This window comes from Emydura macquarii, unplaced genomic scaffold (assembly GCF_026122565.2).
Source record: "Emydura macquarii macquarii isolate MOO-44397 ecotype Brisbane River unplaced genomic scaffold, CSIRO-AGI_Emac_v2 contig_2680, whole genome shotgun sequence".
Lineage (NCBI taxonomy): Eukaryota > Metazoa > Chordata > Testudines > Chelidae > Emydura > Emydura macquarii.
Window position 1 is genome coordinate 879,218 of NW_027132817.1, and position 72,089 is coordinate 951,306.

The following is a 72,089-nucleotide window of genomic DNA, read 5'->3' on the forward strand; positions in this document are numbered from 1 at the left end:
AACAAAGTCTCTAGCTCTTTTCCTGGACTCCACCTCTGCTGCATGAGGTTGTGTGGAAGGAGACTATGAAAGAGTAGAGGCAGTTGCCTGCAGGAGACATGAAGCCCCGAGCAGGCTTGCTAAATGAATTAACCTGAGACACCTGGTTCAGAGAGGGACCCTGAAACTACTGGTTCCATATAAAAGAGCTGAGGGGAGTAAGGAGGAGGTGGTGGAGGAAGGGGCTGACTAGGAAGTCTGAAAGGGATCTAGAGCTGAGCTGAGCTGTTGCAAGCAGAACCCCAGAATGGTTCATCTCATCAACACTGATAAAAAAACAAACCTTGAAGGAATCCTTTTGCTCATCTAGGCTCTGAGGTAAGAACCATGCCCTGGGACAGACTTTTGGGCCTTTGAGTTATACTGCTGGATTAATTTTGTCTGAACAAAACCAGCTCCAATAAAGATGGTCCCTGGATGAGCAAACTGGGGGGGAGTCTGTGTAAAAGGGCCTGGAAGAAGAAACGTAATGAGCAGTGTAGTACAGAGGTACCTCAGAGGGAATGAGGCCAACTCATTTACAGAAACCTAAACAGCCCCCTTTGCACTCCCATCCAACACATGTATACAGCACATCCTTCACTAAATCTTCTGTTGGGTTATATTTGCTCTTCTGCATTACTATTATTTATCTGTATTGTCATAGCATCCAGGTGTCCCTGTTGTGGACCTGAACCACATTGTACAATGCCTAGCACAAACACAGAACAAAAAGACAGTCTCTGCCCTAAAGAACTTCCAATCTATGTGTCAGGCAAGAGACAACAGATGGATACAGACAGAACAACCTAAATTGTAAGCCAGACTATACAGAAACAATGAGACCATATTGGTCAGTCTGCTAGGCAGTGAGCTCTGAATACCAGCATCCTAATGTCTGTCGAGGTTTTGTAGGTATCACACCAAAGGAGAGTGTTAAATGTTCGAAGCAGATCAATGAAGTGACTTTGCGCATTTTTACAGGGCGCTCCACCCAAGCATGAGGAGTAGCATGAGAGAAAAATTGAACAAGTTGGCTATGGAGGCTGGCATTGTGGTCTGATTGAAGACTGTAGCTGACCTCTACAGAATGAGAGATACTAGGTGGAGTGAAGACAATTAGCTTATTTTGATGTGATAGAGAAGAGGGACCCAACGACAGTTTGAAAAGAGAGGGGTGATTGTAAAGACAATGATGGGCCAGGAGAATGATCTCTGCAGAAGTATTCTGATTGGATCTGAGCAGGGTGAGATTGTATTTGTCAAGGCCAGAGGAACAAATATTCAAGATATGAGATGAATAGGAACTAGGTAGGAGTTTAGCCATGGGGATAAACAGGAAAGGCTGAATTTTAGAGATGCTATGTAGAAAAACTCTGGAAGACAGACCTAGCCTGGATGTTAAGATCTAGGGAGGATCAAGATGACACTATATCTGAGTGACCGGTGGGATGGTGGTATTGTCCACGGTGATTGAGAAAGGAGGTGAGGTGGGAAGGATTGTGGGAAAGATTGAACTCTGCTTTAGCTATGTTGTGCTTGAGCTGGCAGCTAGATATTCACAAGGAGAGGTCAGAGAGAGGCTGAGATTTGAATTTGAGCAGAAGGAGACAGGTCTGGAGTAGAGAGGTACGTCTATGAGTAGTCGGCATAAGATGATAGTTGACTTTTTGTCTGCAGAAGAGATTACCCAGAAATAAGCATAGAAGGAGAAGAGAACCAAGGACAGAGCCTGTGCAATCCCCACAGAAAGTTGAAAGGCAATTGAGATGGATTCACCAAAAGACATGTTGCAGGAACTATTAAAGAGATGAAAAGAGAACCAGGACAGGACAGAGTTATGGAAGCCAACGGAGGACATGATTTCAAGAAGAGGAGTATGATTGACTATGCTGAAGGTTAGAGACACAACGTGAGTGAGGTAATATCTTTTATTGGACCAACTTATATTGTTGAAGAGACATGCTTTTGAGTTCTTTATGTCAAAAGGCTGATAGATCAAGGATGATGAGGATAAGTACTGTCCTGAGACTTGGCTAGGAAAGGGTCATTGGAGATTTCGGCAGAGTGGTTTCAGTGGAGTGTGTGAGTCAGAACCCAGAATGGAGAGAGTCTAGGATAGAAGTGGGGAAAAGAAACTCCAGACAGTGATTGTAAACTGCCTATTTGATGCCCATAGAGACACAAGGGAGATGGGATAATAGGTGGAGGGGCAAGTGGTGATCAAATGTGGGTTGTGGTTTTTTGTTGGTTTGTAAGATGGGAGGATGCTTGTATTGTGATGTGAAAGAACCAGAGGAGAGTGAGAGGTTAAGAAGATGACAGCTAAGGGAAGAGATGATAGTGGGTGCAAGGGAGATCATGAAATGGGATGGGGTCACTGGGGCAAGTTCAGGGTAAGAGGACCAGAGATAATGAGAAACTTCTGTGTCTGTGACCTGAGAGACGGAGGAGAGAGTTGTAAGGGACAGGCGGAGGGAAAGCAAGCTGAGGGAAGAAGGGAGGTCACTTTGCATGTTGTCTATTTTCTCTTGAAAGAAATTGACAAGATCATGTGTGGAGAGAGATGTGGAGGCAGTAAAAGCAGAAGATTTGAGGAGTGAATCAAAGGTGTTGAAATGCATCTGGGGTTATTGGATGGAATTCAAGATGGTTGGAGAAATAGATCTGCTTCTCTAGGAAGATGGGTGACCTGAAAGAAGGGAGAATGAACAAACTTGTTCTGGAGGAAATCTGGCCTGATCTCTGGATTTCCACCAGACAGGCTGCTCAGTACAAGAGCAGGAGTGAAAGAAGTGGATGTTGGGGGTGAGCCAGGGCTGGGGTTTGGCAGATTGACTTTGATGGGAGAGGGGGACAAAAGAGTCAAGGGTGAAGGGGAACGAGGAGTGGGGAGACTCAACAGCCATATTGGTGGAAGAAAGGGCTGTGAGCAGACAAGAAGTAAACATATGCAAAAACAACTAAATTCTAGCCATTTATTATAGCATTGATGAAAACGTCAGTAGAAGAATTGGTTGCTTTCCCACTGTCAACAGGCTGAAAGAAATCTTAAATTAAGGCAAAATCATTTCCTTACTCTTTGAAAGTACTTGGTTGTGGGGTGAGTTTGGAGTGAAGCTGCCCTAGTTGTTTGGTGAATTCCAAAGCAATCCTGCCAGTGCAAGATAGACAGGATGTTTCAGGATAGTGGAATTCACTTTCCAAACACAATGGCACTAATTCAGCAAAGTACTGCTTCACGTGCCTAACTTTAAGGATATGAATCAAAGGTCAGTGGGACTACTCAAAGCGAGGCATGTGCTTTATCTTACTGAGTCAGGGCCTAAATGGGTACCCTGGCCTGCTCTTGCACGGGTGCCCTGGAATGGATGAGCAAAACTCCCTATGTCCTTTTCTTCTTCTAGCTCACTATATAAGATAGGGTAGGATTTTAATCCTGAGTATTTAAGGCTCAATTTAGGCAAGTTTTAAGCAAATACACAACACTTATTTTGTGTCCTGTCTACCCTGCCGTACCTAACAGAACTAGAATATTATGGAATAGCTCAGCCAGTTCTGTCTGGTCTTAGAGTAGGAGAATAAACTCAGTCTGATGTGTATTTACATCTCCCTGTGTTTGTCTGCTGGTTTCTCTCTGAGTGCAAATAACTTATAACAATAAACATGTTTTAAAAACAACAAAAACCCATATTCCATTACAGGGTTAAGAAATGAAGGACTGTTTACATTAGGAAATTGCCTAACTGAAGTTCGTTGACTCTTTTATCCTTGATGTTTAATGGGCTTTTCTATTTTTAAAGCATTGCACGTGCTGGTAATGGATGTTGTTAATTAGTTGTCTTCTATGTCATTGCAAACAATGACAGTTTACTGGCAATTTAATCTCTCTTTCTTATTTCAGCTTATATTTAACTTAATTCTAAACAATGTTTTAAAGTGAATTAGAAAGTCAGTAATTTCACTAAAACAGAACTCAACCATTTAAATCAAGTAGGAAAGAACAAAACTAAGCTGCAGCTTTTATCATTTGCACGAGGACTTGATTTAGATTTATATGCTGAATGATTGTGGCAGCAGCAGTTTTATATATGTTCATTCAAACATTTTTTCAGTCTAAGATACAAGAAACACTTTTCAAAAAGAAGACAACTGTAATTTGTCTACCCATTCTATTGTCTTTCAAGTCTTTTATTCCAGTATTAATGAGGGACATCTACCCCAATCCTATTAAGATATTTAGCTGTATTTACCTGAACAGCACCCTAAGGATTAATGTCTCTATAACACTGATGTGCAATATGTTTATATAGATGAGGAAAATGAGAGATTGACTTGTTCAAAACTGTGCAGTAAGTGAATGGAAAAACCTGAGCTTAGCAGATCCTAGCTCCAAGTACTGTGCTCAAGCCTCTGCCTTATACTGTCTCCCCATGTCATTGGATGGTGCCAACCAGGTGTGATGGTGTTTCATATGAGCCACTTCTGGGTTGTTAGTTCTTCATACTTTTACACTTCAGGAGTCAGCATATTGTACAATCTGAAGAGAATGTGGAAACTGATCTTCCTTTATTTGAATGTAACATAAATGCCAGCACACATATTTGAATATAATGGCTAGACCAATCAGACAGACCAAACCAATTAATATTTCTTTTAATATTTCTCTTCTCTCATGGTAATAAACATTGGCCTTTGCATGCCCTCCCAGAACACCCTTTGGAATAACAATAGAGCCCTGAAAAGGCAGAGTTGTGTATCTACTCTCTTTGCATGAGGGTCAGTTGAAGTGGAGATTGTGGGTTGGATCTGTTCTATTCTGTTCCAGAATTTTAAGTGGAATTTTTTTAATGACGTTTTAATGAATCATCAGCTACTGTTATGCCAACATTAACCTATGGATATCTTTCTTATTTATAATGGTCTTGGCTCTTACATTTCTTTTCTGGGCGTTCTTTCAGGCTTTGGATTTGATTACTCCATCACTTCACAAAGAAGAGTTAGCATCCCAGGGTTCTTTATACATGTCATTTTTAGGGTTGGTTAGTTGGTTGCATTTAATTCTTTTTCTAAGTATTAGTTCTACTGAAACATGATCATTTACATCTGATTTAGAAGGCTTTTTTTTTTTTTTTAAACAGATCTTTGTTTTTCATCCTTATAATTTGGCTAGGGCTTTAGAAGTAAGAGAGAATCTTCAGGACTCAAAAACTAGGACATTTAGTGGTTTTCAAATTTTAAATAAGTATCTAACCATTCATTCAATATGATTTATGCTGTAGAATATCATGTTCCCTACTGAAGACTTCAGGGGAAAACCCAAATTTCCATCAGATTAGATTTTATCATCATATGGCCTGATGTAGAGTAGAATATTCCCATTAACTTCAACAGGATTTGGATCAGGTCCATAGTTTTTAATTTGCTCTATTGATCTCATTGTTTTCCCCTCCAAGAGCTTTAGGTTTTATTGTATATAAGAAGTGGTTTCATCCCTAGACTGTGAACTGGTATGTAAGCCTTTCCTTATGCTTTTTTGCAGTTTTTTTCTGCTCATTGCAAAAAGTGACCAGCAATTCAAGCAAACACAACAGTATTAGGCAATTTCTCTTGTTCGTGAAAGTGTGAACATGTAAATTCAGAGCTGCACACATCTGAACCACAAGCTGAAGTTTGGGGAACCTAAAATCTCAACGATAGTATTAGAAGTCTAAATTAAACATTTTTTTTCCCCAGCTGGATGGCTCCTTTTAAAATAAGATTTTCTTGGGACAACCTGCCCGTCTTCCAGGGCCCAGATTTTCAGTTATGCTATCTGCAATATTAACCTTTTGCACAACATCTATTTAATATTGGAAGCCCTACTGGACCAACTGTAGTCACCATTTTGAAGGTAATATTTACCAAATATTACACTGTTACCATTGATTTGTTTCCTATTCAGTTCTGTTCTAGCTGCATGAGGAACTGGGAGGTGAAACCCATCTAATTTGCTGAATGGTGTATATTGCCAAAGACTTCCAGACCCTAGAGAGTGGTGCTATCTAAGGTTCCCATTGCAGAAAGGAGATTGAATGTAGTAGTTATAATGAAAACTGGGGGTAGAGGAGAAAAGAAAAAGGCAAACCTACCAGTATCAGCATGTAATTTATATGTGGAGTGCATCTGAAAACAGCCTAAGATTAGAAGGGACTGTTCACAAGTGGCACGTGAGTACCAGATACCTTGTGCTCCCTCCTATTTCTCCGTGTAACAATGAGATGATTATGGACAGCATAATAAATAGTGGTCACAGCACAGCAGCTTTATAACTATCATGTTAATGGCAATGCCCATATTTTGGGGACAGAATAATACTTTCTGGGCTAAGACAGACTTTAAAGTATTCTGCTTTTGCTTCTTTTTAGTTTTGATTTATATGATTGCTACTTCCTGCTGGGGTGGAGGAAAACAGTATGTACTGGAATTTTGTGTGCCTTTCTTCTGAAAGTCTAGGCTATCTTGAACAGTCTTTCTTTATAAATTATTGTCATGATTAAGAACTCATCATGGGCATGCATTAATAGTAATTCTTAAAGACTTTATTGTTAACTTGAATTTAGTTCTCTTGTTTTAAAAGTCTCTTTATGAGGATACAAGTGATGGTAGAATTAGGCTCTCTGTGATCAACCTTCATAAACTGGTACGCTCTTCAGAGGCAAAAGTAATAATTTCACTCTAAGATTTTTGCCAGGTACTGGTGCAGGAGCAATAAAGTAGGGTTAGAATGGAAAAATACACCCAGAAATGATACATTTTATAGTCATTCAGATGTAAAAGTCTGGAATTTCAAGTTCTATTCATACTTTGGAAGGAAGCAGAAACTGAAGAAGAGGAAGATGGTAGGAGTGGTTAGAGAGAGGCACAAGGAAAATAGGGATGGAAGGAAGGGAAGTAAAGGCTGCTACTCTACTGGAGAAACAAATTTGGAAAAAATAAAATGTTAGTTGGGAGGTTATTAAATAACTGGGGGAAAAGTAGAGAAGTTTAATCTTATAACTTGATCTGTTTGCCATATTTTAACTGATAAGAAACACTAAAAAAATTAATCTCCTTAGTTGAAGGGCAAATTCTAATGAGCCTCTTGTACTAGTTCATTAGGGGAAAATATAGTTGGTGGTATAGCTCATGATCTCATGCATGTGTTCCTGTGCCCTGCTGCTAAAATTTTGATAGGCTGGAAACCTCACAGACTGCAGTATGAACAAGTACTACATCACTTTAGCCATGTAGCACCCAAAGGGCCAGACCTTTTGTTGTACCTTGACTCCTTTTCGTTGCTCCCCTTTATGCCTATGAGTGAATTATGTGCCAGTGCAAAATAGAGCAGTCTTGGGAGAATCAGGCAGTCCTTCATGGTTGCTCTCTGGAAATAAATGTCTTTACCAAGCATGAACCCCTTTTAATGCAACTAGTTTTTCCTATAACACAGGCTAATCATAGCATGAGGATGGGGATTTTTGAGAAGTTAAAAGCTTATGCTCAGACAAGTTTGCCCCAAATTAATATTCTGCCAACTAACAAATGAAAAAAGAATTGAAAACCCACACCAAAAAAACTCTTCTTTTAATGTCATGGCTCCAGAAAGAACTCTAGATCACTTAGTAACTGATGTGTTTTTAGTGAATAGATCTTAATTTTATGTTTCAAAAAGTTGTTCTTCCTAACCGGAGGCCTCTTTTATTTCAGTGTAAATATGTTGCTCCATTGTCAGTCTTGGTTTAAGTAGACAAAGGGGTTTATCCCCATTTACACAGGGATTAATCTGATCTGTTGCTCTGAATATGACCTGTTCAAAGGCTCTGAGCACATCTTACATTCTCTGTCTGTAAAGTGTGTCATTAATTTGTTGCGCAATAACCATTACCTGTTAATGTCCTTGAACCATTGTGGTTTTCATTAATGAATGAAAGGCATTTTTTTTTTACCTTGCCCTAAATGTGGTAGGATGTTAGGAAGATATTCTGACACTCACATGAATCACTTTACTTTTTTGTCAGAAAAAAGCAGTTTACTCCTGGCTGTTTTCAAACCTTCTATGCATGGTTTAACAGAAGTTTTCATTTTATTTTTCAATACAATTCAGTCATAATTCAGTGTCCAAAATGTTCCTCTCTTTTTTTTTTTTTTAAACCTGCATTTTATACCACAAGACTCTGTGGTGAAGTGTCTTCTATTAGGGAAAAAATAATTGCTTGTTAAGAATCTGAAGTTCATCCTTTTGAAAATTCATACCAAAATGCATTGCAGATGCTCATTTCTTTTCAAGTGATTTGAAAATGAAAAACACAAGTAAATTATTAAATTGAATGTTTGCTGTTGTGTAGGGAAGCAGCATGATTTAACAATCTCAGCGCAGAACTGAAAGTCAGAAGTTTTGGATTTTATGCAACATGACATCACTACTTCAGTGTGACCTTTTGTGTGCCACATAACCCCTCTGTGCCTCAGTTTCTCCTTGTGTAAAGTGGGGATAATAATTAAATTGTAAATTGCGGGATTAGACTTTGTATCTAGGATAAAGTTTCTAGAATATAGTATACTTTTTTTTTTTAAGAGCAAAGTGGCAAGTCCAGTCACATTAGTATCATGTGATGAGGAATGATTTCACTATCTTGAGAAATATAATATCAAGAATGAAATTTGTGTTCTCTGAAGTCAATGGCAAAAGTCCCTTGATTTCAATAGGGCCAGGAATTCATCCCTGGCATCCGACTGATAGTCATCTCATTGGTTGCTTACCTCTGGAGTATGATGCAGTTAACGGTAATTCCTTTCTTTAGTTCTAAAATGTGAGTTAGGATATTTTTTGATGATTGATGTATATTTTCATCAAAAGAGATCTCCATTATGCACTAACTTAGGCTTGGACCCATAAGATAAGAAACTGTTCCTTTTGCCTTTGGCTTCTGCTGCATTAGGAGGAGCCAAACTTTGTACATTTCTTTATAAATAAACTAGATCACACCAAAGAAAATTCTAGTTTCCATCAGTTTCTACTCCGAGGTTGAACGTCCAGGTGAACTTTGACAACCTACTCGGGTCAAAAGAGAGTTACAGTATGTTATCAAATCAAAATTAAATGAGTGCTGGATACCGTTGCAACATCTTCAGTGTCGTTGTTTAGAAGTCGTTATTACATAGAATAGTATGCTTATTCAGAAAAAACACACTCTCTCTACAGCATTTCCACCTGTAAGGGTTGAATTCGGTAGAAAATATGCATGGGATAACTTATATCAATTCCACTTTTTTTTTTTTTGAATAACAGTCACAACTCTTATTAGGTGTTGTCCCCTCCTGAGTTACAGTTGAGTGAATAATAACCTTGTTTACTTCTTCTGATACTGATGTGCAATGTAGCAATTAAGTATAATAACATGATTCAAAATGACCATGGTAACAATGAATATAAAATTGGGAATGATTTAATTTAAATCACAATTCCCTTTTAACAATTTCTAGCTTGATGGAGTATAGTTTATCTAGCCTTTTAAAAGGCAATACTGGTAGAGGGACATCTCTGCTGATACTGTAAATTACAGGAGTTTTTTTTTTTTTTTTTACTGAAACTGTAGTGCATTTTTTATCTTAAAGTTAATTGATTTCAAGGAGCTAAGCAGGATGTAATCTCTCTCAGCTAGGTTTCCATGTCTTATATTATGGGGTAGTTCCTAGTTGTACTATAGTTAAACAGAAACCTTTCTGCAATCTTAAAGCCTAGTTTTTAGGAATAAACTTTTGATACTTTCTTCAAAGAGGGGGAGATTTTCAAAGGTACTGAGGGGAAATTATACATCCAGCTCACACTGGCATCCAAGGTGCCTTTGAAAATCACCCCCATCCAGACCAGTTCAGGCCTAACTTTTTGGATTGCCCACTGGAGGCACCTTCTATGGGGTTGACTTTCAGAGGCTTCTCAAGTTGAGCACCTAAAATTACAAATACTGTAAATACTAAGTGGCCTCATAGAAAATATAGACCATAGGAGAAAGCCTGCTTTCTTTTCATGATATAGTGAAATACAGAGGTGCCTGTCTGACACCAGTAGAGATGGGATTATGGGTTGGGGCAGAGGAGGCCAGTGGTAGGAAAAGCTGCCTGCCATATTTAGAAGGAAAATGTGCTTCCAGAGCAACTAATTGCACAGATTTAAGGGGTTTTGTTTAGACTGTTGGTCATTTCATTGTAATACGCCATAACTGTTCATATCCTCAGTAGCATGATAGACCATAACCTTGAAGGCAAACACTGTCTACACTCTGATGTCAAGCCTTAGAGAACCTATATGGTGGGGTCTCAATAAACACTTATAAGCTCAGAGAGAGACAGGATTACTTACTCGTATTGCCAAGAAAGTAAGAGAAAAGAGTATGGTGGTTTAATCTTCAATAAGATAAGCACCTAGCTGGGGAAGTCCAATAGATGAGTACTAGAATAACTTTGCCCCATGAGGATCTTGAGACCTGGTATCTGAGCTTGCACCTTCTAGTCCATCCCTCTATGGAAGGTGGTTGTGTTTTGAGCTGTAGCTCCCACAGGTCAGTTTTAAACCAACACCCTTTGTTGGAGCTCTTCTGTTCTGTCCTTTTGTCATCCAGCCATAGAAGATTTATTTGTATAGCCATAGTATCTAAAAGACTCGGTCATGGCCCAGGACCTGACTATGCTAGATACTGTACACAAGCAGAACAAAAAGATAGTCTGTATCCCAAAGAACTTACAATCCATGTATAAGACAAGAGACAATGAATGGATACAGACAGACCAATGGGGAGTCCAAAGAACTAATGAGACAATATTGGTCAACATCATAAGCAGTGGTCTTGGCATACCGGCAGCCTCACCATTGTCAGGTTTTTTTTTATAGGCATTACAGTTCATGAGCTTTAAGGAGGGATTTGAAGACACAAAATGAGTTAGTTTTGTGGATGTTTATTGGGGAGCTCCCATAAATCCTAGGTCGTTGGGATGCTAGTTTGTGTGAAGGTCAAGAAGAAAAGGATTCAGTGCATTGTGGGAATGGGGGTGAAGGACTACTGAAACTGAAGACCTGATCCCTGCACTCTACCCTCATCCACAAGCAAATTGGCAGTGGTAAAGGGCCATTCCACAGCTAACGTGCACTTACCCACACCCTTGAGGTATGCTAGCTTGCTCTCCCTCTGCTCACATTGAGACATGCTTCAGGGGTTTGTATGGATAATAGGGGAGGTTACAGCACATTTATGCAGTCGTTAGTGTAGACACACCATACAAGTGATGATGAAGGCACCTTTGAATAAGGGTTTAAATATATGTAGCCATGTTGGTCCCAGGACATTGGAGAGCCAAGGTGGGCGACGTAATATCTTTTATTGGGTCAACTTTTGCTGGTGAGGGAGAGAGACAAATTTTCAAACTTACATAGAGCTCTTCTTCAGGTCTGTGTAGTCTTTGTTAAGCATTTATTGACTTCTAGCTACTTCTGAACTTCCGAATAGCAACAATCATTCTGTAACACTTGTGTCTGAGAGCAATAACCCCAGAAACTCCATATTCACCAGTGTCTTGTAATTATGATATGTTCTGTACGAGGTATGCCTTGTATGGTATTTTAAAAGTCTTGATCTGCTGAACATTAATATCTTGTTGGATTGCCTGTGCTACCATAGTATGTGAAGTTATAAAATATTTATGAAAATGCTACTAGAACATGTTGCAAGGTAGGAAACTCCCACAAATAGCCTTTCAGGCACACCAATGGAGTGGCTAGACAGTGTTGATGGCTATCTCTCATTCATAAAGATATGGATTCCACTAACAGTGATTATTTACTGTGGAGCTTTACAGAAAGGAGAATGTACACAATTGATTACTGACTGACCAATGAGGACAACCACCCCCAGGTCACAAGCAGTGACTGTTCCAGCAAGCTGAAAAAGATTATAAAAGAAGGGGAGTGACATCCTGACTTGTCTTCACTTCCCCGCAGCTCAACACCTGAAAAAATGGCTGAAAGACAAAAGACTTTTTTGAATGGGGGGCGGGAGATGGGATACAGGATGCAAGGCAAACAGTCTGTTAATTGAAGAGCGGCAAGTCTGCTGACACCATGTCCCAGGATGAGACCCTTCTATATTCAAGTATTAGAATTTAGATTGCATTTTTTTATTTCTTTGATAACTTCTTCTGATCTCTTACATCTATAATTTATAATCACTTAATCTATTTTTCTGTAGTTAATTTTGTTTTTTATCTTAACCAGTGTGGTTTTGTGTGAAGTGTTTAGGTAATCTGTGCTCCGATTAACAAAAGATAATATTCTATGCACAGAAGTATATTTGGAGGTCAGCAAAAGCCATGAGAGTAAGGAGGTTCAGCGGCACCACAGATTCAAGCTACATGTCTGTGACACAACCCTAAATGCTATTTTCTTAAATGGTTAGAAGAGCATGACTGTTCTTTTCCAATGCAAAGGCTGCTACATTATTAAGTAGTGTGTTCTAGGGGATAGAAAGTGAAACTGGGATTCAGAAGACCTGTTATATTCTCAGCTCTGCCACTTACCTGCTGGGTGAATTTGGGTGAGTTGGTTCACTGCTCTGTGCCTCAGTTTCCCCGCTTTAAAGATATCACTCTTTGTAAAGTGCTTTGAGTAGAGCTGGGTGGAGAACTGTAAACTGTTTTGAGCAGGATTTCACCATTTCAAAATCTGTCTCATTCCAATTTGGAATGAAAAGCAAAAAATTCTGTTCTCTGCAAAATGGAATAGGACTCCTCTGGGCAGTCTGCCTGGTGGACTGCCATGGAGTCTGATCTGCTGCGAAGCCATGAATTTGGGAGCCAGGATTCCCAGGGCTTCTAGAGTCCTTGGTCCACAGAAGCCTGGCAGGAAACCAGGTAGGTTTTCACCAGTACCCTGCCTAGCTTCCATTGTAACTTCATCTAAATCAATATGTATGCACAGAGTGTTTTGATTTCAATGAAATGGGAAATTTTAATGAAACATTTTTTTTCATTGAAACTTTTCTGACTAGCTCTAGCTTTGAAATCTACTATTGAAAAGTGCTATAAGAACTAAGTATTCTTCTTCTTTGGTTCCTCTCCATCACCTCGATAGTGAAGATAGGCTGCATAAAGTCTTTCCACCACTTTCTATCTTGCAGCAGCATCACAGCTTCATTCACATTTAAACCTTTTAGTTCTATGTCATTCTTTACCATACCCATCCAACACATTCTCAGTCTTCCTCTGTTTCTGGTTCCATGCACTATGGTATGTATCACCATGCATGGCATCCTTTCTCAGTCCATTCTTGTCAAAAGTCCAAACTGTTGCACTTGTCTTTCTTGAATCTTCTTTAACAGTGTTATTTCTGCCTTACCTGTTTTCTTATCTCTCCTTTTATTTTCTGCAGTCCTGAAACTCTCAGCATTCCCCTCAGCCAGTTCATTTCTGCAGTGAAAATCTTTTGTTCATTGGCTTTCCTCATACTCTAGCATTCTGATCCATTCTGTAGTATCGGCATGGCAGTTGTGTCAGCTTGCATCAGATGTATATATCACCAGATTTGTTCAACTTGGGACTGGAAGCGCAATGGCTGTAGCATTGTGCATGAAATGGGAGGAGTCGTATTATGTGGTGGGACAGTGTATAATATAAGATTTGTAGGTGATATTGACCTCATAGCATTGATTTGAGGATTTACAGAGAATAATTGACAAGGTAGACCAGGAAAGAAAGAAAATACAGATTGAAGTTCAACACACAAAAAAAGAGAAGACAAAAATTACGGCAATTGGAAGATGAAAGAAAGATAAAGATCAAACTTCAGACAAAGAACTACAACAAATGGAAAAATGTGTGTACTGCGGAGGACTAGTCTTAAAGAATGGGAATTATGAAGGTGACATTTAAAAAAAGAATCAGACTAGCCACTACTGCATTCAGAAAACTCTAAGATCTTGAAAGCTACAGACATTTTGATTAAAAACAAAAATCCGTATATATCAGACAAGTCCTATTTTTACATCCACAATGTTATTGCTATTAACTTGATTAGCATGATCCCCATGAGCAGATTAGACTCTGAAGAGTCTGTAATTCTATTCCTGGGAACGAGACAGAATCAGGCAGCTATTTAATCAGCAGCATGGCTACCCAGGGAGAAGTAACCTTTCAGAAAATACTATATCATCTGGCACTGCACTGCCTAGGAGGCCAATAGAAGCTTCTCGCTTCAGTAGTCAGACAGCTCAATTTGGGGCTAGAAATTGAAATTAGTGTAAAATTAGTTTTGTTTTCCTGTGATATTGAAGAAAATTATTTTCTGGAAACTTTAAGAAATGGCTGCAAGCTATCAGCTCTGGAATAAAATAGCAAATAAGTCAGGAGAAAACATAAATGTATTGAAGAATAGTGATCAAGATGCTGGAGTTGTCACTTCCCAATTAAGAATACTCTTTCTATTCACAGATGGCAATCTAAACATATTATAGATAGAGCAGTTGTATATAGAAGAAGAAAATAAGAACTAAATTTTAAGAAGTACTCCCTGCATATATGTAAAGAAATTCTTTGGATTAGAATAAATTGTGCCGCAGCATAAGTGTGGCATTGCTCAAGAGAATGCAACAAAATAATCCAATCCAAAGAAAACAGAAAGGGAGCACACATGCAAGTGGGCATCATAGAAATGTATGATACACCTACAAGAGTAGAAACAAGCCAAAAATGAGAGTGAACCGAAGAAAGCTGAATATAAACCTGCAGAACAAAACCTAGTGTCCTCTGAAGCTGTTTCTAAAATAAAATCCAAAGTCACTGATATAAGTCTAAGTAGCTTCATACCTTCCAATCAAATTGGCTAGCATGAATCTGTTTGTTTCAATCGCCCATTAAGCCCTGTCTTACATTCAAATAGTAAACTCTTTGCAGCATGGACTGACCCTTACTAAGGCTTTGGCTGCACTTGCAGCTAGAGTTGTGATTCCCAGTTTATGCAGACATAGTGGCACTAGCGCTCATTGAGGTAGAGCACTAGAAATAGTAGCCTGGACAGTGGTGACATGGGCTAGTCATCCTGAGTACATACCCATGGGATCCCAGGGGGATTTTATTTGGGGCGACTAGCCCATGGTGCTGCTTGCCACTGCCTGTTCTACCATGGCAACATTATATTTCTAGGTCTCTAGCTCAATGAGAGCTAGCGCAAGTAGGTCTGTGCAAGCTGGGAATCACACCCCTAACTCCAACTGTAGATGTAGCCTAAGCGTGTGGAAAGCACTTTGCACAACGGGGTCTCAGTATGCTTGGTGCATCTAAGCATGGCTATACTACAAACAGTGTTAGCGAGATAGTATTCTTCTTCTTTTTATTTCCCCCATCCTCTTCAAACTCCTTCACTGGTTTCCTGTCTCTTTTTAGTGCCTCTGTTCAAGCTTGTCATGTCCATTTTCCAACACTCCCCAGGTTGAACCTGCATCTCTGCTTTCATTTTTCTCCGTCACTGCTCCCAGCTCCCTCACCTCACAGAGCTTTTCACTCTCCCATACTCAGCTTCACATTCATTTAATGCTGCTCTCGGTGCTTGGAGAACAGCCTTCTGCTTGTCCATCACCTATCCTCCCTTATTTTCTTCAAATCCCTGAACTTGCTACTTTTATCAAGCTTTCCAAAGCTGATGGCCGCAGTGATTTTTTTTTTCCACACCATTTCTTCCCTGTATTGTCTTCTCATGTGTCATCTTGGTCTGTCTGACTTAAACTCCAATCCTGCACAGTGATTCATCAGCGTGAAACTTTGAGTATGGATAATTCTACTGACTTCATTAGAACTCTGGACACTGCTGTGGTTCTCTAACCTTTACTGTAAAATCCACAGAAAATAACACAATTCACTGTATGATTCATAGGAAAAGACTTACTTAGAAGATGCTGAGAGACATCAATATTAACATCAGCTTTGGAAGACTTGGCAAAGCATCTGGGTTCAGGAGAGATTTGAAGAAGGACAAATGAGAGCACTTTCAATACAAGAATTGCCCACCTTTTCCAACTGCACACAAAATGACAGCCTTTTCCAACTACCCATAAAAGCACAAAAATAATTTTATTCAGTAAAGCAAAATATAATGTAAATTAAATGGTATCCATTTTGATTCTATAGTTTGTTCTGCAAAGAGTGGTAGTGGTGGGGAAAAGCAATGTGTTTGAGTACACTAGGAAATGTTTTTATAATATGAAGTATAGAAAAGTGAAATGTGCACCGACAGTGATAAACTGTTTCTAAATCAGGCCTTAACTGTTTTGAATTTAAAGAGGCTGTGAGGTGTTTGCAGGAAGCCATTCCTTTTCAAAAAGTACCTCTTTTTTTAAATAGAGATCTTTAGTTTTTGGTGCTTGATCAAATGTAACTAATACGCTGACTAAAAAGCACAGACCACCTTTTCTGATGGTTATGGGTAAGTACCTGGCCACAGTGATTATGTGCTCAATTCATGTTAGTATGTTTTTAAGTTATTTCATTTTCAAAGCTGGTAAGTCATCTAACAAATTTAATGAAGACACATAACCTAATATATAGACCATTTCACTGCTATAGAATAACAGCTGTCAATTTCTACTAACCCTGAAAGAATTGATTGGTGATCAAAAGGCAAGCTATGCCTCATTACGAATTGCTCAAAGGCAAGATCTTTCAAAGTAATGAGATCAATAGATTGTTTCTGGTATCCTCGATCCTGGGTCCTGGCTGCTCTTCCAATTTAAATTTTCAGCACTGTGAAGTTCTTAGGCCAGGGGCACTGCAGAATGCACTGCATGTAATGGCTGAGTGAGGCAGCTGCTATGAAGCAACCTGGTAGCAAAGAAGCTGTGGAATGCTCCAACAGGATCTTCAACATTAAACAGAATTGTGCTAGAGGTCAGGGTACTTCAAAAAAGCACCTTTGTGATTTCTCCCTTGGTGCCCTTTTGCTTTAGAGGACTTCCTCCTAAACATCTGAAAAGTCATCTCATTGTCCTTCATGTTCCTTTTTAAAACTCCTCTGCCATCATGACTCGAAACATTGGACAATACTTAAGCAGTTGTTGTGCTATGACTATGGCTTTTCATGCTGATCTGTCTTATCTGTTGTGTCCATCTATTGTCTTGTTTTATATGTAGATTGTAAGCTTGTTGGGCCAGGGACCCTTGTTTTGTTGTTCTTCAGCCTGTACAAACGCACAATTGCCCCAGTCTTGGATCAGGGCCTCATTAGGTGCTACCACAGTCCAAATACTAAATAATAGTAATAACAAAGACCTATTGGTGGGTAATCATGGGAGGAAGAAAGAAGAGAATAGTGCTCTATTGCGGAGGTAGGGAATATGAGTAATAGAGACAGAGGAAGGAGACTATAGGGTCCTTGGTACACATTGACATCACCTTAGAAGTCAATAACCTTGTGCAGTAGGCACAAGAGAAATTCTAGGAGAAACGTATAAAGATTTTGAGCTAGGCTGACACCGAGTGTGCTCCATACTTATTACAGAGTTGGCTTGCCCCATCTTAAAGGATGTGCCAACTTCACAGTGTAGACGTACCCTGTGTGAGAAGGGAAGTTGATTTATTTTAAATCGACTTTCACCCTCTGAATTTTAGAAGTCAGAGGAGCGTGATCACACCACGCTCATTGCATCAGGGGATTGCATTCCCACTAGCTGTGCATGGGTTGACAATCACAGTAGTGCACTGTGGGTAACTATCCCACAGTGCAACTAGGCACAGAGGCTTTTGGGACGGTTGTCATCCTTCCATGATACAACGTACTCCGTCCCCCCCTTTCTTCTTGTCCCAGTCCAAACAAACAGATGATCACTTTTTCGCGCCATTTTTTCAAACCCTTCACTCTCTGCTGCATACATGCCATTGTCTGAGAGGAATGGAGCCTGCTGAGCTCTGCACTATTATTGTGTGCATCACAAACACCTCATGACTTATTCTGCAGTATTTACAGGGGGGAGAGAGGCGCCGCACTGCTGAAAATTGCGATGTTATAGAGGCTGTCTTGCTTTAAGCCATAGAACAAAACAATTCCTGTGTGCTACAGGCTGTCATGCATCATCTGTAGTCGGTGGAGTACTGCTTCTGGTCCCGGGAAACAAGCAGTGACTGGTGGGATCGCATCGTTATGAAGGTGTGGGGTGATGATCAGTGGCTGCATAACTTTCAAATGCGAAAGGCCACTTTCTTTTAACTTTGCGGAGAGCTTTCTCCAGCCCTAAAATACATGAATACTTGTTTGAGACCAGCTCTGACAGTGGAGAAGAGAGTGGCCATCACTCTGTGGAAGCTAGCAATGCCAGACTGCTACGGGTCAGTTGGGAATCAATTCGGAGTTGGTAAATCCACTGTGGAAGCAGCTGTGATACAAGTGTGCCGGGCCATTAATACCCTTCTGCTAAGAAGGGTAGTGACTTTGGTAAAGGTGGAGGACATAGTGGAAGGCTTTTCCGCAATGGAGTTCCCAGACGGGGCGGGGGGGGAGGGTCATAATGGTATGAACATCCCTATCTTAGCCCTCGACCACCTTACCACAAAGTACATAAAGCAAAAGGGAAACTTCTCAATGGTGTTGCAGGCCCTTGTGGATCACAGGGGATGCTTCACCAACATCAATGTGGGGTGGTATGGAAAGGTGCATGATGTGTGCATCTTTACGAACTCAGTTCTGTTAAAAAAGATGCAGGCAGGCTCTTTCCCTGACCACAAAAATAAATATTGGCGATGTTGAAATGCCAATAGTGATCCTGGGGGATCCTGCCTATCCCTTGCTCCCCTGGCTAATGAAGCCATATACTGGGCACCTGGATAGCAAAAAGGAGTGTTTTAATAATAGGCTCAGCAAGTGCAGAATGGTAGTTGAATGTGCATTTGGACATTTAAAGGTGTGCTGGTGCAGTCTGCTCACTAGATTAGACCTCTGTGGAAAAAAAAATCCCAACAGTTATCTCTGCCTGTTGTGTGCTCCATAATGTCTGTGAGACAAAGGGGGAGAAGTTCCCGTTGGGTTGGGTTGTGGAAGTAGATAGGCCGGCTGCAAATTTTGAGCAGCCAGATGCCACTGCAATGCTGAGAGCCAATCGCAGAGTGCTGCGCCTCAGAGAAGCATTGAAAAATCACTTTTGCAATGAGACACAACAGTAATGTACATTGCTTATCTGTGCTGTGGTTTCACTTTGCATCCTCTACCCATCCTCCACTGAGCCAGTTCCTCCACTTCCCCCTCACCCACCATTCCAGTCCCCCCCACCTTCTCCTTCCATTTATTCCCTTATCAATAAATAAATGGTAATGAATTGTAAAGCAGTACTTTTTTTTTATTGGTGATTCTTTGTAGAGGGGGAAATGGAAAAAAATGGAATGTTCCACATGCATTGTGTGGGGCCAGGATTACAGAACCCATTTTGGCTGTGCACAAATGAAAGAATCACACATCCCCACTCCTTAAAGGGGCTGTCACCTCTTTCTGCTCTCCTCAATTGGCGAGGAGTGCAGCATGTATTGCACCCTACTCAACCTCCTCATAGACTGCTTTGTGGTGGGGGCTAGGAAAGAATGCATTAGCTCAGAATTTTGCAGGGGCTGCAGAGAAGAGACTGTCTTACCGTTGAGCTTCCTGAAGCTCAACCAGGTGTCTCAACGTGTCTGACTGATCACGCATTATACGCAGCATCTCTTCCTGTGTTGAATGCTCGGAGTCCTGTGCTGCCTTCCTGTTCATGTCCACGTCAGTTTGTCAGATAATGAAATCCTCCATGCTCTTAGCTCTGAGTCAGCAGCTGCGGAGGCATTCATTAGCTCATTAAACATGTCATCCAAAGTTGTTGTTTTTCTGCCTTATCTGCGCCAGGTGCTCTGCAGGAGTATGGGATGTGGGTGTGTTGAAGGACATGTTGCCCACTGTGAGGGAAGCAAAGCACAAGGTACCCACTGTTAACTCATTCCATGGACAAAATGCAATGTTACAATGTAAAAATAAGTCCCCTGCACATTCCCAACCACATACCATTGTCTGACTATTGCCGGGGTCGGAGCGCTATTCCAGCCATGGTATGCAAGGGGCTAGTGCATCTGTGTTAGGGAAATCCCCGGTGCCCATGCTGCACAAGTCCGTGCTCTCTAGAGTACCCTGGATGGCGGGCTCCCAATTGATAAGGCTTTTAACAGGCAGTAGAAAAGGTGAGGGGTGGGTATAGGTTAACCGTCTCTGTAGGAAAAAAATGGGAACCTGTTTGCGGATGCCCAAGGCCCATAGCAACAACGTCCTGTTTAGGGACTTGTGGTGTGCTGAACCCAGAAACTATCCCCAGCTGTGCAATAACACACACTTTAAAAAACCTTTTTGGGCAGGTACTGTAAATGTGCCCTATCTTTCCTACGTAACCATGAGTGAGATCAGCCTGCTAAAGGTCACACAAGTGAAAAGGGAGGATTTGCTGCAAGCATCTGGCCCTTATGCTGCTATGTTGTGTTTCACAAAGATACCTGCACAATTACTAACAGAGTGGCAGGGGAAAGTGTCTTATCACAGTGGAAGAAATAAGGCTCCCTCCCAAGAAACTTTCTGCAAAGGACTGAAGAATACCTACATGAAAGTTTCCTGGAGATATGCATGGAAGATTCTCAGAGCATCCCTGTGCACATAAATAATCTTTTCTGGGATGAAACCAATGCTTAAGCACACCAAGTATGAGGAAGCACAGCCCCTCCACTGCACACACCACTTTTTCCCACTGTTACGTGATTCTGGACTGGGAATATAACCAAAGACATGCAATTTGCAGTACATACTCACCAGATGTGCCTTCCCTGGCATCCCGGTCAGTCACAATTTCCTGCGTTTGGGTGAGCTGTTCCTGTGTTACAGACAGCTCCTGTCTTTCAGGGAGAAGGGATACCCCACTCACCTGCCCACTGTTCGCCTCTTCCTCCTCGTCCACAGACTCATCCTCATTCAACCTGGTCTTGGATTCGCTTGAGGTATCAACGCTGCATGGTGGCATAGTGGTGGGTTCTCCGCCGAGAATCGCATGCAACTCCTCGTAAAAGCAGCATGTTTTGGATGAAGAGCCAGAATGACTGTTAGCTTCCCTAGTTCTGATAAGCCTGCCCCAGCTCTTTGATCTTAATGTGGCACTGCTAGGCGTCTGTTGTGCCCCTTCTCCAACATGCCGCAAGATTTCTTCTCATAGATATCCAAATTTCTTTTGCTTGCTCAGAGCTGAGCCAGAACAGACTCTTCGCTTCACAGACCGATGAGATCCAAGACCTCAGGTCAAATCCAGGCTGCAGCGCATTTGAGGCGTGCAGTCGCCATGATCAGTTGTACTGGCAAGTTCTCTCCACTCTGACCAAACAGGAAATGGGAATTCAAAATTTCCCAGGGTTTGTGGGAAGGAGCTATTTCCTGTTAACATGGCCACACTGCTTCTGACTGCGAATGTACAGAGCAGTCACAACAAAGCATTATGGGATGCCTCCCGGAAGCCAATTACATTGATTTATGTTGCGCTCTGCCTGCACTGACTCTCATTTGACCCACAGAATTCGACTTCAGTGCTATGCCACTTGCGGAGGTGGTTTTATTATGTCTAATTTTACCACAATTTAGGTCGACGGAACTGACATGCCAGTGGAAATGCATATTTTATGTATTCAACGTAAGCCGTATTATGCATTGTCTGTGTAGACCAGGCTAGAGAGGCTAATCCAGGAATGAAGGACTTCACTAAGTGCCTATTTGTCCCTGCTGGAAGGGACAATGTATCCTTCTTTCCACACAAAATGTCTTGTCATTTAGCTGGAAAATCACAGCCACTCATATTGTACAATTTGTATTTGATAGCAATCTGTTCTCTTCTCAATTAGTTTCACAATAGGCAATTTCCGTCATTTGTTCAAGTAGATGCAAAGACTACAGGGTCAGCTCATGCCTAACTGAAAGGTTATCCAATTTAATTTTGTACTCCCTTTTTGTAAACACTTTTTTAAATACCACTCCCAAGCTACAACCCTCCGCACAGGCTAACATACACACTTTTACTGAAGACCAGCTGATTGCTGCTTAATACTTCCATAAAATAGCTTTTGTCTTATTTTTAACTTGCATAGAAAGCACCAGTTTATTTTTGCCTTTATAGAATGTGAAATACAGCATACAGTTAATGGATATATTTTTAACTGTATACATAAAACTCACTCTGACTTACTGCTTTACTGTCCATGATCTGGAAAGCAGAAAAGTGAGATTTTAAAATAACAGCACAAACAAAAACAAAAAAAAACCTGTTTAAACCGATTTAAAGGGGCAGTGTCCCACTTATCTATTTTATTAATGATGCCCCCGACTTTTGTTGTGGAGCTTTTTTGTGGTGGTGGTTTTTAATATCTCTGACAGAGAGCTGATCTCTGTGTGTATTTTTACAATGGAAGGTCACAGACAAAAATGTCTTCCATGTCCCTGAATACACAATCCAAAATGTAAAGGTGGTTTGGATACCAAGAAACAAATACATTACATATACAAGACCATTTCCAAAATTTCAAATTAAATAGAATGTTGTCTGCATCCAGTGTTCCAAAAAATCAATTAGTAACTAAACTTTCAATTTGGATATTTGAATACATATTACACATGCGAGTCATGTATACTGAATAATCAGAATATTGATTGGAGTCTTGTAGCAATGTTTATTTGTAATGTTCTATTGAATTGTCCCATTATTTGGGACAAAAGTTTCAGTTGTATATGAATATATATTAAGCAAGTGGGTGTCTTATACTGATCAAAATATAGATCAGAAGCTCATAGCAAGATTTATTTGCAACTGAGAACATCTCGTCTTATTTGGGATAAAGGCTTTAAACCATTGATAGATCATAATGAATATCTGTTTATCAAAATGTGGATAATTGCCTAGTCATACTGGGAACACCTTTCAAACATTCTACCTATTTAGGTATCTTAGGGGAGGGGCATAATTTTATAAAAATTCAGGGGGAGCGTGGTAAAATTGTGTTAGCAGAATGTGATTCTATTAGCCTGCAAAATTGGGGAGGAGTGGAGCATACTGACCTATGAAATGTTTGTTTTGTTTTTTGGCAGGAGCCCAATTGACCCTCTTGCCCTGTAGCAAATGAATCTATAATCTTAGGTACTGATGTGTTCCCATCACCATTGGAGTAGCTGTTGCCAACTTTGTATTATAACGTAAGAAGCTGGAGACTATTTAAGTAACAGTAAACCCTTGACTTGACTTGTTGCTGAGATCTCAAAGACTTTCAGGTCAGAAGGGATCATCATGATCCTCTAATCTGGCCTCTTGAACACTGCAGGCCACAGAACCTCACCCATCTCACGCCTGCAATAGACCCCTAACCTCTGGCTGAGTTTCTGAAGGCCTCAAATCATGATTTAAAGACTTCAAGTTACAGACAGTGCATCATTTACACTAGTTTACACCTCCAAGTGACCAATGTCACATGCTGTAGAGGAAGGCATAAAACTCCCAGAGTCTCTGCCAATCTGACCCTGTGGGAAATTCCTTCCTGACCCCAAATATAGTGATTAGTTAGACCCTGAACATGTGGGCAAGACCCACCAGCCAGACACCTAGGAAAGAATTCTCTGTAATAATTGAGCCCTCCCCATCTAGTGTCCCATCACCAGCCATTGGAGATATTTGCTGTTAGCAGTCAAATTAGCTACATGCCATTGTAGGCAGTCTCATCAGAACATCCCCCCTATAAACTTATTAAGCTCAGTCTTGAAGCCAGTTAGGTTTTTTTGCTCTCACTGCTCCCCTTGGAAGGCTGTTCCAGAACTTCACTACTCTGATGGTTAGAAACCTTAATCTAATTTCATGCCTAAACCTGCTGATGGCCAGTTTATATCTCTTTGTTCTTGTGTCCAAACTGGTGGTGCTTAATTTAAATAACTCCTCTCCCTCTCAGGTATTTATCCCTCTGATTCACTTATAGAGAAAAATAATATCTCCCCTCAGCCTTCTTCTGGTAAGACTAAACAAGTCAAGCTCTTTGAATTTCCTCTCATAAAATAGGTTTTCCATTCCTCGGATCATCTTAGTAGCCCTTCTCTGCATCTATTCCAGTCTGAATTCATCTTTCTTAAACATGGGAAATGAGAATTGCACAAGTATTCCAGATAAGATCTCACTAGTGCCTTGTATAATGATACTACGCTTCCCTGTCTCTACTGGAAACACCTCACTTGATGCATCCTAGGACTTCATTAGCCTTTTTCACAGCCACAATCACACTCTCAGCTCATATTCATCCTGTGATCAACCCGTACACCCAGGTCTTTTTCCTCCTCTGTCGCTTCCAACTGATATGCCCCCAACTTATAGCAAAAATTATTGTTGTTAGTCCCTAAATGCATGACTTTGCACTATTAAATTTAATCCCATTTCTTTTACTCCAGTTTACAAGGTCATCCAGATCTTGTATGATATTCTGGTCCTCCTCTGTATTGGCAATACCCCCCAACTTTGTGTCATCCACACATTTTATTAGCACACTCCCACTTTGTGCCAGTGGGTAATAAAATCAGTCAGTAATAAAAATGCTAAGTAAGTTTGGTCCCAAGACAGATCTCTGAGGAACTCCACAAGAACCTCCCTCCATCCTGACAGTTCACTTTTCAGCATGATCTACTTTATTCTCCCCTTTAAACAATTCCTTATCCACCTTTCAATTCTCATATTGATCCCCATTTTCTCTAATTTCCAATGTTTAACTGTATCAAATGTCTTACTGAAATCCAGGTAGATTAGATCTACTGCATTTCTTTTGTCTAAAAATTAGTTATCTTTTCAAAGAAGGACATCATGTTAGTCTGGCAGCATCTATCTTTTGTTAAACCATGTTGTATTTTATCCCAATTACTGTTCACATCTATGTCCTTAATTATTTTCTCTTTCAAAATTTGTTCCAAGACCTTGAATTCATTTGAAGTCAAACTAACAGGCCTATAGTGTCTCAGATCAGTTTTTTCCCTTTCTTCAAAATGGGAACTAGCATTTTTTTCAGTCATAGAGTACGAACCCTGAGTTTACAGATTCATTAAAAATCTTTGCTATTGAGCTTGCAATTTCATGTGCCAGTTACTTTAATATTCTTGGACATAGATTATCTGCCCCACCCCCAATTTAAGACCGTTAAATTGTTGTGAATTTGGTTTCTACTTAAAATGTGGTAATTTCTATCTCCATATCGTCATTCCCATTAGCCACTATACTACCCCTAAGATCTTAATCAATCAGTCTTATTAAAAACTTAAGAAAAATATGTGTTTAGGTGTTGGGCCATGCCTAGATTATCTTTAATCTCCACGCAATCCACCGTATTTAGTGGGCCTACTTCTTTCCTTGTTTTCTTTTTATTTATATGACTATCAAACCTTTTATTATTAGTTTTAATTCCCTTTGCAAGGTGAAACTCTGCTTGGCTTTTGGCAGTTCTCACTTTTCCCCCTACACTTGCTGACCTCCAAGAAGCAGCTTTCCTTGCTGATCTATCCTACCTTCCATTTCTTGTAGGTTTTCTGCTTTCTCTTAATCACCTATTTGAGATGCTTGCTCATCCAGCTTGGTCTGCAAGATGTTCCCTATAAGTTTTTTCTGCTTGCTTGGGATGTAGGCTTCAGGTAGCTTCTGCAACTTTGACTTAAAGTAATTCCAAGCCTTCTTCACATTCAGATCCTTGAATTCTTTGTTCCAGTCCACTTCCCTAACTACTTCCCTTCATTTTTTAAAGTTAGCCCTTTGGAAATCTGGGACTCTAGTTGCCTATCTATTTTTGTTTATCCTTCCATTTAGTTTAAACTGAATTAGCTCAGGATCACTCGAACCAAGATTGTCCCCTACAATCAGTTCACCTACAATGTCCTCACTACTCACCAATACCAAATCTAAAATGGCATCACCTCTTGTTGGTTCAATGACTATTTGGTGAAGAAATCTGTCAGCTATCACAACCAAGAAAATCTGGGCTCTGCTATTATTAGTAGCATTTGTTTTCCAATTTATATCTGGGAAGTTAGTCTCCCATAATTACACAATTCCCAGTAGTATTTATTATATTAAAAACATTAAAGAGGTCTCTATCCATATCCAAATCTAATCCTGGGGTTCTGTAGTATCTCTCAAGCATTTGCCCAGAGGAACCTCTAGAAGCTTTCTTCCCCGAAGTGATTTTGGCCTAAACAGACTTTTACCCATAAAATCACTTTTAATTTCTTTATAGTCTACCTCATCACTAATATACAATGCTACTACACCACCTTTCCCTTTATTTCCATCTTTCCAGAACAGCATATACCCTTCAATACCTGTAATCCAGTCATGACTACAATTTCACCATGTTTCTGTTATCCCTATAATATTTGGTTTCACTTCCTGCACCAATAGTTCTAGAGTCTCCATTTTGTTACCCAGCCTCCTTGCATTGGTGTAAAAAGATCTTAATCATTGCTGCTTGGCTTCGCCCACATTCCTGGCCTAACTGGGTACAGTCATTCTACTGCCAGTATCACCTACCTGACTCTTAGCTTCATTGCTGTCGGCACTATCTTTACTCTTAATGTCCATTCTCCTGCCCATTGCTGTTCCTTTCTCCATTGCTGTATTCTTTCTTACTTGATTTTCTTTCCTCTCAATGTTAAAATCATGTATGGAGATTACATGAGCATCTCCCAACTGTCTCCCCTTTGCTCCTAGTTTTAAACTCTTTTAATCGATTGTGCCAACCTCCATCCCAGAAGTCTATTTCCCTCCCTACTCGGGTGTAGTCCATTCCATGAGAATAGTACTGTCCATGAATGCCTTCCAGTGGTCAAACATCATAAAGACCTTTTTATAGCACCACTGTCTGAGCCATCTGTTGATCATCACAATCTTGTCTTGCCTTTGTTCTCCTCTAGAGACTGATAGAATCCCACTGAAGATCACCTGAGCCTCCATTTCCTTAAGTGTCTTCCCAGCCTGGCATAGTCTCCATTGACATGTTTCAGTGAGAACCTAATTGTATCATTCATTCCCACATGAAGGACAATCAGTGGATTCTTTCCTGATCCCATAAGGATCATCTTCACATCTGGTACACATCCCATATCTTAGTTCTTGGCAGATAGCACACCCTTCTGTTCTCCGGATCAGCTCTGGTGACAGGTGTGGCTGTTTTTAGTAGGGAGTGACCAGTTACATAGACCTGCCTTTTCCTGGTATGATTCTCCAGCCTTCCTCCTGTTCTTTCTGGCTGCAAGTCCTCTTTCTTTTATTCTCTCTTGCAATCTTCTGCAAGTCATCTTCCTGGCTCTCAGCTCTGGGTATCTCCATTGACTCTTCCCCTCTTCTTATAGGAATAGTGTTCTTTTCTTCTTCCTTGCCCTTCCATCTTTAGTTACTGTCTGATGTGCCCCTTCTTCACTTTCAAACTCATCAAACCTGTTCCTGAGCTCTATTTCTCCTTCACTAGCCGGTCTTTTCCGCTGCATGATTCTCTTGGTAATATGCTTCCACTGGCCACTTTCCTCACCCAGCAATCTTCCTTCAGAGTTCTTCAGTCCAGATTGCATCTGCAAGTTTTCACTTTTCCCTTCAGCCTCCTTTTGACTTTGCCCCATCTGCTTGAATCCCCTTTCAAAACTCAACCATAGTTTCCACCTGCATCTCCAAGCCTCTGATATTTTCCATCAGCTGTATCAGGTGGCACTTCACAGAAACTAAGCTCTTTTCAGATACCTGCTCCAGGAGCATGTACATTCTGCATCCATCCACATCTGGTCATCTTTGTTGTCTCTTCCATTGCTTGGGTCACTACCAATTGTTGCTTCTGTGTCTGTCATAGCTGTCCCACCTAAAGTCCTGTGAAGAAAAAAACAACTAAAAACAAACAAAAACCAACCCCAAAACAAAACCAGAATACCACACACTCCCTCCCCCAAAATCCCACTCAAATTCCCATTTACACTGCTGTTTGCTGGCTCCTGTGCTGCTGTACAAATAGGTATAGCTGGCTTGCCTGTTGGGCTCAAAATGCTGTAGCAGCAAACTGCTTCTTCTGATAAGGCTGACTACATAATGATTCCCTCACTAAAACACCAAGTAACTTTGGTTCCTACTTTAAAATTCTTACTATCATTACATCTTTTTAAAAAATATATACAATTTAACTACATTTTAAACTTTTTTGACCTGCTTAATTCAGCATCCATAACTCTAATCTGAATCCTTGAGCATTTAGAAAAAATAGTCTCTGTATGTAGCAGGTTTTCTTATCCCTCTGCCTTTAGAGGTAATAACAGGAGTACCAGTGTCCCATTACTTTTCTGTATTTGAACTGGCTACTTGAGACTCAGTAGATTCAGTAGACTGGTCTGGTATGACTTGTATTTCTGAGCTTGATGACAACACAGTTTGTTCCATGTTTTCATTCTCCTTCTGTGCCATTCTTTTAGTGTTCATCAAATCCTTTCTGTTTCTTCTATAAACATCTCCTTCCTCTGTCTCAACAAGGTATGAGCTTGGAGCACTGTTGGTCAATACCTATGCAGATATCCATGGGGTTTTTTTTTTGACAAATAAAAAGAGTGTCTTCATTTTCCAGTAGTGATAAAGGCTTTACACCTTTGTCAAATATCTCTGCTTTGCTTGTCTCCTAGGCTAGTTTGTATGTCTCCTTATATCAGCTTGGGTTGCAATAACTGATGAAATCAGCAATCTGATCCTTAGATGTCCTCCCATGAGGAGTTGAGGAGGTAATCCTAAATCTCCCATGAGTGTATTCCAAGACTCCAACAGGCTAAGATAGGGATATGTATTATCCACATTTTTTTTTAAAGAATCCTTTTTACAATAGAACTGCTCTCTCAGCCATTCCATTCAATTGAGGAAATAACGGACTTGATGTTTTATAAATAAAGTCCTATTGTTTTGAAAATGTTTAAAGTCTCTGAAACAAAATTGTGGTCCCTTGTCACTCATGAGTTCTAATGAGATAATGAGATAAGATATGATTCTAATGAGATATGGTATGCCATATCTTCCAAATATAGATGTGCAATGTCTGAAAGACGCATTTGTGGTGTCCTGTAGCAAGCAGATGTCTAAGTATTTTCAATAATAATCAGAATAAGATAATCTGCCCTTTGAAACTCAAACAGGGCCATGCCAAGTTTTTGCCAACGTCTGTTTGGGACCTCAAGTGATAGTATTTGTTTCTTTTTAATTTTCGTTTCTGAGGGTTTGACATGACTTACCAGATTTGACATGACAAGATTTGCCAGACTGTATCATGTCCTCAGTTTGAATACACATGCCTGGCCAAGAGACAGCAATGTGAGCTTTCCCTTAGCAGAGGTCTGCTTCTAGATGACTCTCATGAATAATAGCACACATCTCTTTTCTGAGCCTGGACAGTCCATTAATTGTCACTTTTAAAGACAAGCCCATCTTGCCCACGTGGTTCTTATTTCTGCTTATTGTTCACATAGAGAAATCCTATAGTACTTCAGGTCTTTTGTCTGGCTATCCTTGCAAAATAGTTTGTTTTAAAGTTTGCAGGACAATATTTGTAGTAGCTGCTTGAAATTCCTTCAATTTCTGTTCTGAAGTAGGCAAATAAGATATCATGAGATTGTATTGCAATGTCAACTTCCTCTGAACTTACTCCTTCACCATGCAACATGTATGCAACTGTTAACTTTTCCCTAGTTTGTATCCAATGCCCAGTTGATATTTACTGAGATTTTTCTGAAAATTATCTCAAGGCTCGTGATCCATTTCCACAGCTACTTTTCCCCCCTGTATATAAACTGATGAAACTGAGTCCAGCCAAATGCTATTGCCAGCATTTTTTTTTCTACTTGGGCACAGTTCAGTTGCATAGTTGTCAGAGCTATGGAAGCATAAACAGAAGCCCCTGTTTTTACAGCAATATGGTCCCTGTTCCAGGAAAGCTTGTATTCACTGACACAGTAACTGGTTCTTTGACACTGAAGTACTTTTAGCACAAGTGCCCTTGTAAGCAATTATTTTAAGTGTTTGTGTGCCACCTCATGTACTAGCACCCAGGTAAACTGTTGCCAACTTGCTATTATAACATAAAGGATATTAGAGATTTTTCAAGTAATGGTTAAATCCTTTAGAGTTCTCAGCAACAAGTTAAGTACAGATAGGTCTTGCAGTCTTGTCTGCCTGACTCCAAGTGCTAAAGCAATATACTTCTGTTGATGAGGCTTACTACGTAATGATTCCCCCCGTATAACGTATGGGTAACTTGTTTTCTACTTTCATTTCAGGCATAAGCACATCCCAATCATTAGCATACCTAGCCTCAAGATATCCATCTGAGGTAGGGAAGTACTATTAGTCCCATTTTACAAAGGGGAAACCGAGGCACAAGGAGACAAAGGTCCAGATCCTCAAAGATCTTAACACACATTGACTTCAAGTGACTTGCCCAAGGTCTATTGCTAGGAAGGAACTTCCTAGTCTTAGGATGGTTCCTGAACCACTGGACCATCCTCTTTCACATATCACTTTCCAAACGAATATGCATTTTTTGCTTTTGGAAAAGTATTTTAGCCATATTTTTTGCCCCTGGCTCTCTACCATAAATTACTTTAGCTGACATTAAACCTCTATGTGTTGTGATATGGTGCAGGCAGGAGGCGGTAGAAGAGTGGTGGATGGGAGGTATGTGAGTTCCAGAATGCTCCGGGCCTTATTCCCTGCTGACTAACTCAGAGCCACTGGGGGCAATAAGGAGCAGCTGAGGCTGATTAAGGTTCAGCCAGGTGCTCCATAAAAGGGCTCCGCCCCAAACACAAGGGGCACAAGCTGGAGGAAGTAGGTGTGCTGTGCTGTGCTGTGCTGTGCTGTGCTGTGCTGTGCTGTGCTGTGCTGTGCTGAGGAGCGGAGCGGAGCGGAGCGGAGCGGACTGGAGAGCAGAGCAGAGCAGAGCTCTGCAGTCGAACAGTGAGGAGGAAGGTACCGGCTCAAGAGGCCAGAAAGACTGAAGGAGGGGGAGAATTAGCCCAGGGGAAGAGTGTGCCATCTGGAAAGCAGTACCAGCAGCACATAGCTGCTTCTCATAGGGCCCCTGGGCTGGGACCCGGAGGAGTGGGTGGGCCCGGGTCCCTCCCCCCTCCCCTGGGAAGACGGGGTGACGGGCAACTTCCTGGCCCACTACAAGCAGGAAGGTGCGAGACCCACTGGAGGGAAGCCGGCCATCAGCCACAGTGTGCTCTGATCAGAATCTGTTTTTGATAGATTCATGGCACATTGATAAATCTAACTGGATTCGCTGATCTAATGAAAGTTCGTCTGTTCAAATAAATAAAATTTATTTTGCAACAAGATAACTTACAGTAAGAACATAAGAACAGCCATACAGGTTCAGACCAATGGTCCATCTAGCCCAATATCCTGTCTTCCGTCACTGGCTGATGCCAGGTGCTTCAGAGGGAATGAATAGAACAGGTTATCATCAAGTGATCCATGAGGGCAGGCTAAAAGAAGCTCAAAATCTTACAAGGCTTTGTTACTTTCTGAAGACAGAGGGACCGCATTGTAGTAGAGGATTCTTCAGGATTCTGTAGAACTTGAAGACCTTCTGCTGAAGACAGTTCAGCCAAAGAACCTCCCTCTAAATAGTCACTAAATTCTGGACTGAACTGACTTCACTGGTACTGCAACAATGTAAGAGCTGAACTGGCTTCATAGGAACAGGTGCAATTTCAGATCAGGAAAGAGGGAGGTTACTATGAGCTCCACCTTGTAATGGTTAGCTGCCTGAAAAAGGCTGGCTATAGTAACGGCATTGAAAACTAGTAGATGCTCTCCTTTTCAATAATGAAAACTGCCTTTTATTATTGCAAAAAATGGGGAGTCAAATATCGCAATGTCTCAACCAAAGTGTTGGTAGTCCACCACTGATGATGCTGACAATACTGTTGCAATTCTTCTCTATTGCTATGCATATGACTCTGAAGTCCAGACCCTGAGGCACAGAGTCTGCTGCACTGAGAGCATGGGAAGTCTGTAACTATGATGTTTGATGATGCAGCTCTGTGTCTCTTTTCATGTGCAGCCTGGAAATAATTTAGTCAGTCCCGCTCAAACCTGTTGCATGCTGATTTTGCAGAGACTGCCAGTGAGCCCTGTTCTGAGCCATTTGCTCAAGTTCTTTGAGATTGATGCCAACCCATTGGAAAATGCTTTTCAGGTTATCTTTGGAGTGTATGATTCTTCTTTCTTTCGCCCTGCCTCAGCTTCCCATACAAGATCTGTTTTGGGAGACTGTGGTCTTCCATTCTGACAACATGGTCTATCCACCTAAGTTGTGCTCTCAAAAGCGTTTCCTCATTGTTGGTTGTGTTTGCTTTCTCAAGAAATTTAATATTGGTCACTCTGTCCTGCCTCATTGAGCAGAGGGACTGCTCAATAACGTGAAATTGCTCAAGCTGTTTAATGAGACATCTATAGAGAGTCCAGGTCTCAGATCCCTACAGGAGAGATGTTAGGACTACTGCACTGTAGATCTACAACTCGGTGGCGAGACGAATGTTGTGTTAGTTAAGAACTTTTGTTCAGAGTCAGCCAAGGTCCTTACTGGCTTTACTCATTCTGGAGGCAATTTCCTTATCAAAGGAATTGTCACTCGAGATGGTGCTGCCCAAATACTTGAACCGATCCACATTTTTCAGCTTGTATGTCTTGGATGAAAATGGCTGGCACTCGGATATTGGAATTAGGTGCTGGTTGGCTGGAAAAAGACCAGATGGTCTTACTGAAAGTGATGGTGAGGCCAAAGAGCTGGGATGCTTCATGAAATATATCCACAATGACCTGAAAGTCATCATGTCTATGGGCCATCAAGGCAAAGTCATCTGCAAAAAGAGCTTTTACAAGAAGGCTTTCCACAGTCTTGGTCTTAGCATTGAGTCTTCGAAGATCAAAGAGAGAGCCATCGAGTCAGTAGCAGATGTGTATCCTCTGATCCAGGTCCCTTGTGGCATGGCTGAGGACACAGGCAAAAAACAAGTTGAATGGCACTGGAGCATGTACATAGCCTTGCTTCACTCCATTCGAGTGCAAATGGCAAAATATCAAAAACTATGTGGGTGAAATCAATCCCTATGCTCCTGAATGAAGTCTCACAGGAAAATAATAAAAGACAAAACACCATATCGCCTATGGCTGAACACTTCTTTCACAAAACAATCATTCTATATCTGACCTATAAGTCCTCATCCTCAAAGGAAACCTGCCATAATACTTAAATGATGAGCCTGGGAGCTTAAATTCATAAACTTGCTAGACACTAAATAATATTAGACTCTTAATAAAGACAATGAATTTATGATTATTACAACAATCTGCAACCCACTAACCCCTCTTCTTGTCCTATGACTACAGGCATGTTAACAGGTCACTTCACCTTGAATAATGCCTTAGAATATATGCTAACTACTTATGCTAAACTATCTGTTTGATTGTGTATTTAGCTGTGACACTCTCAATACATTTCCCAGGTCTGAAGAAGAGCTCTGTGTAACTCAAAAGCTTGTCTTTCTCATCAACAGAAATTGGTCCAATACAAGATATTACCTCATCTACCTTGTTTCTCTAATATCATGAGACCAACATGGCTACAACAACACTATCTACAGCTAACACATGTCAATCAGCACAAAACATCATGTCTGTTCTTGATACAGTATTTTCCTAAGTGAATCAAACCCCTAACATTCTGCAAGTTTTTCTCTCAACTCCCTCCCCTTCCTTTGTTTTTCAAGGGCCATGTTGTCTTGGATGCTCAAAGGTGACATTATGGCTTAAGATATATTTTCAATATAATATTTTGACAGTTCTCTCACATAATTTAGGAGGCTTAAGAAAACAGATGGGAAACAATATTCCAGAGCAGGCTTCTCTGTTTTTGTCAAACAAGTTAGAAATTTCCCTTGGACTGTAATTTTCAAGGTCAGTTAAGAAGAGCAGCTGGAAGCAGTACAGCACAAATTTAGTCTATGGAAAGAGATTCCTTTTCCTACATGGCTTTCTTCCACCTCTCCACATGCAACTTTTTTGCACTGCATCCTTTCTTTTTTTTTTCCAAGTAATTAAATTGGGGTTTGTTGCTTATAATGGAGTGAGTGAATAGATTTGTTAATTCCCAACTGTATCCCCACCCAACAGCATTCCTAGGAGGCCTGTGATTTCAGGGATAATCCCCATTCAATTCTAGGAGGCTCTACCAAATTGGGAGATAATTAGGTGCAGCTGAGACCATTCAAGTTTAACACCTTAAAAGGATGTGGTATATGTTCAGAAACAGAAGAGACATGAGGATTATATGGGGAAAAAGTTGGGGGTGGAGGAACAGAAGTGCTGCTCTGTATAATTTTGTGCTTCTTATTGTATTCTTTGAGTTTTACTGGTTGTAAGACTATGTAGTAAGAATGTAGGAGAGACTTTTGCCAAATTGGTGTCCATTTGAGTTAATCCACAATTCCTTCTGTAAAACCCTACTTGATAAGGAAGACTTGTGTTCAGCCCTGAGTCTCCAGAAAATTCTTCTGTTGTTCTGTCCTGGCCCTCCTATTTTTCAAACTTTAATAAATTTAACACTTTAAAAAGTAGTAAAGCAGTAATGTGTGTTTTTAAATGTGTAACATACAAAAATACATCATAGAGTAATAACTATTTTCATAGCTATCTACCACCTGAAATTAAGAGGGGCAATCTTTATGTTGCAGGGAAAATGATAGACCTAAGAGATTTCTGTGTGAGTAATGTTCATAGATTTCAAGGCTATACGGGACTACTTTGATCTAGTCTAATCTTCTGTATAACACAGGCTATAGAACTTCTCCCAAAAATTCCTAGAGCATATCTTTTTTTAAAAAAATCCATACTAATCTTGATTTAAAAATTTATCAGTGACTGAGAATACGCCCAAATCCTTTGTAATTAACTATGTGAATAATTTACTCCCACCATTAAAAATGTATACCTTATTTCCAGTCTGAATTTATCTATCTACAACTTCCGGCCATTGAATCATGTTATACCTTTCTCTGTTATACCCCATGTAGGTACTTATAGACTGTAATCAAGTCACCCCTTAACCTTCACTTTAAATTAAATAGATTGAGCTCTTTGAGTCTGTCACTATAAGGCATGTTTTCTAATCCATTAATCATTATTGTGCATTTTCTCTGAACCCTCTACACTTAGTCAATATCCTCCTTGAGTTGTGAGCACCAGAACTGGACACGGTATTCCAGTAGCAGTTATACTGTTACCCGAGGTTTTTCTGAATCCAAAGCTTTTTGGTAACTTTACTCTTTGCAAGATGGAGTCAGAAAATAAATCAATGGGGACACAGCACATCCATCTTTTGAATGGTTGGCATAAACAATACACAGAAGAGTGCTTTCATCATTCTACTTTATTTAGTCTCCAGCACATCCACACATCCACAACCAGTTAGTAGAGCACCCCAAACATGTATTTACCCCTAAAGTCTGGAATGGTCTTCAAGTGGTTCAGCAATAATCTTGTGATAGCCGACCTTCCCTCTGCCACTCAGGATCTCAAGATGTGTCTGCAAACAATCCATTCAACACAGACCTTTTCCTCTTTTATCTTTACAAGTGTTTCCATCCACTTTCACTCCTGAAATGTGAGACCAGAAAGAACTTTCTTCTCAGATGGCTGTACTAATTCCAAGGTATCAGTAATTTTACAACAAACCCTTCATTTAATCTACTGTAGGTAAATGGAATGGTGTAGAGAGAAAAGATAGTGACAGCCTTAATTGCCATTGTGCCTTCTTATAACTGATTTACTCCTGCTCTTGGTCAATGTGCCCTTTATGTACATACAGAGACTATAACTTTAATGGCTGGTGATAACTTTCAGAAGTCTATTTAATGTAATATTAGTCTTAATAATCTAATAAAATAAAATTCTAACTAGCTTCATAAAAGCTGAAATACCTCACCTCGGAAAAAATGAAAATGGAGTGAGTCAAACTTTTTCCTACCAGTTGTATATGTTCATCTGGGGAAGTGGGAGCATAACTGTAAAGTACTATTCTTTTAATAAGAAATGTCCATGTCTTATATACCACATGACATGTTGATCCAAAAAGACATTTAATTTCAGTTATGAAATTACATGGAACTGAATCTTTTCCAATAGTTTTACCTTAAACTTCATGGATTTTACATTATTTTGATGCAGAAAGTGTAGGAAACCCTGATAATTAAACTGGCAGATATTGTTAGGTGGGATTTACACCTGATAAGTAGAGATGGAACTTTCACTTTGTTCTGGTGTGTAATTCCAAAAGCAAATGTGAAGTGCAATGCACTTTAGGAAAGCAAATTCTGGAGAACAGAAAAATCTACAAATGAGCTGCACTATTAAAACCCAACTCTATACAATAGAATAAAGCTCCCCTTAAAAAAGAAAGCAAGAAGCGAATTGTCCAATGTGACTTGTCATAAAGTTGTAAGGGGGCTGGCCCCCTTATGGGAAGTCAGGGCCCAGTCTACCTGTGATTGGCTTCTGTAAGGAGAATGAGCCCGTTTGGGCATACCAGTAAGTAATTAATGCCCTGGGTGACTGGTTTGCAGTTGTTGACAAGAACCTGGACCTGACAAAAGGCTACCAAAGATAGACTGGAGAAGGAGGAGGCTCCTAAGGAGAGGAGCTCCTCAGGAACTGAGCAGGAGAATTCCCAAGGAAAAGAACCAAGGGAAGGACTGACTAGATAACTGCAGGAGGCCCAGCTGGGAAGGAGCTGCATGCTGCCAGGGAATGAATTGCAGTAAGCAGGAAGGCCCTGCAGAGGTCAGGGCTCCAGGGAAGGAATCGAGGTGGAGAGTACCTGGCAGATAATGGGCCTGGATGTATGATTGATAGATCCAGGGGGGCCTGAAACTCAGATGGAATCTGCCTCCCTACTAAGAATGATGTGTGAAGGTCTTCCTTGTGTTTCTGTGAACTTTCCATTAAGCCCTGGTCTACACTTACCTGGCGATTCGGTGGCAGTTGATGGGAGTTACGCAAGCTACGCAGTGTGCCAGTTCCTGTCGACACAGTGCTATGCTACTTGAGGGGGTGGTTTACCAGTGTTGACTTCTGGACTGATTGAGCGGGTCTTCACTGACTGCTCAATTGGTCCAGATAGGTCCATCTGACGGTGGCGACTTTGCCGCCGTCAATATAGACATACCCTAAGAAATCAGACCCTTGGAACTGGGGAGAAGGCTGTTCCCCAATTGGAGAAATAAAGGTAGGATGCATCAGCAACCCTGAAGCAGGTGTGTGGGAACGACATATGCCTTTAACATGACTGCTCAAATATCTGGTTTAAAGACACCCACACACCTAATTGAACTGCATGAAGGGGAGGTGACTAAAGAGAAATAATTAGGGTTTTAAGGAAAGATCATCTATAAGGGAAATGGTATTACTGTGAATGTAGGTGCATTGAGAAGGGAGGTCAAATTAAATATGACTAAAAATAGCCGAGGTAATGAACTCAAAATGTAAAGAAAAATGTAGAAAATAAACACACAGTTAGGAAAAGGCATTTATCTCGTAAATGAGCAGATAATGGTGTACAGTGGGTCTCGCTTGGGAAGCTATGGTGGGGAAGGGAAGTTCCAACTTCGTCTTTACAAATTAGATGTTGCTGCAGTATTTTCTAACCTTCACTAAATAGCACAGGGAATGCTAAAACTAATTGGGTAACGTTTTTAGCTTACCCGGACAATTTAAGTTTTTAAGGCCAACTATGGTATCTGAACAATTTGAATGCACATCATACAAAGCAGTTGGTCCTGATGATCAGCATCCTAGGATACTGACAGGGTTAGATATCAAACTTACTGAGAATTATTTCAGAAAAGTCAAAGGCATCTGGGGAGGAATCAAAACGTCAGAGAAAAGACCCTTTAAAAAAAAAAAAAAAAAAAAAACGCAGTTTATTTATAAGATTAAAACTGAATCTGAGAAATACAATATTTATGCAAGAAAACTTTTAATAACTTTTTAATAACTTTTCAGGCTGGATTTTTTTTCTGATCACCTGTTCATGGGCAGCTATAAAGCCATAAAGTGTTAGTTTTACAAATATTTTAGCATACTTACTATGTGCACATACATTAAAAAGTTTACCATCTTTTTAGTTCTTTAAGGATAATTGAAAGCAATGAGTTCTAGAAATTGGAATGCCAAAATTACTGAAGGTGAGTACTTTCAAAGTCCCATTAAACTCTCTTGAATAAAACTTTGTTAATTTTAAGAAGACTTCAGACGTGGATAATAAAACCACCAGTCTGCTCAGAATATGAATTAATTTTTGTAAAGGTTATATTGTCTCAGATGTGTTTGGTCTAATAATGCTACAGTCTTGTTTCCACAGATATAAGTGTGTGGTGTTGACATGTTTCATTTTAAAAAAAGTATAAAAATGCAAAATCTGTTGTATAGAGTCTTTTAAAGAATGATACATTCTCAAACTCTGCACAAGACAATTTTGTTTATTCTGTTGGAAATCAAATAAGAGCTATTTTTCTGTCAGCATAGTGAATGACTCATAGGAATCATGTATCTACAAACCACTGCAGTGTTGCAAATTTTATTTTTAACACTTGCGTAACAAAAAACATAATTTCCCTGATTATAAAATGTAAATAGAGACCTGATAAACTAAACAGAACTAAAATGGAATCCAAAATTTTAATTTACATGCCTGGCTAAGGAGACTGAACTGCAGTTTATTAAATGGGACACTGAAGCTTTATTTTGACCTGCAGTGTGTTCAATATACTAGAATAATCTGGTTTTGTGCTTGGATCATCAGATTCATCTGCACAACCTAAACTATTTTTTTAAAATGGAATGTGTGAAACATTAGCTGTTTTACGATATTCCTCATACATAATATAGCTGTTATAGTGCAAAATATAGTGCAACACTAACGCATATGCACCCTGCTGCCTACTGGAATTCTCACCCTAGAGTTAGTTTCTCAGGTACCACATATAACCCATGAGGAGAGCTAAGCATCTAAGAAAGGGATCCCCAAAATCAGCAAACGGAGCAGGGAACTGCCTAAGTTAGACGGGGTGAAATGCAGAGGAAGGGGACAGGGTTTCATAAAGGTACTGAGGCAGCTGTTCTCAGTTGCGCCCTCTCCCCTAGAATGAAGGCTGACCAGGTTTAGGCACCTTTACTGTGCATACACCCACATACACGAGAGACCCACCCCCATCACATTATAACCAATAGCCCGGTGATTAGGTCACTCACCTAGAAAGTGGTGGACCCAGATTCAAATCCATATTCTGCCCTATGTGGAACAGGGACTCAAACCTGGGTGTCCCAGCTGTGCGCCCTAACTATTGGGCTATAAAGTCAGTCTCTTTCTGTCTGAATACATATTATTTTCACAAAGTGGAACAGCTTTAACAGGAGAGACTGAGACTCACCCTAGACTGCCTCATAGTCAGGGCACTCACCTGGGGGGTGGGAGACCAGAGTTTAAGTCCCTGTTCCAAAACCAATAAATCAGGGATTTTTAATCTGGGTCTCCCACATCCTAGGTGATCACTCTACCCACTGAGCTATTTGGGAGAGGGGGGACACACACGCCCCCACAAAATTCCTGATGTGTTTGCCCACCATTGTCTTTTGTGCAGGACTAAATGTGATGGGTATGCATCTGTCTTGGAACATGCTGGCATAAGGAGGACAGAGGTGGTTATCTCACCTTTGGGGAGGATTTATGATGAACAAGTGAATTCTGCTGGTCAGCTATGCAGAGAGATCCAAAGAGAGATTCCTTATCTGTCTGAGCAATAACAGGAGTAGATTGTATGCTGCCTGAGTTTCTCTGACTAGAATAATTCCCGGAGTACAGGGCTGCTCTTAATAGTAATATTCATGCAAACATTTATAAAAACATTCCACAAATGGAATTATGCACATTTCTGTCACTTGCTTTAATATCTGGTTTATGAGGAATAGTGTCTCAGACCATTCCCCAGAGCTGAATTCTGAAGCCAGGGGGAGGTCAGGGTGGATAAGGAATGCAAAATTGGGCCACCAGGCAGTTCCTATCAATATTTAAATGGTATTTTATGATTGCCATAATACATAATATTGTATGTGCTAAGGGATTTGAAATGAATAATACCTCAGAATGTTTCCAAAGTTCGTTTTAAGGAAGAGAGAGCCTAGTCTTATACTCGTCACCATTCGCTGCACCACCCGCCATTAACCAGGTATATAGCAGTGGGGCTAGGGCCCTTACTCCCATCCCTATGCCAGCTTCAGGGAAGCTAGTACCAATACTGGCAGTAGCCTTGTGCAGAGCAGTACAAAGACCAGGTCTGTCCTCCCCTACTCAGAATACAATGCAGGGGAGACTCCTTAGAGACTCATTTGGCCTAATCTGTGACCCTTGGTTCTTTCTCTTCTTCTTCCAGATGGCAGGGAAAGGTGCACAACTTTTGAACAATTAAAGTATTTTTTAATGTTTTGATAGGAAAGCTGCGGTGAAAGGATGAATCTTGCATTTTGTCCTGAAAGCAGTGAGATATGTTGTTTGTTCTAACTTCTTGTGGGAAAGATTTAAATCCATGCTCCTATCTCTTTCCACTGCTCTCACAAGTATGATCTTTGTAGCTAACAATTACTTATTCCTGAAGGAAAGTCATGGAGAATGATGTCTGAGGTCACCTGACCTAAGACTACATGCAGAACAGAATATTGATTATTATTCACTACTTACTAGGGAGTTTCTTTAGCATCTGGAGCAATGGCATGATAATGTCTCTTGTTGCTTATGTAGCAGGTGGGCAAGAGCATTTCGAATGAGTTGGAATTTCTTCAGGGATGTCACTTTCATTCTCAGTAGTCAAACCTGAAAGGCATGAATGTATGGGTCATCATGGCCAACGTCCCATCCAGCAGGGTGGAGTGCAGATTCCTGGCATATCAAAGATGGAAAAATTTCTAACGCCTGTTACTACTTGGGAATCTAGTAGCAAAGAAGAGTCCCCTCTCCCTCAGGTTATGAGCTAACATGACAATCAAAGAAACTAAATCGTTATGATTGAGACTGTTGTTGGCTTGGCTAGTTTCTCTCTTTTTGTTAATATTTCTCTATTGGGTAGGTTTGGCTTCATCCAGTTATTTTACATTCAGATGTTGATCTTGCATGGTTTGTGTGTCAGCTGGGGAGTAGTGCTGTTAGGATATGATGCACAAGATAGCTATATACTGTTTGCATTTTGAGGCCAGAATGTGTCTCATTCTCTCCTAATGGTTTTACATATGGGTTTAAACAGGATGTGAGAAACAAGACGTTTGCAGAATGCCACAATGATGTACCCAAAGTCAGAAATGCAGTTGCCCATCACAAGTCACCCTCTGGGATGGTTTTGAATAAGGAACTGAACCAGAACTCTATGAACTTCCACTCACTGCTGCTATGTCTCAAGCATACCATCTAAACCGTCGTCTGACTCCACCAAAATATTTCTTGTGAGAAACCCTGATCTAAACCACATATATAATATAAATGTGTATACAGTGTTACACAAACAAATTAACAGAATATTTTGCTCTGTGGGAAATAATGTAACATACGAAATAAGGAATTCAGTACAAAATCTCTTATTTTCCTATTTGACAAGTCACCTCACCTAAGTATTTGAAATACGAGAGAGACTCTGCTAGCTTACAGGTGCAGATGGCTTTGGGTATCAATCTCATTTGGGTGACATTTTAAGTTTTCTGAAATCCAGTCTTACTGGTTTGACACTTTTCTTCTTGATGACTACTTTGTTCTAGCAATACTGATATAACAGTTTCTATCCCCTGGCTACTTTCCTAAATAAGAGCACCACTTGGGGTCAATCACAGCAGGAAGGACAACAAAAAACAATTCTAGAAACTGCAGTTACTTTAGACTTTAACAAAGTAGACCTGAGCACTAGAAGAGAGTGGTGGAAATTGGATTTATCAGTCCTATAATGGTGAAGGTTCTCTCCATGAGCTGAAAAGAGGTTATCTCCGATTAATGAGAGACACTTGATGCCAATTGACGGCTGTCAGTGACCTTTAAACCTCACCCCACCATCTTCTGGCGAGAAAGAAAGAAAGGATGGATGAGAAACAAGCTGCGTCGGGGAGAAAAAGCTTCTTCAGGGTTGAAAAGCTGTCTCTCCTATCCGTAGTGAAAACACCCAAGTTAACTGCAGCCTGAGGAAGGGCTGGCAACCATTGTAAATCAGTGACCTGGGGAGGGGGCACAGAAAGGTATTTCTGTCTGTGTTGTGAGTTTGGTGGTGTTTTGCTTAAGAGAATGGCTTGGGGCTAACCTGAGGCTTACCTTGTAAATATTGAAAAAGAAAATCAGAGTGAAGAATAAAAAGGAGTAGGATTGATTTACTACAGGTCCTTCACTGCCTGAATGAGACATGCTGAGGTGAAGGAAGTATCTTGGCACAAGATCAACAAACAATGGTGAAGAATCTGCTTGCATTGTCAGTGATGGTTTTCAATTGCATCAGCTGATGTGCCTTAGAATAATAAGCAATCTGCCACGTTCTTTCTTGGCAACTTTATTTTATCAAGGGAAAGCAAAGACAGGTAAGAAGAATACTGCTTGAGTTGGATTTCAGATAAGCATCCTAAATTTTGACCTCTTCAGTGGGTTGTCTGGGGTGGCTGCTGCCAAAATCCAGGCTAGGAACATTCAGTAATGCTTGCTTCTTCTCTGTCTCTACAGTGGGCAGCTGGATGGGACAACTTCAACACCAGCAGCACCTTTACAATGCTTTGTTGCTGTAGTCGCCAATCTGGTTTGCTCACAAACGTCTTGAAGCATGTAAATCACTCACAACTATGTTTTTGTGGGCACCAGCCAGCCACACCTCGGCTCTTACTTTCCTTACAGAATACCACAGGGTGTCTCCAATACATTCCCAGTCCCATATTTTCCCCCAGAAACTTAGGTGCTGGACTGCCCAGCCCTCTCCTAGACAGTACAAATACATTGAGTCCATTATTCTTTTAAGGGAATAATATGCACATGAATAATGCAAATGGAGTTACCCAGACACTTCAACTTGAATACACTGTATTAGATCAAACAATAAAACAAGTTTATTAACTACAAAGGGAGATTTTAAGTGAGTACAAATAATGAGGCATAAAAGTCAGAAATGATTACAAGAAAAATAAAGATAAAATGCTCACTGGTGCATAATTTAACAAACAAAACTTTGCTTTGCATCTAATATACTCACCACACACTTCAGCAGATTACTGACCGAACTCTCAGGTCAGGACTCTTCCTTCAGAGTCCAACAGCTGCTTCCTTTGTCTCTTTATATGTATTGAATGTGATAGGCAAGAAGAGAGACAGAGGGATCTCTTGGGGGTGTCTGTCGCTTCTTTTTATAGTCCCGTTCACCCCTGGAGAAGCATTTCCAGCTTGAAGCAAGGCGGCAAGCAGTCTATGTGGAAAGAAACTCCATGCTATTTCTTTGCTAAGGCCATGTCTACACCACAAAATTATGTTGACCTAAGTTATGTCAGCATACAGTTATGGTAAATATTACAACACTTGGTCATGTGCACACTACGCCTCTTGTGTTAGCGCTGCACGTCCTCACCAGGGGTGCTTGTATCAATGCGGAATGCAGTACACTGTGGGTAGGTATCTCACTGTGCAACTTGCCACCATCCAGTGCAGGGTGTTTTAGAAAGTTTTTTGCAATGCCTTAGGGGGCTGAAACAAGTCACCCAGGGGTGACTGGGAGAATGGGTTCAACTTCCCATAATTCAGTGTTCTCCATCCCATAATATCATCTGCATCCCATAATATTTCACACCTCTTTTCAAAATCCCTGCAAATCTGCTTGTCCCTCCTTGCTGTCTACCATCCATGACAGAAGCATGGAGCCTGCACTACTCTGCACTATTGTCATAAGCTTTACAAGCACAGGGCACCTGATCCTGTAATATTTGCAGAGCCACAAGAGGAGCTGCAGGGAATGTGGCAATCATCCCTTGGAGACTAGATTCCTGTAGGATATAGAAAGAAACAATTCAAGGTTGTTGGTGGTGTTCACGGAGCTGCTGGAGATGGTGGAGTGCCGATTCTGGGCCCAAGAAACAATTACTAACTGGTGCGATCGCATTGTCATGCAGGTTTGGGGTGACGAGCAGTGGCTGCTGAACTCTCAGATGCGCAAAGCCACATTCCTGGATCTGTGTGCCAAACTCTCCCCAGCCCTCCAGTGCATGGACACCCAAATGAGAGCCACACTGACAGTTGAGAAGTCAGTGGTGATTGCACTGTGGAAACTTGCAAAGCCAGGTTGCTACCGATCAGCTGAGAAGCAATTTGGAATCAGGAAATTCACTGCAAGGGCTGTTGTCATGCACGTGTGCAAGTTCATTAATCACCTCCTGCTACACAGGACTGTAACTCTGGGCAATGTGCAGGATATAGTGGATGGTTTTTCAGCAATAGGATTTCTGAACTGTGATGGGGTGATAGAGCTATGCATGCCATCTATTTTAGCACCAGATCACCTTGTCACAGGTAAACTGGTAAAGGATGATGCATGACATGCACATCTATAAGAACAGGACTGTTCAGAAAGCTGAAAGCAGGGACTTTCTTTCCTGACCAGTCAATTATCATTGGGAATGTTGAAATGCCAGTAGTGATCCTGGGAGACCGAGCCTACCCTTTACTCCCATGGCTCGCAAAGTCATGCCACCTTGATAGCACCAAGAACCGCTTCAGCTACAGGCTCAGCAGGTGCAGAATGACAGTTCAATGTGCCTTTGATCATTTGAAGGGTTGCTGGTATTGTTTATGTACAAGATTGAAAAAAATCCCAATGGTTATAACTGCCTGCTGTATCCTGCATAATATCTATGAAGCAAAGGGGAAAACGATTGTCAGGGTTGAGGGCAGAGGTGGAGCAGCTCTCTGAATTTGAACCGTCAGATACAAGGGGTTTTGGAAGAGCTCAACACAGACTAGCCACCTGAGCTCAGGCACAGGGAGTTGGGTGGGCTTGAGAGCTCAGGCCTATTTTTAGCACATTATTTGAGCTGAGCTAATGAGTGTCTGTCTACGTGGTCTGGGAAGCATGCGGTCAGCAGCCATGTAGACACTATCCCATGAAGTTTATCAACTCTGAATACAATGGATGTTTCCAAAATCCCTATTTTTCATAAAAGATTAGGGATTTCAAAATCTCCCATTAAAGATGGGATCATAAAGTTTGATAGGCCCAGGCAGAGACATTTCTAGGTCTTGCTACTGGAGAAGACCTATTGCTGCTTCCTTGGGAAGCCCGTGTGGGGACTGGATGTGGCAGCAGGGGAACCTGCAATGACGCCCTCACTCTTGTCAAAGGGAATGGGCTAGTAGTTGAGCTGTGCTCTAAAGACAATGGAAAGGCTAACAGGCTGTTGAATCTTTTTCCAGAGCTTACTAAAGAAAAGTTTAGCACATCCCATAAGTGGGACTTGGGATGTACCCTGACCTCCCCGAGAAAAATATTTTGGGTTTAGCTTTATTTAGGCTTAGGGTTTAGATTTAACTTAGCTCAAAATTTGGGGGTTTTCATCCTCTAAAGTGTAACACTTAATTTGTAAGGACCAATGACATAACTGACTTGCAAGACTAGACAGCTAGTTCATGGCACACAGAATTTTGCCTTTATCAGCCCCTCTCCCCACCCACAGTCCCATCCCAAGACAACCTGTACTGTTCATTTCATTGCATTACATTACATTACTCCCTCTGAACTGTATCTTCTCACCATTACAGGATCTTCTCTGCCTGCTTTCCTCTCAGTTAGATCATGACTGGTCTGAAAATGCACATGGAGAAGACAGGCAATGAACCTCAAGTTCCTTGATGCAGGGCCAGGTGGCAGTCACTGCTGCATGCAACTGGGATTAGAATTCCCTTCCTATGTATCTAATGTAGCTACTTGTATATGTGCTGATAACACCAATGATGGCTGAGGAGGCAGGGAGAGAAAGTACCTACTACCACCTAGAAGATGTGGTTGCTTTCTAGAGGACAAACAGATGCTTCTGTCAGAGACTGTTTCCTGGAGCTCTCTAGCTGGTTCTAGGAAAACCATGTGCTACTGCATTGTTCACAGGTTCCAAGACTAGTTCTAACAAGATGAATTAATGGTTAGTACTATACTAGATTTACCTTAAAGTAATGGGTATGAAAAATAATGATTCTCATACTAGTCACACAGCACTTTTCTTTTCTAGAACTCAAAACATTTCACAAAAGTGGAAGTATAATTATCCTCATTTTACAGATTGGGAAACTGTAACAGAGAAATAATTTTGCCCAAACTTGAGCAGTGAATCTGTGGCAGAGCTAGAATCAGAATATGAGATAAAGTTGTACTAAACTGCTAGAATACCTTCTGGCTGGAAGTTAAGAGACAATGCATTATCTGCATGAGTGGTACCAGTAAACCTTAAGGGTGAAATCCTGTCACAACTGTCAATGGCAAAATTTCCACTGACTCCAACAGAGTGAGGACTTCAACCTGTATCGTACGTCTTATTTCTTATTACAAAGCCAGTAGACATATTGTAGTAGCTGTAGTACTTAAGACCTTACAGTTAGAGTATCTTTTTTTCTTTCCTATTTCCTCCTTCACATTCTTCTTTCAAACCTTGCAGTTGTTTTACTCGGAGGAGGGGTCTGTTTTTGTTGTTTTTAAAATCCAGCAATATTCTCTCCTTTTCTTTGTAGATCAAGACTGATCACTAGGCATAAGCTTCCTTTCTTTAAACTACTTTCCTTTGAACAGTCTAGGTGATGGTGAGTCAGTGTACTACAGAGTTGTTTCTGAAAATGCTATTGATTTTAAAAGATGAAGCTCCTTTCAATGAACACCTATGGGTGTTTATTTTAGATTTCATGAAGAAAAATTCAGTTTCTTTTGCTATCATCCTTAGAGCACATCTATACAATCAATGACCATATATCTCCTCTGAACCATTTGAAACTGTCTCTTTGATTAGATTAAAAAATAGTGGCCTCTTAAAATCAACCAGTTCTTCGGTCACTCTGTTTTATGAAGCAAGAGTGTTTATTTTTCTTCTGTTTCATTAAACTCTAAATAATAGGATTTTGCATAGAGATTTAATGCTAATTAAAATGGTTTTTGAACTGGAAGCAGTGGGACAATGGAAAGACAACATACATTGTTGTTTCTTATGAGATCAATCTTCACTTGAGAGAACTGAAACCTCCACTATTTATTGTAATGAGAATGTGATTCATGCTGTATAAAATAGCTTCTATAAAATAAAGGTATATATTATCGTTCTTGAAATAACCTTATACCACTATAAGTAAAACATTAGTGGGAAGTCAATTCTGCACATGGACAACCAGCATTTATGTAGACAATAGGCTAAGAAATAAATTCCACATTCTGCACAGGCTTGGTCATCATTTAGATCACAAAAACTCTTCAGCTAGACTTGTTCTTCAGTGGGGCAGGTCAGTAACTTTTTAATAAAACTTTAGTCAGAAAATATTTAATCAAAACTGAACATTTTAGTGGGGAAAGAAGTTTCTCAGATCCATGTGTGTGTGTGTGTGTGATGTGTGTGTGTATATATATATATATATATATATATATATATATATTTATGAGAGAAAGAGACGCCTGTCACCCAGAATACCCAATATCCCAATGGAAAGGGTACTTAAAAGGGATGTTACAGATACAGAGACTTGAACCTACATCTTAGGTGAGTGCCCTAACCCTTGGACTATAACTGTTCTAGGACCCTCTGTTTTTCTATTAAGTACACTTTACAAGGTCTCAGTTTTGTCCTAATGAAGAACAGGAAAATTCTTGAAATTTCAATTTTTTGCAGACGAGGACATAGTTTCCCACTTAGTTCTGTTCGTCAGCATTTTTAACCTTATTCTAGTCCTCATTCCCCACATTCTCTCCTTCTTGCTATCTCACATACCAAGTTGTCACATCATCCATTCTTTACCCCCTCACTTGTTTTCTCTTCCACATTCATTCTCTTCTACACGCATGCTCATATTTTTCTGGGGCCATGAGGAGTAGTATGGATCTGGCTGAAGTTAGGCCTGAATAGGGGCGCAGAGACTAGTCTCAGCATGTAAGGACCAGTATTGGCCTGAATAGAAGGCTTTGTGCTAGGCAGACTAAGAAGAGTAGGTGGTATGGAAAAAGAAGAAACACAGCTCTGGAGGACCCACTGCCTCTGAAGAGGGTGGAGATTAGGTTTCTTGCACTACTGGATAATTTGACTCTCATTTATTTTAATAGATTAAATTAATTCTTTGCATCGGTCTTCATGGCTGAAAATGTGAGGGAGATTCTGAAACCTGAGCCATTCTTTTTAGATGACAAATCTGAGAAACTGTCCCAGACTGAGGCGTCATTAGAGGAGGTTTTGGAATAAATTGAACAATAGTAAGTCACCAGGACCAGATGGGTGTTTACCCAAGAGTTCTGAAGGAACTCAAATATGACATTGCAGAACTACTAACTTAGGTTACATACCAATCATTTAAATCAGCTTCTATACTAGATGACTAGAGGATAGCTAATGTGACTCCAATTTTTTTAAAAGGCTCCAGAGGTGATCCCAGCAATTACAGGCCAGTAAGCCTAACTACAATAGCAGGTAAATTGGTTGAAACTATAGTAAAGAACAGAATGATCAGACACCTAGATGAACATAATTTGTTGGGGAAGAGTCAACATGGTTTTTGTAAAGGAAAATCATGCCTCACCAATCTACTAGAATTCTTGGAGGGTGGTCAACAAGCATGTGGACAAGGGTGATCCAGTAGATACAGTGTACTTAGATTTTTAGAAAGTCTTTGACAAGATCCCACACCAAAGGCTCTTAAGCAAACTAAGCTGTCATAAGATAAGAGGGAGGTCTTCTCCTGGATCAGTAACTGGTTAAAAGATAGGAAACAAAACATATGAATAAATGGTCAGTTATCAATATGGAGAAAGGTAAATAGTGGTATCCCCCAGGGGTCTGTATCAGGATCAGTAATATTCAACACAATCATAAATTATCTGGGAAAAGGAATAAACAGTGAGATGGCAAAATTTGCAGATGATACAAAACTATTCAAAATAGTTAAATCCAAAGCTGACTGCGAAGAATTACAAAGGGATCTCACAAAACTCGGTGACTGGGCAAGATAATAGCAAATGAAATTCAATGTTGATAAATGCAAAGTAAAGCACATTAGGAAACAACATCCCAACTATATATATATAATGATGGGGACTAAATGAGCTGTTACCACTCAAGAAAGAGATCTTGAAGTAATTGTGGATAGTTCTCTGAAAACATTTACTCAATGTGCAGCAGCAGTCAAAAAAGCTAACAGAATGTTTGGAATCATTAGGGAAGGGACAGATAATAGGAAGGAAAATATCATATTGTCTCTTTATAAATCCATGGTACTCCCACATCTTAAACACTGTGTACAAATCTTGTCACTCTATCTCAAAAAAGATATACTGGAATTGGAAAGGGTACAGAAAAGGGCAACAAAAATGAATTGGAGTATGGAACAGTTTCCACATGAGTGGAGATTAATAAGACTGGGACTCCAGCTTGGAAAAGAGACAACTAAGGAGGATATGACAGAGGTCTATAAAATCATGAATGGTGTGGAGAAAGTAAATGAAGTGTTATTTACTCCTCAGAATACAAGAAGTAGGGGGTCACTAAATGTAATTAATAGGTAATTGGTTTAAAACAAACAAAAGGAAGTATTTCTTCACACAGTGCACAGTCAACGTGTGGAACTCTTGGCCAGAGGATGTTGTGAAGGCCAAGATGATAACAGGGTTAAAAAAAAGAACTAGATAAGTTCATGGAGGATAGGTCCATCAATGGCTGTTAGCCAGGATGGGCAGAGATGCAAAACCACTGCTATAAATGAACGTAACCATACACAATGTGCTAATGGTTAACATGTCTTTCATTGTTTGCTTCTACAGTTGAGGTCAATAAAATCCTCTAACAAACTTCTTAAGGCTGAAAATCCTTCCCCTGCCAAGACTATTCAGTCTCAGGAGTCTGGAAAACTCCAACTTTGTAGTCATGGAGCTTCTTCATTCTTCCTTTTTTGTGGGGTGCATGGGGATATGTGGGATGTTTACCATAGCCACCCTGCACTCAATATAAATAAGAGTTTGACTTCTGAACTCAGGTCCTGTGCTCCACACTTACCTCTTAGCTCTCTCTTTCACTGTTTCCCAAATTTAACTTTCTGTATGCAACCAGTTTTTGGTTTGGAGAGAGGAGGCAGAGAAATTTTCCTGGCAAAAATCAAATATGCATCATGTGGAAAGATCATGTGGAAAGTCATGCCTGACCAACCTGATTGCTTTCTATGATGAGGTGACTGGCTCTGTGGATGTAGGGAAGGCGGTGGATGTGATATACCTTGACTTTAGCAAAGCTTTTGATACTGTCTCTCACAGTATTCTTATCGGCAAGTTAAAGAAGTATGGGTTGGATGAATGGACTATAAAATGGATAGAGAACTGGCTAGGGGATAGGGCTCAACGAGTAGTGATCAATGGCTCCATGTCTAGCTGGCAACCGGTCACAAGCGGAGTTCCCCAGGGGTCGGTCCTGGGGCAGGTTTTGTTCAACATCTTTATTAATGACCTGGAGGATGGGGTAGATTGCACCCTCAGCAAGTTTGCGGATGACACTAAGCTGGGTGGAGTGGTAGATACCCTGGAGGGTAGGGATAGGATACAGAGTGACCTAAACAAACTGGAGGATTGGGCCAAAAGAAATCTAATGAGGTTCAACAAAGAAAAGTGCAGAGTCCTCCACTTAGGAAGGAAGAATCCCATGCACAGCTATAGACTGGGGACCGACGAACTGGGCAGCAGCTCTGCAGAAAGGGACCTGGGGGTAATGGTGGATAAAAAGCTGGATATGAGTCAGCAGTGTGCCCTGGTTGTCAAGAAGGCTAATGGCATATTGGGCTGCATTAGGAGGGGCATTGCCAGCAGGTCACGGGAAGTGATTATTCCCCTCTATTCGGCATTGGTAAGGCCGCATTTAGAATATTGTGTCCAGTTTTGGGCCCCCCACTACAAAAAGGATGTGGACAAGTTGGAGAGAGTGCAGCGGAGGGCAACCAAAATGATTAGGGGGCTGGAGCACAGGACTTATGAGGAGAGGCTGAGGGAACTGGGCTTGTTTAGTCTGCAAAAGAGAAGAGTGAGGGGGGATTTGATAGCGGCCTTTAACTACCTGAAAGGGGGTTCCAGGGAGGATGGGGCTAGGCTGTTCTCGGTGGTGGCAGATGACAGAACAAGGAGCAACGGTCTCAAGTTGCAGGGTGGGAGGTCTAGGTTGGACATTAGGAAAAAGTTTTTTACTAGGAGGGTGGTGAAGCACTGGAATGGGTTACCTAGGGAGGTGGTGGAATCTCCATCCTTAGAGGTTTTTAAGCTGAGGCTTGACAAATCCCTGGCTGGGATGATATAGCTGAGGTTAGTCCTGCTTTGAGCAGGGGGTTGGACTAGATGACCTCCTGAGGTCCCTTCCAACTCTAATATTCTATGATTCTATGATTATCATTAGAGCAGGTCAGAAAACCATTTTTTTCCCTATTCCATGAAATTTTCTCCCAAATCAGGACGACAAGTCAAATTTTTTCACAAAATGAAATTCTGAAAAAATGTTTCAGGTCAATCAAAATGTTTTGATTTTTAACAATCTTTGTGTTTGTTCTTTAAAATAAAATAAATTTCAAAATGAAAAGTCAGTTTGAAACAAAATTGAAATGTTTTATTCCAAAATTATCAAAGTGAGCCTTAAAATTAGACTTTTTTCCCATTTTTTCTGAATGAAATTTCATCAGTTGATATGACATAACAAAAAAATTGTTTTTTGTAAAAACAGCGCTTTCGAACAGAAAAAAAATTGACAATTTCTGATCCAGCTGCAGTTATCCTTTTATCTGACAAAGTAAGTTAGCTAATGCTGTTCTACTGCTTTCTACCTATCACTTTTGAATTAAAGCTGATATACACAAGATGGCAAAAGCAGTACATGAAAAAGAAAGCAATGTTTCCGGCACCCTTTGAAACAATGGGTGAAGAAAATAAGAGATGAGATGAGGTACAGAAATAGAGTTGTCTTTTTTCAAGCACTCTGAAACTAGGAAAAGCAAGAGATCTTTTCATTTAAGAAATTTGGGCCCTATTGTGCAATTCTCAGTTGTTAGCTGGGAAAAATTCCCATTTTAGACAAAACCTGAATGTTGACATCAATGACAAATATAGAATTATTTTACTTATAATCCTGCAAACATGCAAATGGATAGTCCCATTATGAGCTTTTAGCACAATAGGGCCATAAGCACAACTGTAATATAAATATTAATAATTCACTAAGCTTATAGAAGATTTTTTTTTCCAGTGGTGATGGGAGAATTTAGTGTTCCTCTCTAACTTTCCCCTTTTTTTTTCTTTTCCAGAGACAGCTTAATTTATATTTTAAAAAGTCTAACTAGATAGAAAAAATTATATTAAAAAAAGTCTAACTGGATGGAAGTCTGTGCTATGCAACAAAGAGTTGTTTGAAAGTAGTTCTTGCCTTGTTTCCAGGACTGCCAGGAAAAATCAATATAAACAAATAGCAGCTCGCAAACTAGCATTTTGCCAGATCTCACCTGAATTTGTTTCAATTTTTAGTCTAAATCCTCTCATCCACCATTGTCATGTTGGGGCTAAATCAGCAATAAAAGCTTTCTATCCCTAATTCCAAGATTAATTACACATTTCAAGACTAACTTGCAGTCTTGAAGCCAAATAACAAATGACTAAGATGTCTATGGAAAATAAAATTATTTTAATGAAAACTGTTTTATCCTTGCAATTTTATTTCTTTCCACCCTTATCCCCATCTCCTACCTGTGGGAAAGCTGCTATAAAAAAAAGAGATGTGGTTGCTAACCTATTCTGTGATCTGGACCTGCATTGTGTTTGTTACCTTGGAAAACATCTTCTTTAATTTTCCTCGTCTCCTCAAACTGACTGATACTCTTGTATTTTGTTGCCATCAATGTCAGAAATAAATGAGCAGAAAAACTTTGTAATCCATTGTAAAGATATAGGTATAGTATGATTCCAAGTATATAGAATTGCCACCTATGTATAGGCACCAAGCATAAACAACTGCACCACCAAGCCAGAAGGATGCTGTGAGCAAGGACATAAAATGAAATGCTGGAAAAAGACATTTAAAATGAGATCACTGCATGATCTTATTTATTTTGAGGAGCTCTCTTATAGTGCATGTGTGTGGTAGTGAGGCAAAAGTTAGGCCAGGCCGGGCCGTGCCTGTGAAAGAAATAATAAAGAAAGGAATTTTACACTGAATGCTAAAAGGAAAAAAAAACCTTTAAGTAATTTTTTTTAACTTAAATGTTTTTTAACTCAAATGTTTTGAAATGTTTCACAAAGGGATTCTTCCCATTTCTAGCTTCTTATAATTTTCATCCATCTCTGCTGGCACTGTAATCAGAAACATCATGAACTAAGCTGTTGGCACAATATTTCTAATCCATTCAAAGTCAGAGAATACTGAATGTTCCCAAGACATGATGTACTCATAAAACATCCAGTTTAGTGTTTTCAACTAAAGGTATTGAGACAAATATTGCCTATGAACTAAGGGCCAAACTTTACTGTCCACCGAGCAAGGGTAAACTAAGTAATGATTTTGGGATGCGTTATTGGAGAATGGGGTCTCGTTTCATTTTGAAAATTGCTGTTTGTGAGGAGCAGATGACAATCAGAGCCACCACTTCCAATTCCTGCCCTTCCCAGTGGGTAAAGGAGTAGACCTGGGACTCTTACAGAGGTTACGGCTACACTGAAGGCGGCAAATTCGCTGCCGTCAGATCGATTTCTCTGGATTGACTGAGCGGTCAGTGCAGACCCGCTCAGTTGATCCAGAAATTGACGTACTAAGACCAGCTATACAAGTAGCGCAGTGCAGTGCAGACGGAGCGCAGAAGAGAAGCTCAGCAGTTGACGGGAGTTATGCAACTTTTTTGCATACTTTGCGTAACTCCCGTCGACTGCCGCTGAATCTCACAGGTAAGTGTAGACAGGGCCTAAGACTTATCAACACTTCTTTTTCATGAGCTGAGTCTACAGCCCACTTTACAACATGTAATAATGCAACTGATCCTAAAGAAAAAATCTCTGAGGTTTCAAAATACCCCCCATTGGCTCAGCTCTGTTTCTAAGCAAGCTAACAGGGGAGCTGGTAAACCATGTCTCATGCCTCCTGCCAGCTTCTAGCATACTGAACCCCTCTGTCAAGCCAGGGCATAGTAAGGACATGGCACTTGTTGCTCTGTTGGATAATTTTGCCTTGTCCAAAGGAAGTACATCCTTGTTCCTCTTGTTGGTCCCCCTTTGCAGCATTTGATCACCACTGATCACCCAATACTCTTCTTCAATCAAATATGAACTCTCTCATATATTTCCTCTCAGGCCACAACTACAGTGTTGTTATGTATAACTGTTATTTGGCCTCCAGTGCTCTCACCTGCAAAGCACCATAAAACTCAGTCGTTTCTCCCATGTTATCTGAGCTCTATCTGAAGATGTTGGGTGAAAGCTAATGACACAACAGGGCTGATGGATGATGCTCAGTTCTGTATTTTTGTCAAATAAACACAGAGCCATAATCACCAACTCCCTCAATGCCTAACTGAAATGGCACTTGAAAGAAGAGCAGATGACTAAAGCTGAATACCAGCAAGCAGAGGTGATACTGGTAGGAAAAGGAAAGCACTCGGAAGAGCTGGTTACCTCTGATACTATTTCCCATCTGCGGAGACATCTGTCCATTGATTCAGTTGGCCTGCAGTCTTGGCATTCTTTTGGACATCTCAGTGTTACTGGATGCCCATGCAGCACACACAAAACAAAAACATGCACCACACCAAACAAACAAAGAAACCACTGTACTGGGACACTGATCTGGCCACAGTGATCCCACACATTTGTGAACTCAGGGCTTCATTGTTACAACTTGTTACATCTATCAATGAAGCCACACTGTAATAAAGCTCCAACTTTTACAAAATTCAGAAGCGCACACACTTAGCAGCACATAACCCCTGGTGTTTGATTATCTGCACTGGCTCCCTCCCAAAAGAGTCTAGTCCAGGATCTCAGTCCTGATATTCAAAAGTTGCCACAGAATTGGCAGCAGCTACCTGACAGCCCTCCTCACCTTTCAGGACCATGATCTCCTAAGACAACTATGGTCCACTGGAACAGACATTATTTACCAAGAAGGGTGTTGCCAGATGTTGGCTGTGTGTGTGTTCTCCCAGTATCTATGGTGTCCCAACTCTGTGCTTATAGCTGATACAGCAAACCACAATTGGATTACCCAATAGGACCAGAGATTTGTTTAATTAACAAAGGCACCAGGCCAGGTTTATTGCTGATGAAGCATGGTAAAAAGCACCCTATACGTGCTACAAGTACACTTACTACGTGTATGCCCGTGACAATGGACTGGCTCAGTAAATGGCTGGACTTTCCATTCCACACTTAACTAGACAAAGACACTCCCTTTGAGACTCTCTTTTATACACTGAGTTTTATATTGCCTCTCTGAGGTGTGTAGTTGCGACCCTCTGATGTAGGAAGATGCAGTGTGTTTTACAGTGCTTTGTATATAAGAAGTAAAATGGCTAGCTTCTTTGTTTTATTAGTTGCACTGTTTTGTGATACACCCATAGTTGCATTGCTTTGTGATATACCAATAGTTGACAGAGATTCAGTTGTTTTTTAAAGATGCTTTTTAAAAAAAATAACTTATTGAATGGACAGAAACGGATTTATTAAATATTGCTGTGTTAGGATTACTCGTGTTGGTACTCAGACACTGAATGAGATTGTTTTGAATACTATGTGTTTAAGTTAAGATTTGTTACTAATTTTAAATAATGACTAGTACTAACGGGATTTGTTTACACAATTTGTAGTTACTATATAACTTAATAGTTGTTTTTACTAATTTGTTTTTGTTTTTATGTTGTTTCCTGCTATTAGTTTAATTTTTACTTGTGAAAACAGTTTAGCAATGCTATACACATTGTAAATAGTGTACAGCAATTCAGCAATAATACAATACAATACAGAAATAATACAGCAACGGAGCAATAATACAGTTGCTTTTACACAGCAGCTAAATTTAAATTAAATGGCAATTTAACTTGGTCCAGCTAATGGCTTTTTAGCTGATTGCCAACTTAATTGTTTATATATGGTATACTGAGGTCTATACCAGACTAATCTGTAATTTATAAAGCACTTTATTTATTTATTTATTTATTTATGACTAGCTTTTTGGTTTTTTTTACTATGTACTGATATTTTTTTTGTGTTTTTGGTTTGTAGAATGCAATCTTAAACAGCTTAAATTAATTAACATAATAAAGTTTTGATTGTTTTACATTTTTTTTAATAACTAAAACATAATACACAAATCAAGTTAGTTTGTTTATAATGTATTAGGGAACAAATCTTTTCTAACACAAGCTATATTTTTTGCAAATGTTATACATTTATTTTTACTTGAGGTGCATTATCAATATTTTATACTAAATATAATGCTTAATTGCTAAATTGCTTACAATTTTTAGGAATGGTGGTTTTTGTAATAACTCTGTCTTTTAACCGGGGTTCACAGTGTTGTAAGTTGTTGGCTGTGTGTGTGTTCTCTCAGTGTATATGCTTTCCCAACTCTGTACACATAGCCGATACAGGAAACTATGACTGGATTACCCAGTAAGACCGGACATTTGTTTCGGTAACGAAGGCACTTGGCCAGGTTTATTGCTGACAAAGCATGGTAAAAAGCGCTCTATATGTGTTAAAAGTACACTTAATGCATGTATGCCCATAACAATAGACTGACTCAGGAAATGGTGGAACTTTCCATTCCTCACTCAGCTAAACAAACACACTCCCTTTAAGACCCTCTTTTATACACTAATACAAACAAGTTTTATATTGCTTCTCTAACGTGTGTAGTTGCCACCCTCTAACATGAGAAGATACCAGCCTTTACTTTGTACAAAATGGTTCAATCAAAACATTTTTATCATATTGTTATCTTAAACTTGGAGAGGCAGTATGTCCTTGTTAGCTTTAAAAAATAAGCTTGTACCATTCCTAGTATCAAGATGTTCTAAAATGTGCTTGTGTGTTCTGTGCCTAGCACTTCTTTAGGAATGTGTATTTCTGTAATACCAGCTCTGTTCTTGATAGTTACTGTAAGTCTGCCAACATTCACAGCCTGATTTCTGCTAACTTTGTTTTATAACGGCAGAGTTTAACTATTACTTTAGCTCAGGCCTCATGCCTGACCTGTTATAATGGGCCTCATGTCTCAAGTTCTCACTTTCTACTACACAGAGGAGTGTTGTGAGCTCACACAGAACTTTCACAAGAACTGGATCTAAATTATAAAACTCAGAGTCAGATGAGTTAAGAATGATCACAAACCTCACCACAATTATATGTCTAATGTTCATCATCATGGCTGTCCCTCCATACAGGCTCACCTCTCACATCCAGTACTACATTAAAGCACTTATTGGCAGAGAAGGAAGGAAGGAAGGAAGGAAACGAGGGAGGGAGAGAAAGAGAGAGAAATTTTTATTTTTCCTTACTTGGGGAAGGGGGCTATATAAGTATCTGGTGTAAGCATGAAAGGGGGGTTAATTTTTATGAATTTGCCAAAGTGCCAGTTAGATTTTAAAGATGAAATCTAACATACTAAGTTTGCCAGTTAGATAAGTGTTATAGCCAATATCCCTAATGAGATAACCACTGTCGTTTATTCTTAACTAACCAACAATTTTAATTCACTCAGAACCACATTAGTATACAATCAAGAGTTCATGATTGAAGTGTAGACACAACCAATGTTCTAGGTGTGTACTAAACACATAATACAATCTTGCACGTAATTATCACAGATTAGAGTTGAGGCGCTATGTAAGGAACAATAAAAATCACCAAGATTTCTTTTGATCATCGATCCTCAATTCTTAAGTACCTAATACATTTCTCACACTTCCAAAGACAGGACTTGTCTTTAAGGCATTTTTAAGAGTGTGGTTACTATTGTTTGAATGAATTGGTCCAAAAGGGACCACCTTAGAGTACCAAAAGCAATTGCTTACAATTATCATTTTTTCAATCTCTTTTAGGCCAGTTTGCTTGGACTTATAAAGGAGTAAAAATCTGAAATATGATTACTTGAAGTTTCACTAAAGAGTGTAGACTTAGCAAGATAACCTATAGCTATGTATCTGAAACAGTAGAAGGGGAAATACAATAACTGAAATGAAATCTCATCACTTCTTCTTAAACCTAGGATGGAGGAGAGTCCTTTCCTCACGGCTAGTCTGGTAGTTGGTTGCACTTATGATTCTGCAGCTTCTTGTCAGATTCAATCAATTACCTCTAGTTGCACATGGTGACTTCAGTTTTATACACTGCAATTTTAGAGCTCGTTGAATGGGTCTATCCTCTGATTTCTTTTGGATATATGCCAAATGAGGACTCAGATTTCAGCTCTCTGTTTCTTTGCTGTTTCCATCAGTATCCAGAAGATGGCACTGGTACATAACAGATTTCTTCAATCCTTTTCTTATCGGCAGCTTCTTATGTTTCATTCATTTCAAGGATTGTATTTCATTATTAGCCCCTACAATCAATTGGGATCCCCTTTGTAAGCAATTTCTTTTAATATTCCAAAGTTATACCTTGGTTTATATCTTTCAACAGTCCTTCTTCCTTGTGCCGGACAATTCCTATTACTTCTAAAGTGCATTAATTATTTACAATGAAAACAACAATATCCCTTATCTGTGTCAGTGCCCATATCCTTATCTCTTAGGCTCCCCCTCTCCAGCCTGGACAGGACATTGCAGGGCACTTTGCCTCTCACATCTCCTCTCATGGCCACTTTCTTGGCCATGACCATTCCCAGCCAATCTCTCCCCCTGACTCTCTCACTGGATCTTCTGTGGCTCAGCCCTTTGGCCAAGCCACACATCAGTTCAGTCCCCTTCTGGGGTTCAGCTCTAAACAAAAGGCTCTTTGCCAGGCTTGACTCTGCAAACAAAAGGCCCTTTGCCTCTTCTAGTCTCACTTCAATTTCCTGACCCTTTCTTAGGGTTCCCCCATAGGAGCCTACTGTGCCTGAGGAACGAAGTAGTCAGCCACTGTGTCTGTCCTGGATCTTTAAACAGTCTTTTAGGTATCCTGAGTCCAGACCAGGGACTTCTTTGAAGGTACAGATTGAGACCTTCTATGGGAAGTCAATGTAGCGAGAGGAGAACAGGTGTGATGTGCTCACAGTAGCTGGTGTTGCTGAGAAGACACCCTGCAGCATTTTCTAATAGTTGGAATTTCTTAAGTGCTGAAGGTTTCATGCCCAGGTATATCGTATTTTAATCCAGATGAGACATGACAGAGGCAGAAATAACTGAGGCCAGGTCTTCAGCTGCCAGGATGGGATGGGGTCTCCTGCCCAACAAGAGAAGTTAGAAAGTATTGCCACAGTGCAGCCACGGTGTAGTCTCCTTTGATTGAAGGTACACATCCTCAGTCAATCAGTTCAGTTCTCAGTCAAGGAATACTTTTGAATTCCTTGCTGATTCTCAGCTCTCACATTGCAATGGCTGAAAACACCACAAAATGCTTTCATCTGCCCACAAGCACCACCACTGTTTTTCTTAGGTTCAGCTTCGGCCAGCTGTTCTTCAGGCATGAACTGATTTCATCCAAGTACTAGTCCATCTTGGTAATAGTGGCATGGTCATATATAGTGAATGATAGGGAAAGCTATGCATCATCTGCATATTGCCTGCATTTGAGTTCCTGTTGTCAGACCAATTCACCATGGACTTACATGTATAGGTTGAAAAAGACCAGAGAGAAAATTAAGTCTTGTAGAACCCATAAGTAAATGGTGTAGTGGTGGAGATGCAGTTTCCCATCACCCCACTTTGGATGTGTCCCTCCAGGAAGGACTCAGATCATTTTACTGCATTATCTTGACTCCTGCTACTTCACTTGGATGAGACAGCAGTATCTCATGGTTAACAGTGCTAAACACTTCAGGGAAGTCCAGCAGGATAAGAATGGATGTCTGACCTCTATCCATTGACAGGAGGAGATCAATCATCAGTGACTAAAGCAGTTCTGATTCTTTGTCCTGGCCTAAATCTAGATTGTGCCAGGTCTAGGATGTTGGCTTCAATTTGATAAGCTTATAATCAGCCTCTGGCTAGCTTCTATGAGCATGCTCAGGAATGACAGGTTTGACACTGGGTGGTAATAGTCTAGGACTGAAGTATTCAGGGTAGGGATCTTCAGTATTGGTTGAACTACTGCATGTTTGAAGGATCAATTAAGTGATTTACAACCCTAGATGGCTGCTGGGCATGGGATTGGGAAGCCTGAACGGAGGCTGATAGGAAAGTTCTCTCAGCTTGTAATAAATACAGCTTCAGAATAGGCATGGAGGAATTTGTTCATCCTGTCTGAATCAGCCTTTTTCTGCCATCAGCACTCAAGACTCTGCCCCTCTCTCTTCCTGCAGTGCAGTGTCAGAAAACAATTTAAATTCTAATATGTAGTTTAATATATGGTCCATAACAAAATCCATGTTTAATGGATCAAATAATGGACTATATTTTCTGTGTTAAGTACCAAAGATACACATAATAGAGCTTGTCACTGCAAAACAGAATAAATAACAGAAACCATCTGAGCCTGAAAGAATAAAATTCTCATCCATATCACAGCTGTATCCTTCTCCTGCTCACTTTGCTTTTTTCATACCCTTTAATGTTCTTTGAGCTGTCTTTCTAGTGTCTGCTTTAAGACAAAGAACCTGTCATTAGTTTAAATTCCTCCTTAAAATAGTCTTCTGTTATGCCTACTCCTAGCTATCTGCACTACTTCAAACTGGTACCAGCACTCAGCTCCATGCGTCTTCATGTAGGAACCAAGATACAGCTGTACAGTTTCAAGCATGTTATTAACACCGCCCCCCCCCCCCATTCCAGTATGCCTGCGGTTCCTAGTGCCCTTGATCCTCTCACACACAGGGGCATAGAAATTCCCTAGAACTAGAATGCTGCATTGCCCAGGTGTCCATACACTCTGCTTAGGATATTAATCCTGCCCCTCTCCACTTTCCATAGCAGAACTGTATCATTGCTGCTGGCCCAGGACTCTCTGAGGGTGCAGAAATGAGCACAGGTTTTGGCCCAAATTAGGTATCATATGAAACAAGGTAACTATTTGAACATACTGAGTAAACCTCCCCCAAGGCTTGCATAATGGCTTCTCTTGTTGTCAAGTCATTTTTAGGAAATGAAGGCCCCAGAACTCCTTAAAGCATGTATGTAACTTTACTCCTGTGATTAATTTCATTGACTTTGAGGATCTAGACTGTAGTTCTTGGGGACTGGAGGCATATGAATTTGTCTATATGGACCCTTAAATTGGAGGTCAACCCTCCCCCACCACCATCTACTGATACACAGAAAGTGATATTTATCCTTGAAACTATATAGGCTCCCATCATTGTAGTATCTGAATGTTTCTGACTTGTTTTATAACTAATGTTTTTTTTATACTTTTAACTAGGACAAGGCTTGCCTCCTATTTTCTGTTGCCCTGTTTTGGTTTCTGTATAATTCTGTATAATTCTGTCAAAGGATAATTTTAATTTGTTGAAGTACTGAAAGACAATTAAACTCGCCTCAGGTGACAAGTCTCACTTCAACAGTTTTAAAACCTAACATTCTACATTTTACATAACTCTTAAACTATTTCCTGTACAAACATAGCACAATAGCCATGAAAATCAGCTGGTTCTTAGATTTCAACAGAGACCACACACAACCCCTTTTGACAAAATATTGTGAAGATGTTACATGGGGTGTGACTATATCCCAGTGAGTGAATGTGATGAAGACAAGTTCTGGTTAACTTCCCTACCCACTCTCCCATCTCAATTACGAAACAGTTTTTTGATATTCAATTGAGATCTTTTAATTTGCTTAGGTGCTTTTCCCCAAAAGCACAAATGGGAAATTCCAGTAGATGCACTGATATTTTTACATTATTTTATCTTAGGATCATGTATATCATGGGATTTAGGAATACATTCACAGTCTACAATAAAAGACGCATATTGAGTCAACAGAAGCAAGACTCAGGCTTGATCTACCTTAAAAAGTTAGGTTGACCAAACTAGATTGCTCAGGAGTGTGAAAAAACACACCTCTGAATGACATAGTAAAACTGACCTAAACCCCAGTGTAGAAAGGTCAGCTGAAGAATTCTTCCATCAGCTTAGCTATCATCAGCATAGGTAGTATCTACACTTCAGTGTAGATAAGTCCTCATTTTATAGAGTTCATTCCTTAGAATTCACAACTTGTGGGAATAATACTAAAATGATGTTTAAGGTAGGTGATTATTTGACTACTTTGCCAGCATAACATATGTCAACTTTGCAAAAGAAGACCTGGCAGCAGTGGGTCTAAGAGCGCAGGTCGACTGACTTGGACTTGCAAGGCTCAAGTGACGAGGCTGAAAAAGAGAAGGGTAGGTAGATGCTCCAACTCAGGCTGGAGCTTGAGTTCTGAGACCCTCCCCGCATCGCCAATTTCAGAGCCCAGGTTCCAGCCTGGGCCAGAAGATCTACACTACTATTTTTGGCAACATAGCTCAAACCCAAGTCACTTGACTTGGGCTCTGAAATTTTTTTTTTTTTTTTGGGGGGGGGGCATTGTAGACATACCCATAGATGAGCAATAGAATGTCTCACTTTAGAGCCATGCATGTGAATGAGCTGTTTCCTTACTGGTTGAATGATAGTTTCAGTCCCTCGAGTACTGCAGTTAAAATATAGTAAAAGATATATTTTACTATATTTGTCTTTGTCTTCTTGGTAATGGGGGTAAGTCAGGATGGGAGTCATCTATAAAACTGAAACACTTTTCTTTGGTTTTGTACATAAATCTCAATCCTTTTGATAAAAGCCAAAAAGGAATCACAAAGGATACAGAAGAGGGAACTGTCTAAGCACAAATAACACTTTCTTTTCCTTTGTCACCAGTGTAAATGTTCTAATTAGACCAACTATTCTCTTGAATTAGATTGAATAGGATAATGAGTCAATGGTAATGGTAAGAACAACGGTTACTCTTAAACTAAGGCTATCTGTCTACATTTGTCCACATACTTGAGTACTGGATTGTGCTAATGCTAGCCAATGCCACTCAAACCCGCCCCAAGAGTCCACACTTGCTGTTCCAGACACACATCCAACGTTGTATACATGTGTCTAACTGCATCCACACTGCTTCTCTGGGTCCCCAAGATAAGTACTACCACTTCAGGGATCCGATATCAGGGTTCTGTGCATCACATGGAGACATTCTAGGAATCTCTTTGTGGTTTCTTGTTGGTACAGTTCTCTGCCTTCACATATTTGCAATTGGCATGTCTAGATCACGTCACCCCCTCATTTGTAACCATGGAAACCTGGGTTGAAATCATAGATCAGTTGGAGAATGTGGTCTTGCTCCCACTCTTTATGTTCATACAGTGGACTAGGTGCTCATCAAAATGCTGGTTGGCATTTCAAAGTTATTTTCTGACATGGTAAAGTTGGCATGCCTTGAGGGAGGATAAAAAAATTAATTTATGAAACAGTGGGTGGATATGCTGAATGCTGCTATTGCAATGGAATTCCCTTTTGGTTTACCATCACTTCTGGTGCAGGACAATTAGCATGGTGTGGCAGGATCATGTCATCCTGGGGACCTGGGATGACCTGCAGAGGCTCCAGGACTGACACATGAGGACACAGACCATCATGTAGCTGTGTGAGGAACTTGCACCAGAGTCAGAACAGTAGATTCAGAGAAGCCATACCAGTTCAGAAGCAGGATGCTATTGCCCAGTGGAAGCTATGCCACAAAGCAGTGGTGTACCATGGGTATCCAGAGCCTGGGGGCCAATGCTTGCATCTGTGCCCCCCCACCCCCCCCCCGGCATCATCCAGGGCTGGCAGCCTGACACTGAGCCAGCCTGATGGGGAAACTGCCTCACACCTGGAAGGTCTCAAGCCATGAATGAGGCACTGCCCTCTCCCCTGGTGGAGCGCCCCCACAGGTCTGACTCCAGCCGCGCTGCAGGCAGCTGGAGTTTGAATGAAGGAGGCTGTGAGTGCCTCCCATAGAACACTGAAGGGCCAGACTGATACCCCTCCCAGGCCAGCGCCGGGGGTCCTGGCCCCCTCCTGCCCTCCTGTTCCCACCTCTGCCTCCTCCCCCCCCCATCGGTCTGCCACTGCCACAAAGCTGCAGGTCTGTGGCACACCACTTTAGAGTTGGAAAGTCCTTTGTTAGGGTTTTGGTTAGGGAGATTTCTGAGGCGTTTAATACTGTGGTTTACTCAGGTGGCTGTCATTAAAAAAAAAAAAAAAAAAAAAAAAGCACATGAAATAATACCTGGTTTTCAGAGGATGGTGTTTCCCAACTATGCAGGTGCCATCAATGGAACTCATGTGCCTAGAGTTTATCCACCACAAGGAGTGTGAATATGTGAAACACAAAGGATACTATTTCAGCATTCTTCAAGGCTTGGACCACAGAGGTAGATTAATGAATACTAACATGGGGAGCACAGGAAAGGTTTATGGGGCATCTAGATGTCAGTGTGTCAAACTCTGTTCATATGATTGTGGCCTGCTGTGCACCTCACAATATTTGTGAGGATGCCGGCAAATATTTCTGTGCTAAGCAGGCTCAGTACTTCCAGTTTGCAAACTCTGTACATTCAACCAGATCCTACACAAATGCATACTGGTCCTGGATCCAGACAGGCAAGGGAAATTAGGGATGCCATATGTGCACACATCCTGGCAGTGCAGGAAGATAGAGGATGATAGCTGTCCTGTGCTTCTTCTGAGGGCTAGCCTTTCAGTGAAGCTGCTTTATTATATATGAGGGCACATGCTAACATACAAATGGGAGAAAAGTGCTTCTGAAGGTTTTTGTTATTATGTGATTTGCACTTGCTGAAATTCTTAGCCTGTTTCTTTGCAGAAGGTGCCTAGAACATGTTTACAGTTTGGAGTCGGGTTTCTGATATGAAGGGTTGCAGCTGTTGTGATGTGTTTGTGCTTCTCACTTTTGACAGTGTATGTAATCCTCAGCAACACTGATGCACTGTCGTTATGTCTGGGGATGCCCATCTGCTGATGGTGACAGTACAGCCATTGTTTTATTACCTTGCTTCTCATTTTGTATGTCCTTAATCTAATTTCCAACTCTGTGGGGAGCCCCACTTAACTGAATTTACACAATAGTTTAGTGGTTTGCTAAGTGGTTGCTGTTAGGGAGCATTACAGTCTCTTGTGACCTAATGAGTTTTGAATTATTTTACTGAATAATACAATTTGAACCTGTATTGAAACCCATTAACAGGTATCCTTGAACTTTTCTGAGGTGTGGGGAGGAATTGCTGTGGGGGACAAATGCAATCTTTATGTCACTCTTCTGACTGTGCATTGTCCCCAGGGTCTACTGCAATTAACAGTTATTTCAGATGCCTCTTAACAAGTTTGTTGCAATGTGTTTAAGGAGTGTGCGGGGCGGGGTACGTACAGAGGAGTGGGACTCTCAATGGCTTGGCAAAATGGACCCACCCTTTGGGTCCATGACAGAATCCTGTGCTGTGGTGAGGAATCACAGGCCTCAAACTCAGGACCTCTGGTCCCCCAGCCCCACTCAGGCCATGATGGCCAACTAGCATCTCACCTGAGTAATTATGGACGGTCCAGGGAAGGGATAGCTCACAAAGGGCTCTGCCCCCAAAACTCCCAATTGGGGGAAACATCCAGCACCCCTGATTGGCTAAGGAGCACAATATCAATGAGGATGTAATAACAGGAAGGTATCTGAGCAAGTAGAAGAATAATTGGCTGACTGCGACTATGGACCCCTCCTGCTTACCTGACCCCTGCATTCCTGCCTGCTCCTGATTCCTGTCCTCCCATCCCAGACCTCGGCTAATCCCACTTCCTGCTGTCCTGCCCTACTCCAGGCCCCTGCTCCTCAGCCTTACACCTGATACTGTCCCCAGCTGTGACTCCTGGCCTGGCACCTGACTCCATCTCTGACCTTCAGACTGGTACCTGGCACCGTCTTTGGTTTTGACTGTGCTCCGACTGCCCATGTCCCAGTCATTGAAGGCTATTGATTTCCTCCAGCAGCAGGAGAGAAGGGGATACAATCCTCCCAGTCACCCTGGCAACCCACTTCCTTCAACCAGTGGGAGGAGGGGAGTCAGCAGGAGTCACCAGCAGCCTGTTAGAGGACAGAAGACAGCCAGGCACCACTGCAAGCAGTCTCTGACCCTGGGCAGAGACCTGGATGCTTGGGAAAGCAGGAGGAAGGCTTTCCCTGCACATGGCAGAGACCAGCTAGAGAAAAGAGGGGGAGATGGTCTCCCTGCAGTCTGTCAACAAAGCACTTTCAGGACCAGCAACTGGCCTGTCTGTAACCTCAGCCAGCAGAAAAGTCTCAGGAGGAGACAGTCAGCTTCTGCTGCCACCAATCTGCCAGCGACAGGAAGATACAGCCTGGCTTTCCTGCTGTTGCTTGCCCTGCAACAGCCCACACCAGATCTGGAATTTTGGATCCAGAGACCTGACCAGCTTGCAACTGAACCTGGAGTTCCAAGTTTAAAGACTGTTGGGGATGGTTAATCCTCTCCAGGTATCCCCAGGGAGGACCTGCTTGCCTGCACCAATCTCCTGCTCACTCTGCCGGCAAAGGAACCTGAGTGCCTACCCTGTATTATAGTTAGGTTAATAGGTTAGATAGCTAGCCTATATATCTACTTATTAACCTCATTGCATCTGTGATAGGACTTTCATCTGCCTGGATCATCAAGACCTTCATTGCCAGTTCCCAGTTCAATAAAGAGTGTTTCTAACAGGATCGCCTTACATTCTTGCAACAAGTCTCCATGTGCACCACCTGGGTATCTGAGAACAGATGGACAGATGGAATTGAAAGGGAAGTCATTTTTGGATAGGAACAGTGGAGAAGTGTGTGGTCATGTGACTTAGCATGCTTGCTGACAGCTTTTTTGTAATTAAAAAGCATTATTATCTCTAATCATGTTAATCATTTAATATTTGTATTGACTGCATATTTCTCTTTAATCAAATCCTTGCATGAAGATCATAGTTATTGGTTTTTAATATGTTTGCTTGGGTAAGTTTGAATTATTTGTGAGTTCTGTGTGGTAGCCTCTGCCTTAGTGTGCTTAGCCCTTTGTCTCATTGGACGCACCACCAAGTAGTTTTATTCTTTAGCACATCAGAAGGAGGAGTCAGGCACCTGCCAGCGCACAATGAAATGAGCCCAGGAAACAAAAATTTTGGAACCTCTCTCCTGTTCACATATCATACTGGTACTAAACTAGCACTGAAAGGGGGATTACACTGGTATGTTCCAGGTTGTGGGTTTTTTTCTCTTCATTTTTAAACATTCAGCATGTGCAATAAAGGAATTAAGTAAGATGGATATCTGTCCTTTGATGACTATATGGTGGACATCAGCTGCGTTGGAAAGTAACAAATATATTCCAACTTTCCCCATCCTTGATGTGTGTATCACTAAGACGTGTGATTTCTGAACTTTGGGTGAGTTTTTAAAAGATTTATGCAGTCATCCCAGCAAAATTTTGTACACCCTGCAATGATATGGGGTAATTAACTTGGGTTTATGTGACCTGTCTGTGCCTAGGGTAGCCACCTGGTCACGAGGTCAGGGCAGGCTGCAAAAAGAGAGCAGATTCTCCCAGCACTAGTGGGTGACACTGAAGTCAGACTTCCCAACCAGCCACAAATAGTTCTTCTGATTCCCCACACTAGTTATCAAGAAGCCAAAATAAAAATATACACAGCCCCCTTTACTGCATTTCTGTCTCTGGCTTCCAATCAGCCACTAGGTCCAGTAAAGAGACCAGTTATTTAAAACTCTATGCTCTTTACCAAAAAAGGTTCCTCCTGACCCCAAAGGGTCAGCCACAGTACCAGATCAATATAAGTTTGGATCTTACCCAAAATGCCATGCTGTCAGCCAATCCTTTAGTGAATAAAACTAAAGATTTATTACAAAAAGAAACAAACAAACTAAGATAAAAGTTAAAGGATTAAAGCAATCAGATACATACAAATGATTTGAAAGTACATATACATCAGGTTTCTAGAAGAATTGTGGAGTTTGCAGGCTTGTATAGTCCCTCTGGTATACATCCAGTACCTGGATGGGTCTCAGTCCTTTGTTTCACAGCTTCTGTAGATGAGTTGATCCAGAGGTAGGTGAAGACTGAAAGACAGACTAAAGACTGGTGACTGAAGACAAAATGGATGTGGTGCAGCTGCCTTTTATGTCCTTTGGTCTGTGCCATGCTGCTTGTGGAATTTTACAGGAAGCAAAATGGAGTCCAGAGTCACATGAGTAAGTCCTGGTGACTCATCGGGGTATCCCTGGCTTCTCCCCCTAGGTCCGTTGCACCTGTGAATTTCTTAATGGGCCATCAAGCAGGCTTTCGTTCTGTAGCCATCCTGTCTGGGGTGTGGCCCAGACACAACACAATTTGAAATAGCGATATATCAGCCATATCCATAACTTCCAATACACATATAAAACATGAACATAAACATTATCACCTTACTTAGCATGTTATAGCCTTTCTAACCGTACCTGACATGGTATATCTCACATGAATTAATATGATTTTGACATATTGATGTTAAATAATATAATAAATGCCCCCCCAATCCAGCCAGTGTGACAGTTTAATTCTACAATTCTACACACCGTCAGTTCACCATGTACCAGAGAGAAAAGACACACACACAGTGAAATAAGTTTTAAATTTTACTGAAACTGGGAAGTAGATGGACAAATTTCATATTTTCTTTAAAAAAAAAAAAAAAAAAGACTCCACACATCTACAAGAACATCTTTGTGTAACTCAATCTTAACAGGTTTAGGACATCACAGTACCACACAAACACACAGTACTGCAGATGTGCAAGTGGCAGCAAATTGTTTCTCAAAGCAACATATAAACCCACTCCCCGCTCAAAAAATTTTTTCCAAGTATAATTTTCTATGAAATATGTCAGAAGTCAAGAGTTAAAAAACAAAATAACATAACGGTTCTGTTGTCTGTAGATAAAACATATGGGCCAAAGGCGTTAACATAACTCAGCCACTGATGTACATGGAACAGTGTTCTACAAGTTTCAGAGTTTGGTATAGAGCTCTCAGTCTGCTTAGTACAATGGCAAACACACCATTAAAAATCCTATAAAACTTTTATTAAAGAAAAGAAAAATGGTTAAAGCATTAGAAATGTAACATGTCTTCTCTTTTATTTTAACAACATACCTTGTTCCCTTTTGCATTAGCTAAAGAATTTTTAGAAGCAAAAACCCCCTTGTTTGACAGTCTCTTAAATGGTATCAAAGATGGTAATAACAGTCCTTTTGGGGGGAAAAGAAGTTAGTTGAGATGGGCTAGAGCTATTGTTAAAGACAGATTTCATTTAATCCTGGTAGTGTTTGGGATTCAGCAGAATCCGGTAGAGATGGTGACATTATTTGGGGCCCTTTCTCTGGCCCGGTCTGGTCAGGACATCTTTCTGGGTCAGGATGACAAAGGGCATGATATGGTGTAAACGGGAGCCATTACCATGAAGCTTCCTCCAGTAGCCAATTTTTCTCTCCAAAGTCTCTTCAAGGACCCACAAATGGAATGGTAAGTGAAATAGTCCATCCCCTTATTATTTTGTCCACCACCAAGACCTAGTTTTTGACACACCGATTTTGTGTGAATCATGGCAGTAGGTCATTTTGTTTGAACTGATTTCATCTTTCTGTCTCCCCTTCGTACATTTTCCTGTCAACATTTGTTGTTATAGGTTATTGTGACATCTTATGAACTTTCACATACCTTTTGCATTTGAGCTCACAAATAGGGTACATTTATAGGCCCAGTTATCAGAACAGTTCTCAAATTAGAAAAATATAATCTGAGAATTGTGCCCAAAGTTTAATATCTTTGAACATTTCTTCTCCTGCTCCTAGTCAGCTGCAGGGAAAGATGAGGCAGGATGGCATTCGGAACCACACTGGGGTTTTTCCAGAGGCTGCAGAAGCTGGTAATTGTGGGTGTCCCTGTGCTCCAGCCAGTCCAGTGTTGCCCTTCTGCCCAGATGGAGTGTTGTTTGAACACAGAACTGAAGGCATAACAGCACCCTGGTCTACTGATGGAGGAGGAGGAGGTGGCAGATGAGCTTGTCCTGGGGCCTCAGCAGCAGGTGGACACTGCATTTTGTCAGACATCAGTCCAGTGAACTGTTCCATATGGGTGTGTTCCCATTCTTGATGCCATTTCTCCTCCAGGAACCAGCCCAAAAGCCTCCCCTCCTGCTGCAGATCCCACTCCTCTTTTGCTCTCAGGAACTCAGACTGCTCCTGATTTCTCCACTCCATCCCAGCACATAGGTCCTCCATGGCCCTTCTACATCTTCCTCTGCTCTCCCTGGGGTGCTGGTCCTGAACTCTTGTTAGTCTCAGGAGTCAAAGGTCCTGCCAATTCAATGAGACAGTGAAAATATTGTATTTTTGGGCCTTGGGAGAAAACTACACAATTTTCCCTTCCCCACAATGTAACCTCATTTTGCTTTAGAAGGCCACAGTTTTGATACATCTAAACATTTAAGGAACATAACTGTCTCCACATATTGTGCCCTGGTTCTCAGAAAGCTGTTGCTGCCTATGAGGAAGGATTAGAGGCAAATAATGGTGAGATACAAATTAAAGTATTCACTATGGCACTAGGGAATAGGGGTGTGTGTGTGTGGGGAGAAGGGGGCTAATTCCTTCATGGTGATATGCGACCAGATGTACTTTTGACCGTTTAAGGCTGGTCTTCCTTTGGAGGACATAGTAGTATTTCAGGTACCTGAAGGGGAAAGACAAAGTGGCTTTTCAGTCCTGTGGTGGGGATTCCTCAATCTATGTCACAGAGATGTTTATGAGAGTGGTCACCCCACATCATATTATTGAATGGAAATGTTTGGTGAACTATGAAGGTTGCCCAGACAGTGTTGAGTGCCCGGTGAACCCCAAGGACTAGCTGGAGTTCATGCTGAATGAAAAATTTGCTAGATTAGACTTCCAGGATTGGGAGAAAAGTAAAATGGGAATCAACATAATTCTGAGCTAGAATGGAGAGCTTTCATCCAAAAGGAGATCTGAACCAGAAATACCCGTCCCTCCACTGTCCCTTTCTGAAAGCCCTGCCTGTGTGCCTGACGGTTGGCCATAAAATGAAGAAGAAAGACCCTGAAACTTTACTAATTGTCCTAGGACATGGCATAGCTTTGCAAAACTTTCCCTCAGACAGCTTTGAAGGTATGCTTCCTGTGTTCTCTTCCCCCAGCAAGACTGGATCTCAACCCTCCCGCCCCCACACCTGGCTTCCAGGACATTTGCTGCCTGACAGCTTAGCCGAGAAATGAACCGACACAGGAACACACTGATTTTTGCTTTCCAAGGTATCTACAGAATGTGTTCTGCAAAAATTCTGGTTTTTAAGAAATCAGCGAAGTTAATTTTTGTGTAATCTATCTTGTTGAATGCCCATTTTGGGGTCAGGCA

The 72,089-nt window shown here is 40.8% G+C and overlaps 1 long non-coding RNA gene across 2 annotated transcripts; it reads left to right on the forward strand.

Moving 5' to 3' along the window:
• The first annotated feature begins 222 nt into the window (after positions 1-222).
• On the forward strand, positions 223-46,390 carry LOC137164627 (uncharacterized). Of its 2 annotated transcripts, none has more exons than XR_010923140.1 (3): positions 223-357; positions 1,699-1,930; positions 45,997-46,390. It is a non-coding gene; the product is annotated as an uncharacterized lncRNA (long non-coding RNA). The 2 variants fall into 2 exon arrangements; XR_010923139.1 differs by lacking the exon at positions 45,997-46,390 and adding an exon at positions 41,483-42,547.
• The last annotated feature ends 25,699 nt before the right edge of the window (positions 46,391-72,089 follow it).